A 72089-nucleotide genomic window follows, 5' to 3' on the forward strand; every position below is an offset into this window, starting at 1 on the left:
AAACTCTTCCAAAAAATTTCAGAGGAAGAAACACTCCCAAACTCATTCTACTAGGCCTCCATCACCCTGATATCCACACCAGACAAAGATACTACAAAAAAAGAAAATTACAGACCAATATCATTGATGAATATAAATGCAAAAATCCTTAACAAAATACAAGCAAACAGAACCCAACAACACATTAAAAGAATCATACACCATGATCAAGTGGGATTTATCCCAAGGATGCAAGGATTCTTCAATATATGCAAATGAATCAATGTGATACACCATATTAACAAATTGAAAAATAAAAACCATACGATCATCTCAATAGATGCAGAAAAAGTTTTGACAAAATTCAACACCCATTTATGATAAAAACTCTCCAGAAAGTGGGCATAGAGGGAACCTACCTCAACATAATAAAGGCCATATATGACAAACCCACGCAAACATCATTCTCAATGGTGAAAAGCTGAAAGCATTTCTTCTAAGATCAGGAACAAGAAGAGGATGTCCACTCTAGCTGCTATTATTCAACATAGTTTTGGAAGTCCTAACCATGGCAATCAGAGAAGAAAAAGAAATAAAAGGGACACAAATTGGAAAAGAAGAAGTAAAACTGTCACTGTTTGCAGATGACATGATATTATACGTAAAGAATCTTAAAGATGTTACCAGAAAACTACTAGAGCTAATCATTAATTTGGTAAAATTGCAGGATACAAAATTAATGCACAGAAATCTCTTGAATTCCTATACCCTAACAATGAAAGATCAGAAAGGGAAATTAAGGAAACAATCCCATTCACCATTGCAACAAAAAGAATAAAATGCCTAGGAATATGCCTACCTAAGGAGGTAAAAGATCTGTACTCAGAAAACTATAAGACACTGATAAAGAAATCAAAGATGACACACACAGATGGAGAGATATACCATGTTCTTGGATTGGAAAAATCAATATTGTGAAAATGACTATACTACCCAAAGCAATCTACAGATTCAATGCAATCTCTATTAAATTACCAGTGGCATTTTTTACAGAACTAGAACAAAAAATCTTAAAATTTGTATGGAGACAAAAAAGACCCCGAATAGCCAAAGCAATCTTTGGAGGAACTGGAGGAATCAGACCCTCTGACTTCAGATTATACTACAAAGCTACAGTAATCAAGACAACATGTTACTGGCACAAAAATACAAATAGAGATCAATGGAACAGGATAGAAAGTCCAGAGATAAACCTATGCACCTGTGGTCAACTAATCTATGACAAAGCAGGCAAGGATATACAATGGAGAAAAGACAGCCTCTTCAATAAGTGGTGCTGGGAAAACTGGACAGCTATATGTAAAAGAATGAATTAGAACACTCCCTAACACCATACACAAAAATACACTCTGAAAGGATTAAAGACCTAAATATAAAACTCTTAGAGGAAAACATAGGAAGAACACTCTCTGACATAAATCACAGCAAGATCTTTTTTGACTCACCTCCTAGAGTAATGGAAATAACAAAAATAAACAAATGGGACCTAATGAAACTTAAAACTTTGGTACAGCAAAGGAAACTATAAACAAGATGAAAAGACAACCCTCAGAATGGTAGAAAATATTTGCAAATGAATCAATGGACAAAGGATTAATCTCCGAAATATATAAACAGCTCATGCAGCTCAATATTAAAAAAGCAAACAACCCAATCCAAAAATGGACAGAAGGCCCCAGTAGACATTTCTCCAAAGAAGACATACAGATGGCCTAGAGACACATGAAAAGCTGCTCAACATCACTAATTATTAGAGAAATGCAAATCAAAACTATGAGGTATCACCTCACACCAGTTACAATGGGCATCATCACAGAAAATCTACAAACAATGAAAGCTGGAGAGGGTGTGGAGAAAAAGGAACCCTCTTGCACTGTCGGTGGGAGTGTAAATTGATACAGCCGCTATGGAGAACAGTATGGAGGGTCCTTAAAAAACTAAAATTAGAATTACCATATGACCCAGAAATCCTACTCCTGGGCATATACCCTGAGAAAACCATGATTCAGAAAGGCACCTTCACCGCAATGCTTATTGCAGCAGTATTTACAATAGCCAGGTCATGGAAACAACATAAATGCCCTTTGACAGACAAACAGATAAAGAAGATGTGGTACATATATACAATGGAATATTACTCAGCCATAAAAAGTAATGAAGTTGGGTCATTTGTAGAGACATGGATGGACCTGGAGGTTGTCATACAGAGTGAAGTAAGTGAGAAAGAGATAAACAAATATTGTATATTAACACATATATGTGGAACCTAGAAAAATGGTACAGAAAAAATTGTTTGCAAGGCAGAAATAGAGACACAGATGCAAGGAACAAACATATGGACACCAAGGGGTGAAAGGGGGGTGGGTGGTGGTGGTGGTTGTATGAATTGAGAGGTTGGGATTGACATATATACACTAATATGTATAAAATAGATAACTAATAGCAATCTGCTGTATAAAAAAATAATGAAATTCAAAAAATAAAATAAAACAGCTGTCGATATAAAAAGCATGTTTAATGGTTCAATTAATTGGAAGAATCATAGTAATATATAATACATATAGTAACATATTAATGCCATTTTTAAACTAAAAATACCTTTAGAAGTGAATTTTATTTACTGGATCAGAGTACTGTGGTGGTTATCAATATTTTATGGCTTTAATAGTCACATAGAATTATGTGTGAACACTTAGCCATATAATTACCGAAGGGATTAATACAAACATGCTCTTTCCCACAGCAGTCCTGACATAGTCAATGTGCAATAAATGAAACTGCAACTATTTATAGAAATATTGTACTAACACTGTGCAATATAACACAGATTAGGAATGATATGTACTTTAGAATTCTTATACATCCATTTTGGAGACAAAGAGCACACGTTTCTCTCATTACAGGAAAACTCACACAAAAAGATGTGGTAAAAAATGTGATAGTTAATACAATAAGACATGGAAAATCATGTGTGGTAACAAAAATAATATACTGGGCTAATAAATTGTCTTAGCCAACAATTCTTTCCTATTAGAAACCACCCTAATTGTTGTTGGACTTATTCTGTTCTGCTCCTAGTTAAGAAGAACTAACCGGAAAACATCATTCCTGATATCTGATATTTTGAAAGGAACCTCATGAAAATTGAAGTTAAAAAAAGAAAAACTACAAAAACTATAAAAGAAGGCAAAATGACTACTTCTTAACACTTCCACCAGTGAATGACATCGATTAGCAGATTTTACAATGTTTGCTTTAAGCAAAGCAAACAAAACTCACAAGTCAAAACTGCTTTTTATCATCTAAACTAAGACTCTACCTCTCAAATATATCTCCCAAAACATTTGTCAGCCTATGGTTTTTAGTAGCTTCAAGCAGGATAAATCAGTAAGGAGAGTTCCATACAACTGCATCAAATTTCAGCCATAGACTGAAGCACCCTGAGGTAAATTCTAATTCTACTTTGGTACATTGAAGAAAGTTTTCTATTCACAATGAAAGCAGAAAAACTTTGGATTTTCCAAACATTTACTCAGTGCTGAAATGATCTTTCTTCAATACATGTTCCCTGGATAATACAGTTCAAAATTATATTGCATAATATAATAATTATAGAAAATAAGCCTGAATCTGAAGACAGAGGACATAAATTAAAATAAAACATAAATCTGCTAGTTTAGGAATTAAAGTTAAGGGTCAGTATGTATATGGTGGTCTTAAGAATGGAATGGAATGGAATTGTTTACAGATTGTTTCATTTTGACCTCTCAGATATTTGAAAATAAGGCTGCTCTATTCTATTTTCTTATTGAAAAAATAATTATAGTTTATTGTAAATAAACATTAGAAAATGCAAATAGCAAAAAAAGAAAATAAATAGCAAAAATCATATAGCCCCCAATCAGGTGACCAATAATGAAATTTTACTGCAAATAATTCTTTTCTTCCTTCTTTTTAATACAATTTACATATATATTTCCAGAAAAAATAAGTATATATGATATTCTCTTTGTGTTACTGATTTTTTTACTTACTAATGAATGGAATACAATTTTCTAAGCTATTAAGTGTTTTTGAAGTATCATATTAAATGGCTATTTTATATGGATTTGAACTTATTAAATCACTCATTTCCTTGGATATTCAGTAGCTTCAAGTTTTTCTCTATTAAATATTGTGTTGCTGTTTCTTTATTATATTTACAGATTTTTTAAAATATTGCAATTTTTAGGGTACATTACCTTTATTTTTTCTACACTAGAAGAATCTGAATCTCAATGAAATAAAAATATTCCTGTGACACAGAGAAATAAACAAAAACATTTTAGAATGAATCTGCACTCAAATTCCAGAAAGAATATAAATAAGCAATTTGTATGTACTTGTCCAAATAGCTAAGAGGGAAATCCCTCTTGAAATTCCTTATAACATTCGAAAGGAGAAACAGTAGGAAGTTTAGAAAGAAAAAACAAATGAAGTCATTAATTTACAAAATGCATAACTCAATGCAACTATTTTTATTGAGCATTTATTAATTGCTAATGGTGAATGAGACAATAAATGTAGCAGAGAAATCAGGACCTAACTATTTATTTCAATGGTAATGTGGTATTTAGAAGATCAAATGAGGTAAATATGAAATTGGAAGACAGATAATATGATACAAATGTAATGACACAGTAAGTCAAGGAAGAAAGTCATGAATGTTAGTCACAGTAGGTGGGAGTAATTCAGAAGCAAAAGGCAGAATTGGAACTTGAATCTGAAAGAAGTTGATTTCAGTTGACACACCCATTTCTGCATAAAGTTAACTTAGTTTGTTGTCTGTTTGTCTTTTTACTTTGTTCTTGCCATCACAAAATATTCTTCATCAAGGATGCACAGTGTGTAGTGTAAAAATGAAAAAAATGGGCAGAAGTTTTATGAATGAAAGCCTATGCAGCAATCTTTAGCTGCTGTTCTCTCTGTTCTGCTGGTCCCATTGAAAAATCCTCTCTGCCAACACAGTATGAACAGCATTCACATCAGAAACATATCTTTTACTTCTCAGATGAAAGGTAGATGTTATCACATCAAAGCACTTCTGCTTAAACTAAACCCTTATCACTGTAACATTTGCTTTGCTCAACAGACAACATCTGGAGGGCACTTTACAAGAAAATATTGCAATACAACTTGCAAAACTCCCCAAAGTGTTGCATGCAATGTTAAAATTTGGAAAATCCCTAGATTTTCCTTCCTTATCTTTTCTTCTTTCAGCTTCATATCTGCCAAAGGCTACTCTCCCCAATTCTCCATCTCTACTGCATCAAATTCAATCCTCAGTTTTAGCTGCTAATCTGGGTCTGATTATAATTGTGAAATTATAAAATCCATAGTCCCCAAGGGTGAGAATGGTGTTTCTTTTTCACTGCTTTTTTTTGTGTGTGTGTTTGTATTTTTGGTGGATAGGGCCTAGTCTAGGAACCTCGTATTAAAACAAAAAAAAATTCTTGACATAGTAGAATTTGCCTCATTTGGCTTAATCATCCTCCTAGATACTTAGGTCCTGCTGCCAAACTACAGTCTGGTGACAGGAGCATTAATACATGGTTCGCATTACCAGTCTGTTTGCTTGAATCTTTAAAGACTCACTGTGTTTTGATTTATGATTACCAATTTTTACTCCTCTCTTAAAACATATTTTTTTAACAGTGAGCCTTATAATGTCAACATGTTTTATACCCACTAGGTCCTGCTCTTTTTGACTGGACTTTTTCCTTGCTTTTCATGTGGATGTGACTTGAAAATGCTTGTCCATCCCTAGATTTCATTTTAAATCTCAAATATTCAGGCCATGTCTTAATAAGCCGCAGTAAATATATTTTCTTAGCCCCAAATCATAACCCACTCTGACAGTTGGTGTAAATGATTGTCAGACTGCCCTAGAAAATCTAACATAAATAACTACCACAGTCAATGGGGCAATTCCCTTTTCCACTCAGGACCCAAGATAGATAAGGCTGCTCCACAGTATAAGCTGCCTTATTCTTGCCAGGAAAATAATTCTACTTAGGAAATTTTAAAAACAAAGTTAAAAAAAAAAAAAATAACTCACAATGCTTCTTCTTCTCCTGGCAATAAGAACATTTAAAAAATTCCACAAATAAATATATCTCTTAGTACTGAGTAAAATATTATTATTGAGTGATATTATCATAGAAAAAATTTAGACCTCATAATTGACTAGCAATATATCATATTTCTGTTCAAGGTCCTTTATTGTATGGGATTAAAGTAAAAATGAAAACACTTCATGCTTGCTCCCCCAATAAACTCACCCAATATCTTTTTGTGTGTGATATCAAAATGTAGTCATTTTAGCAAATATTCTATTCTACTGCTCAAAACAGCACGTGAAAGTAGATTTTCATTGTTTGTGAATAACTGAACTACACTGTCAGAAAATTTGTTTTGAAATGGGGTTAAGCTCAGCATGGGAGAAAATATTTACAAATGAAGCAACTGACAAAGGATTAATCTCCAAAATATACAAGCAGCTCATGCAGCTCAATATCAAAAAAACAAAAAACGCATCGACATACAGATTGCCAACAAACACATGAAAGGATGCTCAACACCACTAGTCATTAGAGAAATGCAAATCAAAACTACAATGAAGTATCACCTCACACTGGACAGAATGGCCATCATCAAAAAATCTACAAACAATAAATGCTGAAGAGGGTGTGGAGGAAAGGGAACCCTCTTGCGCTGTTGGTGAGAATGTAAATTGATACAGCCACTATGGAGAACAGTATGGAGGTTCCTTAAAAACCTAAAAATAGAACTACCATACGACCCAGCAATCCCACTACTGGGCATATACCCTGAGAAAACCGTAAGTCAAAAAGAGTCACGTTCCTCAAGTTTCATTGCAGCTCTATTTACAATAGTCAGGACATGGAAGCAACCTAAATGTCCATCAATAGATGAATGGATAAGGAAGATGTGGCACATATATACAATGGAATATTACTCAGCCATAAAAAGAAATGAAATTGAGCTATTTGTAGTGAGGTGGATGGACCTAGAGTCTGTCATACAGAGTGAAGTCAGAAAGAGAAAAATAATACCGTATGCTAACACATATATATGGAATCTAAGAAAAAAAAGGTCATGAAGAACCTAGGGGCAAGATGGGAATAAAGACACAGATGTAGATAATGGACTTGAGGACATGGGGAGGGGGAAGGGTAAGCCGAAACAAAGTGAGAGTATGGCATAGGCATATACACACTACCAAATGTAAAATAGATAGCTAGTGGGAAGCAGCCACATAGCACAGGGAGATCAGCTTTGTGCTTTATGTCCAACTAGAGGGGTGGGATAAGGTGGGTGGGAGGAAGATGCATGAGGGGGAGATATGGGGATATATGTATGCATATAGCTGATTCACTTTGTTATACAACAGAAACTAACACACCATTTTAAAGCAACTATACTCCAATAAAGATGTTAAAAAAATGAAATGGGGTTTTCATTTTTCTTGTTTTTTTCTTTAATCTCAAGCTCAGGTTTTGAGACCACCAGGCAAGCTATAAGGCTGCAACCTAAAAGTAACTCATGCTAGTTAAACAGTATGTTTTACTTATTAAACAGTGTAAAATCATAGTAGTTATATAGAAATACAAGGCCAGAAAAATAATAAAATTGAATGCCTTTTTGGCCTGGAGTGTTTAATAGACATGATATGAATCAGGTGAGACAGCAGCCATCCCAGAGAGACCTACTCTCCCAGATTTCTCTTCATTTTTTTCTTGGGTTGGGTTTCATGACTCTTATAATCTGAGAAGTAATCAGAAATCTCAGAATAAATTATCTAGCAATAAGAGAACTCTTTTGAACAGCAAACGCTATTCCTTGCACTAAGATTTGAAATAGCTTAGGAGAAAAAGCAAAGAAAAATGTACTAGGAAGATTATTTTTGCATTCTGAAATATCTTCAAGAATTTTAGTAACAGCTCAGAAAATACTATACTTGTTATGGACTGAATTGTGTTCCCCCAAAATTCATATGTTGAAGTCAAACTCCCGATATCCTAGAATGTGTCTGGATTTGGAGATTTGGAGGTAAGTTCTTTAAAGAGGTGGTGAAGAGTAAATCAGGTCATAGGGGTAAGGCTCTAATCCAATAGGACTATCATCCTTATAAGAATGTTTATAACAGTCTAATCATAATTGCCAAAAAGTGGAAACAAATAGGATATCTTTCAACAAGTGAATGGTTAAGCAAGAGGCACTACTTTCATATAATGGAATACTATTGTGCTAACAAAAAGAATGAGCTGAAAAGCAAAGCAAAACAAAACAAAACTATACAGACAGTAAAAAAGATCAGTGGTTTCTAGGGATTTGGGGGAGAGTGGCTTGAAAAATTAAGTAACAGAAGACTCTTAAGATCAGTAAAACTTTTCTGTATTATACTGTAATGGTGGATACATGACACTATGCATTTGTCAAAATCCGTAGACTTTAAAGTGAAAAAAATGAAACAATATATGCAAGTTTAAAAAAAAATAGAGGTTGAGGAATCCCAGGATGGAAGGCAGACTATAACAAACATAGTGAACTCTGTTACAAATGTGCCAAATAATCTCACTGAAAAGAATGAAGGAAAAAATGCTGACCTAAGGTCATTTGGAAGGAAGTGGAGTCTCTAAAACTAAAGGACAAGGGAATTTCACCTAACCACTGTAACTGTTGGTAAGGTTATTTCCCACATGGGTACAGATGAATAGTTCTGAAACCATATTAGGATAGTATTAGAATTGAACAATTAGGTAAATGGGTGGCAAATGCTGGAAACCAGACTTCTTGTGCTGAAGTTGGAGGTTAGTGATAAGCAAGGAAGAAGGCTATAAGTCATATGATAACAAATTAGAGTTAGAGATACCAGTATAAACTCACGTTTAGCTTAATATAGATACATGTGGTTACATATGGAAATATTTATAGACCTGTATATAAACAGGTTATCTGTCAGCTGAGTGAGACTAGTATCAGTGACATCCCAATAGCAATGAACTTCCCCAGTGCCCAGATCTTGGATCATATTCCATTCACCAATAAATGATACTGGGAATCTTTAGAGATATGACCAAATCTGATATTGAGACAGAGACTAAATAAGATCGGCCTGGAACGATTAGTACCTGGAAAATAAGATAGTGCCTAAAAAAAGGTAAATCCCACAATAGTGTGTATACACCAAATGGATACAGCAGCCAACTAAAAGAATTCCCACAGGCCAAGCCTGGAACAATTTGAGCAACTTAATAAATAAAAGAGAATTGGGGGCTTCCCTGGTGGCACAGTGGTTGAGAGTCCGCCTGCCGATGCAGGGGACACAGGTCCGTGCCCCGGTCCGGGAGGATCCCATGTGCCACGGAGCGGCTGGGCCCGTGAGCCATGGCCACTGGGCCTGTGCGTCCAGAGCCTGTGCTCCACAACGGGAGAGACCACAACAGTGAGAGGCCCGCGTACCGAAAAAAAAAAAAAAAAGAGAATTGGATTATTGCCCAAAGCATAAAATAAATGTCTATGAATCCATAGTTATATAAATAAATAAGTAAATAGATGACGTAGATAGATAGATGATAGATGATAGATAGATAGATAGATAGATAGATAGATAGATAGATAGATAGAAGAAAAAGGCTAAATCTTCTGTGCAGAAAAAATTTAAATACTGGATGCTGATATTCTGCCATAAAGAAAGTGGGACATAAGTGCACATGCCTTAGGTGTGAGCTGCGCACAGAGACTTTCAAAGAGTACAGGTTGGAAAGGGGAAAAATGGTAACTGTCAGTGGAGAAATTTGACAAACACTACTTCAGTCAGGTGATGAAGGTAAACATCAAGAAATGTCAGTCCTGTTGCTACTATGTACCAGTGGATGGGAACGGCACTTTACCTCTGTGACCTTCCCCTCCAAAACCCATAAGTGGAGACTAATCTTGAGAAAACTCCAGACAAGCTCTAATTGAGGGGCATTTTACAAAAAAATACCTGACAGTATTCCTCAAAACTGTCAAAGTAATCAAAAACAATGAACGTGTCAGAAGTGGTGTCAGCCAAGAGCAAGGGTAGATAAAGTAGACAAGATGCGTAAATGTAATGTTATCTCCTAGATGGGATCCTAGAATAAAAGAAGTACGTTTAGGGAAAACTAGGGAATATAAACTATGAACTTTAGTTGATCATAATGTATCAATATTGATCCATTTACTTTGACAAATATACTAAAGTAAGATGTGAATAATAGGGAAACTGGTTGTAGCTTGTATGGTAACTCTGCACTATCTTCAGAGTTATTCCACAAATCTAAAATCCTTCTAAAACAAAATGTTTTTTTTTTTTAATTTATAATAGCATACCAATAGTTTCAAAATATGAAAAAAAAATTGGAGTAATACTGATAAAAGATGTGAAAGATCTACACACTAATATCTACTAGCCATTACTGAATGAATGTAAAGACCTAAATAAATGGAGAGATAAACTGTATTCATGGATCAGAAGACTCAATATTGTTAAGACATCAGTTCTTTACAAATTGATTCATAGATACAACAAACTTCCAGTCAAAATTCCAGCCAACTTTCTTTGTAGAAATTTGTGAATTAATTCTAAAATTAATATGGAAATGCCCAAGGAGCTAGAGTAGCTTAAGCAACTTTAAGAAAGAGAACAATGTATGAGACTTCAAGATTTATTTGGAAGCTACAGGAATCAAGATAAGCAAATACATCAACAGAACAAAATAGGGAAGTGAAAAATAGAACCACAGCTATGGACAAGTTATTTTCAACAAAGGAATAAAGACAAGTTAGGGGAGAAAGAAGAGCATTTTCAACCAAATGCTGTATATTCCCTCCTATGCCAAGGGGTCCAAGTAAGGCAATCTTACTTTGGTCTAAATAATTAGTTGGTCTAAATGAAAGACTAAGTTTCACAGTTAACATAAGCATATGAAACGTTTACAGTCAATAATCTACCATCATGTTTAACTACAAAATTGATTTGTAAGAAAATTAAGTAGATAATTATGATTGTGGCATCCGTGAATAAAAAAAAAAATCTTTCCAGTGTTCATATCCTTCTTAACAACAACATGATGTATATAGTATTACAGTCATCAGGTTGGCCAATTCAGAAACCTAGGAGACAGCCCATAATATTTCTTTCTCATTCTGTATACCAGCTTTCAGTTTACCACTGTGTCACACCAAATATGCCTTCTAATATCTCTTATATAGTCTCTATATCCACTGCTATTGTTTGGTCTTCAACATCTATTTCTTTGGTCATTATATCAAGTATTCAGTTTATACTTCTGCTTCTGTTTTTACCCTCTATCAAATTGCATTACTTCCAGGGTAATCTTTGTGAATAGAATCTGATATCACGGGCTTCCCTGGTGGCACAGTGGTTGGGAGTATGCCTGCCGATGCAGGGGACACGGGTCTGTGCCCTGGTCCAGGAAGATCCCACATGCCGCGCAGAGGCTAGACCTGTGAGCCATGGCCACTGAGCCTGCGTGTCCAGAGCCTGTGCTCCGCAGTGGGAGAGGCCACAACAGTGAGAGGCCTGTGTACTGCAAAAAAAAAAAAAAAAAAAAAAATCTGATATCACTTCAATAGTTTACCAAACATCTAGAAAACCAGTCCTTCTAGAGACCTAAAGTGGTGCAATGTTGGCTGCTGAGAATTAAGTGGAGTTAAAATAGGTAAGACCACACCTTAAGAACGTTTATTACATGCTATATATGTAGGTCAGATGACATGCCTCTCTCTGAGATTCTCCAGGAAGAGTTTGGGGCCACTTCATTCACAGCATCTTACTAACATATCATGTGACATATTGTAACTTAAATGTTATTTTTAACTGCTGTCAATTACATCATATTAAGTGAATTCAGAAAGGGTATTTTGCACTTATAAAATTTTTAATTCAACTTAACAACTTTTATAATTGTATCCTTTTTTCCTTCAGTTGTTTGATGTGCATAGTCAGAATTAACAAAGTCCCATATTTGGCATGCCTTGTGTGCTTGTGTGCTATAACTGATCTCCATTTACATGGTAGAATTTAATATTATATTCGGGTGGAGGACCTGAGGATATAAATAATGCAGATTTGTTAGAAAAAGGCTTTTTGGGAATTCAAGAGTAGATATAAACTGTAAATCTTTGAAACATATCAGTAAATATGATCCATTCATTTACTGCTTTAGCTCATTAATTTGCAAAGACTGGTATTACTCAGAGCATGCCAAGAACTTTAGGGAAGTAAAATAACTAAATCAGGAACATTTTGGGGAGATGATCAGAGAAGCAACTGGTTAGTCCTCCCCAAAAGGAAAGGCCAGCAGACTAAAATAACATGTTCATAGAACAATGTTCATGCAGTGCTTTTTAGGTGATGACTATGGTGAGAGAGTGGTGTGGTGAGAATGTTCTAAATCAGAAAAGATCATCAGCCTCAAGGCAAGGATTATTATTTTTTTACTTATTTTTTATTGAGCTATAGTTGACATATATATTGTATAAGTTTAGAACAATTTGGCGCATTGATGTATTGCAGTGTGATTACCACGGTAATATTAACTAACATCTCCATTACGTCACATAATTTTTTCTTTATTTGTGGTGGGGATACTGTATTACATGCTTCAAAATTGCTAAGAGGCTAGATTCTAAAGGCAAGGCTTAGTGAAACAGGACCCTCTCCTAGGGGATAAAAAGCCATTATGTAATAAAGTGAGGATTAAAGACTGATTTAAATAAAAATCTGAGCAGACAGAGGGTAAGCAGAGATTTAAAATCACATGGAAACTCATGGCCCTGTTCACGGCCAGTCTTACCAGATCTTGGGTAACAAAGGAAATGACTTCAAGTTTCAACAGACCAGTGAAGAAACAGCTGCTGGATGTCGCTGAGACTTTGCTGTGTCAGAGACTTCAGCAAAGAGCTATACCTACAAAGATTTCAGCATCACATCTGGCATGAAATTAGGGTAGGCCAAAAGATATTGGCCCTGCCCTTGCAGTGGATACAGTCTAATAGAAAATAGGCTGTGAATAGAGCAATGACAATGCAATATGTTATGTTTAATAATAGAGCTATTAAAAATGTTTTGGTAGTACAGAAAAAATAATGTATCCATTTTTACCAAATTATTCAATTTTTTCAAAGTTTTATTAATCCTATAGACCATCTGAAGTCCTCATTCTGACAGATAGATCCAAAGTGATTGTTCAGATAACTCATTATATGTGCCTTCTCTCTAAGGAAAATCTTCCTTTTTTTCTAGGTACTGAATCACTATAATTAAATTGCATTTCCCCATAATGAACTACATTATGTTCTGTTAAGTGACTTTCAACCTTCAAAATGAATTTATGAGAGGAAGTACTCATTTGAAATATAATAATTGTCTATTTTTGATGTTCAATTGAGAATTTATCTTTTTAGTTTATGATGAGAAGAGTTTCCTTAAGACGATACTGGAATCTTTGAAGAAAATGAATGAATCAGTAAGACATAGCCCTTCCACTATAAATTTTGTTTAGCTTTTTAAAGTATTAAGTCAACAATGATTATATATTATTTTTACTAGATTGATGTGAAATACCTTCTAATATTCAGTCTTTTATTTGGGCTGTTTGATTCCTAATTTCTTACCATGTCTATAGTCTCTTTCTCTTCTGTTTTTCTTTTTTTCTGTTCTTCCTTTTTTTCTGTTCTTCTTTTCTTTCTTTCTTTCTTTCCTTCTTTATTCTCTTTCTTTCATTCCTCCTTTTTTGGTAATAATGCCATTTTATTAGTATCTCCATTTTGTGCTTCTATTTCCATAAAATATTCTTGGATAAAGACTGCTTGCTCATGGGCCAATACCATAGAATTGACTTTTTTTTTTTTTTAACCTGCAGTTAAAATCTAAGTAATTTTCTCTAAATTTAATGCAGAGAACATGGAAAGTTATGACACTTTTTCAATCTTTATTTTCAGAAACATAAAACTTACCCTCTACAAATTTTAGCCAATCTACAGCTTTTCAAAACATGATTTTACACATATAAGGAGAATATAATGTTATAAAGAAAAACAGTGTTTCAAAAATTCAAAATGCAGATTAAATACATTTATATGTAGTACTCTTTATACAATTTTCTCTATACAATTTTAATCTCTTATTCTCAAACTATTGCCAGAAGTCTATTGTATTGTCCATATTTTATTTGCACAAATTTTGATTCAAACATCTTCAGCATCTAGTACATATATTTCACCCTAATTCGAGAAGCTGCTAATTTCCTGTCTCCAAATATCCCATTTCTTGAATATTCAGCATATCTTTCTAATGACTTTTAATATTTCTTGGTTAAACTGACAAATGCTGTTGTCTCATACACCATTCACAAACCATTTTTTTCCTACAAAATACAATTTCCAAATGAGAAATCATTAAAGAAACCCATAGAAAAATAACACAAGAACAAACTACTTACTTCCTTACTGAGAAAGAAAGTAGAGAAAATAAAGTAGAACAAAACATCTTTTCAGCATCCCTCACACAGTTCATTCCATGGAAGCAATGATTAGTTCCTTCCTTGGCTGTTGAACAAACAACTTGATAAAACTAGAATGAAAACTTTTCATGTTGTTCCAGTATTACCAATATCATCAACTTCATATATTGTAACATGAACAATATCTCTGAATTATGACATGCTGCAGAAAGGAAAGAGAAAGTAGTTTTAAAATTCTACGATAATTTTTAAAATAGTTGGATTTTTCAGAGCTACACACAAAAGAATTGAGGAAAATAGACATATCTAAGGGATGATAAAGATATTGTTTAACACTAGAGAAACAACACCAAAGCATAATCTAACCATAGTTTAAAGGGCTAAGAAACAAAAATATGTTAAGAAGATATTATTTTACTTGCTAATTCTTTAACCACCCTTTGAGGTAGGTGTAATCTGACAAAGCACACAGAGCTACAAAGTGGCAAAGGTAGATTTCAAGCCCTTTTGTCTGATCCCAGGCCCATGTTCATTTATTTTAAATTATAATATATTTTACCATAATTTACAAGTCCTATTTTGTGAATCAGTTTTTTACTTGTAGACTTTTAAAATAAAAGTCTCCAAGCATCATATTTATTGGTACATAATTTCTGTTAACTATTGTCTTTAAATTTCTATTTTAGATATATTGTTACTTTTAAATTTTTGTTTGGTAAATAATATGCAAAATCTTGAAAATTCTTTATGTATTCTGCTTGTAGGAAACAGAGTAAATATATGACAGATAGATATAGAAAACAAACAATTGAGAGAGTAAAAGAGAAATGTTAAGATAAAGAGAATGGGGAGATTAAAAAATAAAACTAATGGCATTTAAGTAATCCAAAGATGTGGATTTAATTTTTTAACTGTGCTCTTTTAAAAAAAATATTATTTTGTAGCTGTAATGCCATTTTAGATGTGTCTACCTCTTCATAAATTGTGCACTTGAATTATTGAAAAGTTAAGATTCAATGTAGACCATTTTTTCCTACATGTCTGTCTTAATTGATTTTTATTATAGTATGAATGGTACACAATCTAACTCCAACCTATTTAAGAACAAATGGATATTTATGGTTTCATATAACTAAATATTGCCATGAGAAATAATATTGGTTCTAGGTTCACAGCTTCTCATTTTATCATTTATCATTAGGTGTTGTTCTTGCTTCCTCCCTGTTCATTTTCCTCCATATTGGACAGACCCTCAGGCAGAGTTCCCACCGAGGAATCAAGTTGCCTGTCAGCAGCTGAATGATTACAACCTACCTATTCAAATTCAAGACCAATGGAAAGAGTATCCAGCTTAGTATGAACAGAGTTAGTTCCCTTGGCCATACCGAGCCAATGACTTATTTGCTCATACATTTATTTTAAATTTAGTTATGTAGAGCTTCCCTGGTGGTGCAGTGGTTGAGAGTCCGCCTGCCAATGCAGAGGACACAGGTTGGTGCCCTGGTCCGGGAAGATTCCACATGCTGTGGAGCAGCTGGGCCCGTAAGCCATGGCCACTGGGCCTGCGTGTCCAGAGTCTGTGCTCCGCAACGGGAGAGGCCGCAACAGTGAGAGGCCGGCGTACTGCAAAAATATATATAATAAATAAATAAATAAATAAATAATTTAGTTATATAAATCTACTCACTCCGTAGATACTCCTTATCCCATTCCTTCCTTTATTTTTCATGTTACCACCATCATACACATGATTTTTATATCGATATTATTTTATATAGTGGTAAATTGTATATATATGCTAATCAAATTTGTCTGTTTGTTGTTTTCTTGTTTATTTCACCCAACCAGCATATAAACTCCATGTGAGAAGTATATTTAGTTTGCTTCATGTACTCACTGTTTTTTCTCCAGAACCCAGAAGAGTGCTGGCAAATAATTTCTGCTCAATGAATTAATGAATTTATTAGTATCTACTCTGTACTGTATACTAAGTATTTGAGATATAGCAGTGAACAAAACATCAAATATTCTGGCCTCATTGAGTTTATATTCTAGTAGGAGTATGCATGATAGATAGAGTGATAGATAAAAGTATACACTGTGTCAGGGAATTATTCTTGCTAAGAGGAAATATGATGTTTCTGGATGCCAAGAGGCATATTCATTGATTGGTATGGGCTAAGTCATTCATTCTTCACTGACTATATATGAGGATAGCCTCAATCAAAGTTCCTTTCCTGAAAGATTGGAAAGGATGTTTCTGCTTAGAGCCTCTAGTATGTATTTACCAAAAGATATTGGAATAGATGTTAAGAAAGCAACAATAGCAAAGTCCACCATGGCATCATTTATGATCTTATTCTCTCACTAAAAATGTTTATTGAGTGCCACATATGCTCCTTAAACTTTTCTAGGCTTTAGAAATCATTAAATATCTTAGTCTAGTTTCCCAGAGGGCAGAACCTAAAGAAAGATCAAGTGATTTAGAGAATGTAATCTCAGAGAACAGAGGCAAGGAGGGGGAAGTAAAGAAAACTAATGTGAACCTGCCTCCCACGTTGTATCAAGCATCTGAAAATCATTCCAGTAACTGTTTCTCAGGACTTCCCTGCTGTACTAGAAAAGGGGAAGTAATTATCTCCAGGAGTTCTTCAACCCCTGGTACCAGATTGCCTCCTGTCACTTCACCCCCACTCCACTTAACCTGATACCACCCCATGTAATCCCACTTTCAGGAAATCATTCTGGAAACAAAACAATAGAGAAACTCTGGAGCAGGATATAAGAGGAGTGTAGAATGGACAAAGTGGGTCACTACTGAGTCGTGTACAAGTGAATTTGGTTAGAGGCCACACAGATCACACTGCAGCTGGCATTGGATCAAGCACAAGAAACTTGGATATGATGAGGTAAACAGATATAAAATCATAACTTGGAAGAAGAAACATTCCTACTCACATGGAGTTGATAGTCTCAAGGACAAACAACATGCCATCAATATAATAAATAAATACATTCTACAATATGCTGGTAACTGTGTTGATTGATAGAATAAAATGAATTTATATTTGGCCATAATTTGAGTTCAGTCTTCTAAGTTCTCAAATAGCAAAGTATCTAATGAATTTTACCTTTTGCCAAGTTGTTTGTATGGTAAAGTTTATATACAACTTTTGCTGTCAGTAAATTTGATTGTAATTGTTATCTTCTTAGCATGCTTTTTTCAAATTTGGACATAAGTTTTCTTGCCCCAGGTTTGCTAGGCTAAATGCATAGGTATCTCTATATTTGCACTTTACCTTTTCCAACACTTCACATCTAATAATTTTATACAATTTTCCCTCTAATGTTCACTGTCATCTGTCTTTTAAAATATTTTTGATGAAAACAAGTTCAATAAAATCTCTAGTTTTGTGACAGGAGAACAAATTCCTTTTAATTAGCAATACTTATAAGTGAAAACCTATGATTCTTACATATTTATGTAATAAAAATTAGTGTGACTTGTAGTCTAGAATGTACTGATTGTGTTTGTACCTTGTTGAGAGTCACCTTGCATTTATGAAGCTGAAAACATACAGCTAAGCTAAATTGTTCCAAAGTAATGAAAAATGATGAAAAGTGTTATCTAGATATTTCTAATGATTTTCAAAATGAAACTTAGAATATATATATATACCATGACTTCTTTATCCATTCATCTGTTGATGGACACTTAGGTTGCTACCCTGTCTTGGTTATTGTAAATAATGCAGCTATGAACATTGGGGTGCATGTATCTTTTTGAATTAGTGTTTTCATTTTCTTTGGATATATACCCAGGAGTGAGTGAAATAGCTGGATGATATGGTAGTTATATTTTAGATTTTTTTTTTTTTTTTTTTTTTTTTTTTTTTTACTGTTGTGGCCTCTCCCATTTGCGGAGCACAGGCTCCGGACGCGCAGGCCCAGCGGCCATGGCTCACGGGCCCAGCCGCTCCGCGGCACGTGGGATCCTCCCGAAACGGGGCACGAACCCGCGTCTCCTGCATCGGCAGGCGGACTCTCAAGCACTGCGCCACCAGGGAAGCCCATATTTTAGATTTTTGAGGAACTTACATACTGGTTTCCAAAGTGGCTGCACCAATTTACATTCCCACCAACAGTGTAGGAGGGTTCCCTTTTCTCCACATCCTCTCCAGCATCTGTTATTTGTGGTCTTTTTGATAGTAGCCTTTCTGACAGGTGTAAGGTAATCTCATTGTGGTTTTGATTTGCATTTCTCTGCTAATTAGTGAAGTTGAGCATCTTTTCATGTGCCTGTTGGTCTTTTATTTCTAAATGTCTCTTTCATTAAGTCTAATTATAACTAGAATTGGACTATGTGTAGATTTCAGTCTTCCAGTCACTCCATGTTTGGGCTTCCTATCACATCCTCCTTTCTTCCTTAACGATTTTAGACTGTTTCATCAGTTCTAAAGTTCAGTTTCCAGCATAAATGAATCCCTTGTCCTGCTGGCCTTCTGTCTTATCCATCTAGTATAGCCACAACCCTAGCGCAATTAGACTGTCTACACTCTTTGCATTAATACCCAGGAGTTTGAGTACCACTAGAGAAAATCTTAAGTCATGCGGACCTGACCCAATGGACATATATGTCCCCTCCTTATCCAAGCCCTCAGTTCAGCCTGGACATTCTTCTGAATTTCCTACCCATTATTGTAAACCAATTGCACTTCTATCCAAACATGTGATCTGACCATTGCCCACTCAATCTGAGATAATGGCTTTGTCTTTTACTCCACAGAGAAAATAGAAACTATCTGAAAATAATCTCTCAACTTCTTTTTACCCTATCCAGATACATAAAAATATATGCACTCACCATATTTCTTCCCCTTCTATTTGAAGGAAAGCTATAATCTTCCTTCTACCTCAGATACAACATTTTACCAGGAAACTGGATTCTCTCCTTCCCGAATTTGTCAAATACCTGTCTTCTATTCTTTACTACTTATCTTTTCATCTTATCATTTAAATATGTTTAAGCCTCTCTACTTGTATACAGTAAACATATAGACCAAAAAATCTCACTCCTGATCTGTATCTCGTTCTACCTAATGCTATCCCTGGCCTGTTTTAATACTCACACTGCCTGAGAGGGTTGCTCACCATGTATTGTTTCCACTTTATCATTTCCCTTTTACTCGTCAACCAAATTCAATCTGGTGTCCACCAGTATCACTCTAGTTAAAGACCTCTCACAGGTACAGAGAACAAACTAGTGGTTGCCAGAGAGGAGGGAGGTGGGGGGATAGATGAAGGCAATTAAGAGGTACAAACTACCAATTATAAAATAAGTCACAGAGATGTACAATACAGGGAATATTGTTGATTGTATTATAATTACTTTGGTGTATAATCTATAAAACATCAAATCACCATGTTGTACACCTGAAACTTATACAATATTGGAGGTCAATTATACTTCATTTAAAATAAAAGCCTTTCATGAAGCGCATTTATGATCTTGCTGTGACTAAATACAAGCAAAATCTGTTTATCTTATATTGTTTAGCCTCTAAGAACATATGACTCTGTTGACTTACCCTGATTTTCTGAAATAACTCTTCCTTTAGTTCTGTAGTGCAGAATCTTACACTTTTTCTCCTATCATGAGGGTTGCTCTTCAGCCATCTTATAAGTGCTTTTTTAATTCTAGCTATCATTTATATATAGGTGCTTTTCAGAGTCTATCATTGGGTTCTTATCCTACACAATTTCCTTGGCAGACTCAACAAATGTTACATCTTAATTAGCATGGTTAAACTGATGATATATATTTCTAGCACAGTTGTCTCTCTTGAGATTTAGATGTTGTATCCAAGTGTCTACTAAATATTTCTCTTTGAATGGCTAAATTTACACATATATAAATCTTCCCTTACTCCTCCCCACCTCATCTTGATGGCTCAAATGTCTCATACATTACTTTTCCTTATGGACAGTTTCAATATTCACCCCAGTTACTCAGTCATAAATTTAAATATTGCTTTTGATTTCATCCTCTTTCCCCCCACATCCAACAAATTACCTTGTCTAATTTAATTTTGCATCTTAGATACCTCTGCTGTTTTTCATGTAGTCATTGTTCTAGTTGGTCATTTCATCTCTTTCTTTTTTACTGTAACATCTTTCTAGATTTCTTTTTCTGTTTGTTTTCCCTCCTTTCTCACCCCATTTTCAGTCAGGAAAAGAAATGTTATGTCATGGTAACAAGCAACACTGTTTTCTCACTGATATAAATCAATAAAGGCTTATTTCTCACCTGTGCTTTCTATTTATCTTATATTTGTGTGACACCCAGAACTTTGTAATCCTTATTTCAGAGCATAAGATGGTAAAGGCTTCAACTCCTCCCATATCATCACTCTGCAGAAGGAAGGAGTGAATATAGATGATCTGGAACTGCCTCTGTCAGGTTTTTGTCCAACACCCACACATACCACTTCTGGCCCTGATGACTCACTTGGCCAAAACTAGCATCTAGTGAGTGGTGAAGTGTAATCTTCCAAAGTGCACCTTGTTTTTCAACAATTAAGTAGGTCTAACTTCTTTTTTTAATTTATTTTTTATTGAGGTAAAATTGGTGTATAACATTGTATATGTTTCATGTACACGTCATTATATTTTTACTTCTATATACTGTACAGCATGCTTACCACCAAACATTTAGTTTCCATTCATCAGTGTACATCTCTCCCCCTGCCCCGCTTGCTTCCCCTCTGGTAAGCACCACTCATTCTCTGTACCTAATGTGTTTTATTTAGATATATTTGTTTGCTTGTTCATTTTTTTATATTCCAGATATACAAATAACTCATACAACTCAACAACATGAAAACAAACAACCTGACTAAAAAGTGGTCAGAGGATCTGAATAGAGATTTTGCAAAGCAGATGTACAGATGACCAACAGGCATATGAAAAGATGCTCAACATTGATAATCATTATAGAAATGCAAGTCAAAACCACAATGAGGTATGATCTCACACCTGTCAGAATGGCCATTATCAAAAATGCAAGAAATAATAAGTGTTGGTGAAGATGTGGAGAGAAGGGTACCCTCATACACTGTTGGTAGGAATGTAAATTATTGCAGACACTGTAGAAATCAGTATGGATAGTCCTCAAAATATTTAGAATTACCATATCATCCAGTTACCCTGCTTTGGGGTATTTATCCAAAGAATTCTAAAACACTAATTCAAAAAGATATATGTCCCCTATGTTCATCACAGAATTTTTACAATAGCCAAGGTATGGAAACAACCTAAGTGCCCATCAAGGAGTAAATGGATAAAGAAGATGGAGTATATATGGAATACTACTTAGCCATAGAAAGATGAAATCTTGCCACATGCGACAACATAGATGGACCTTAAGAATATTATGCTAAGTGAAATAAGTCAGAAAGACCATATGATTCTAACTTCTTTATACAGCAATGTAAAACCTCACCAAACAGAAGAGCAATAACCTAAATGACTACTCAGTCACAGAATCAAGTTTAAAGTCTGGGATCTCCAGAATATTTAAGTAACTCAAAAACTAAAGTATGAGGATGTTTGCACAAACAAGCTGCAATGGTAGAACGGGATATATAATAATTAAAACACACCCATACTCTTTCTGATTCATAAATAACAAGAATAGATAGTTTAGAACAGGCAAAGGATTACAGAAATTCTGAAATCAGCTGGGGTAGTGAATATTTCTTTTCTTGGCCCTGATTCTACTCCGTATATGTATCTTGCTTATCTAATACCTTAATTTGAACCTTCCCTGAAGGCTAAGTTTAAATGATTCTTTCCAACTGTAAAATTTTAATTATTTTACTTTTAACTATTAGGGTTAAGAATCAGTTGCATCTTTGAATCCTAAAGTTCTCTAAATGTATAGAATCTCTCTATTCTTTTCATTTCTGTTTGCTAATTGGCTAATTACTTTTTTGCGCCCAACTTCTATTTGAATTACTTGCCAACCACAGCTAACACAAGCCCTTGTACTTTTAAACTTCAATTTCTGAATTAGCATAACTCTCCAAATTAATTCTTTAAAATAATCATCAGAAATACAAATTCCTGCAGATAAGTAATAAAATGGTTTCTCCTGATAGCATGGCTTGCCATCTTTTCAATCTTCAACACTAGTTTTCTTGGTGCCCACTGCCCAGTCTTAAAATAATCCTACAAATGACTGCACCAGCACACTAACTTCTGGCTCACATATTTTTACGTGGGGATTTACACACAGAGACTCTCCAAAAATCATGAGTATTGCAGTCAATGGTGGGGGAACAGAATGTGGACACTTCTGCCTTGGATCTTAAAAGACTTCCACTAGTAGATGTATGGTCATTCCACTCATATGACATTGTCAGGGAATGCAGTCTTACAGTATGTCTAGGGAAGGAGAACCCAACATAGTAGTAAACAACAACTTTGATAGAGTTTCCTACACTATAATCAAAATGATTTTTTTAAATATACATTTTTTCATTACCTGAACCATACTATCACTAACTTGTAAAGACAGGTTGTAAACACAGACCTGTGCATCATTTCAAGCTTGAACTCTTTCAAGTAGTCAACACTGCCTCTCAAAATCTTTGCTTCTTTGTGAGGCATCTATTATGGACCAAATCCTATACCAAATGTGTCCATGAATGTCCTCATTTAATCTTCACACTCTGAGAGAGAGTAGCTAATATTCCTGTTCCACAAGGACTTGAAAGATATATACAAATGCCACATAGACATCTTCTGCTATCACATTTATAGTAATAAAGGAAACACTGCATAGAAATTTTCTTGAAAAAAAATACATCATTATGTCAGATATAGAAGAGGAATATTTCTGACTACTTTGTATGAATTTCTTAAAATATCATATGTCTGCTCCTCTAAAGTGCTTGCCACTCAAAGTAGTATTAAAATAAGATCAAGCTGGCTGTGCAAATGATCCATATTGTAAGAAATATTCCAATCTATTCCAGATATAGCTGAACAACTTCAGTTTATGGTAATAACTAGTGAAAGAGAAACAGACTCTAACTTACAGAATCTGGGCTCAGGCAATATATTGTTTATATAAAGACAAAAATCTCTTGACATTTCAGCTTAATAGTGTCCTCCTAAGTTTTATTGTTACAGTGTTCCCCTGAAATTTTTACTTAGAGGCTCTGTTGCCAACATTAAGACACAGATTTTTCTTTCCAGCCATTCATTCTCTAAACTACTGTTAGTCCCATAATAAAAGTGACCTTAATGTAGCGGGGTGCCATTATACTTTACATTAGGTGGAGTTTATTCTACTTGATTTCTACAAAATAAATTACTTTTCTCTTCTTCCAATTTCTAACCACTTTGTGGAAGAAATATTTGAATTCATCAGTTTTAGAGAGACATTGAATCATCCTTCAAGCAATATATGATGACATTTTGAGCACAAATATCAAGATTATTATTTTTAAAATTAAATATTACCTGAGTGTTTAAAGTGGCTGAGGAGCAGATTAATATTAAATATTATTTCTGACATTTAAAAAGGTCAAATATGCTGCTGTTATACAAAAACTATTAGGAGAAACATCAAATTATTATAATCATTCTAAACACTAATTTGGTTCAAAAGTTAACATTTAGAGAGTTTGGACTCAATATTTCTTCTCTATTAAGGTCAATATAATTTCACTGTTCAAGTTTTATCCTAAAAAATTCACTCAACTTGAAAATATTAATTTAATATCAACACTGACTTTCACTCTAATTCTTAGTGAACATTTTAATTTTTCCTGGCTGACTATAGTTGCCAGGGGAGGGGAGGTGTAATTTTTTTCAATAACTTTTCAACTTTCATCTAACTCTTCTACAAAGCTTAATCCTTGAACACCAAATGTAGCTGCACAAACTATGAGGTTGAGAAGGATGTTTGCTTCTTTGTAACTGAAAGAACAAACTCTTCTCCACTATTTACCAGTGACTGAATAGAGGACTAGACCTTAAATAAAAATCTAGCTTTGCTCCCGAGAATCAGCTGCCTAAGATTTCACACTCATTCTACTTATGGACTTTCATAGAATAGAATGTCTTTTGAATTAAAGCAATAATCACAGGGCCAAGGAGACTTTGGATGGACTTTCTGCATTTCTGTTTTCACTTCTGTATAAATATTGTGTCAATAGTTATCTTACTGCTTACTTATGTCTTACTTCATTCTCTTCTCTTTGTAATTCTCATTTTGTTTATTTACTCAGTTTTGTTCTCTAGAAGAAAGTTTTCAATTGTGGTATAGCACATTCTCAGGAGGACTTCATATCTCTAAGATCTTTAAAAATTTACATGTGACCAACTGCCTTTCAGTTCAGATAAACCAGAAGACTGGGATATTTTATGTATGGAATATGTGGCTATATTAAAATATTCAACACATCTTTCTTTTACATGTCTTCTTTTTCCATTCTATTTTCTTTCTTTAAATAATGACATTGCTTTTGAGAAGTTTCCAGAAACTATTAAAGTCCGGCTAGTAAAAGCGCTGAAGATTTTCAATGTGATAATAACTACTGCATCTATATTCTTTAAAACAAAGAATTTTTTGACTTACTTTATATCACTTCATTCTGACAGCATCCCCATATATTAGAGAGAAACCTCATCTCCTATATGCTAATAAAAAGGGAACCACCAATAGCTAACACATATTTGTCAAGTTCAAATAGCTAATAAATATCTAAACTAAATCTGGAACAGAAATCATAAAACACTCTCGTTTCAAATATTCCTTAGTAATGATTATTTGAAAATTTACATAACATCTTTTTCTAGTCTCCTTGGATTCAAGTATCAATAAATTCAAGTAGGCTGCAGAAGCACTTGGAACCATTTCAATAGATAAAAAGGAGTTTAGAATATCTGCAGATCTTGGGACTATTCTGCTGCTAGAATGGATTAGCCAAAATGTTTTGTTGTTGTTGCCCAAGAACAGAAAAAAGGCAGGATTTCTGACCCTCACATATTATTGTATTATTTTTACACTTTTAAGAAACTCACAAAAATGGAATAGACTGGTTTCTCCATGACCCTGATTCATCATTTATAGATATATTATCTTCAAGTGGTGATATATACAACATGATGTCATGAAAAAACTTTGCTGCTAAACATCACTCTTTTACTATCTTTTTCTGTTTGTCTAGGTGCTAATAGCCTTCTAAGTTCCTACATTCTATTTCCAGAATTGCTGCAGGCTAATTTTACTTTCTTTTGCCCTTTATTATATAATTTCCTAGTTTTAGAACCAATTTTATCTCTTTAATACAGCTCATTCTTGGTTGCTCTAATCATTATAGAGTGCATATATGATCTTCAGTAATTTAAGCCTTTATTTCTTCATCTGTAAAATGGGGAGAATAATGACACTTTAACATACAGTGCTCAAATAACACTTGGCACCTACTAATACTTTTTAAAGTAGTTTACATTATTTTTATTAATAGAGTTTCAGACTTGTTATTTTGACTTTGAAATCTCCCATATATCTTTGAGTTCAGTTCTTTGATTCTAGGAACCAAAATTCTTTTCCACAGCCCAGAAGATCTAACATAATATTACAAGTGTCACACCTTGCCCATGGCTCAAATCTGAAAGAAGGGCAGACCTCTTTCAGAAGGGAAGAGGTTACCAGATTCTTCTGTCAGAGGTAGTAGACTCAAACACTCTTGGGTTTTCCGATTATCTGGGGACAAATATTCTACATATTTCAAAGTGTTAACCTTAATGTTTCAACTATTTTGAAAACAGGTATTCTCAGATAGTCTATCTGTGGTTTGTTCACATGTATATTTCTCTGCTCCCCTAAAATGAATATTGAGCCTACTGAAAATAAATATCCATACATTTGTTTTTCTGAGTTTGCCTGCAGGAGCAGTCTTTTCAGGGTGAATTGCATACTCAAGATTCCTGCTACTTTCAATCCATCTAGGATTAACCAGAATTTACCTGTTTACAATAAATGGAATGGATATTGGGTATTTGATCAAGGACAGTCCTCAGGCCTTATGGTTTCTTCCATGTGCTGAAATATAATGTCATTTAACCTCTGGGAGTGGAGCGTAAGCTTTCTTCTAGACCAGATTTTTCTAATTTATAGAGGAAGCTTTTTGAATGAAATGGAGCTGCAAGGCTGGTTTTTATTTGTTTTGGCTCAAAATGTTTGTGCTTTTATATCACTTGCTTGCCCCAGGGCTCCACAGAATGGGTGATTTTTACAGATCAGAAAAATAAACCAATCGATATGAGAATTTATTTGTCTGTATTTTCTATTAGTATTACAATCTCTTCTTTCCTGGGACATCTTCTACAAACTCAGTTAATATAAGAGAAGCCCTTGCAGTATTTTAAGTCATGGTTATACTGCAGATAAACAAATATACCCAACAACCTTCCATCAGTCTTATTTTAATAAAACATGGGAATGAACAGTGTTTGAAGACAACAGTGCTAATCGCAAAGCCCAAATAGTCTTAACTAGTGTGTTGTGTTTGTGATTGTTATTAATGTTGTTTTTAAGTATATTATGGTGACAAGATTTTCTCAATCTGTAATATCTTTGCATTAATGGAGGAATCTAGGAGGATATATTATATCTGAGGGGATATGAAAGGACAGAAAGGAAAGAAAATGGTAGAAAAGGCAAGATTTATATAATAAAAAGGGAAAAATACTCTTCAGATATGGAGTACATGACTTTATGAAGGTTTACTATATAATATACAGAATTTCCCATGTTAAAAGTCTAAAGAAAAATTTGACTGAAAAATGTTGAGGTCAAGAATAAAGTATAACCCTGCTTTTATTAATGCTTAAAATATTTAAAGTAAATAATCAGATACTTTAAAATTAAAAATGGATATAACTGGTGAAATTTAAAAGTCCTTTGATTTATATATAGTTTTTATTTTTATAAAAATCTTAAGATTTTATGAGATTAATTTAAATAATGAAAGTGAAAGTAGCACTGGGACTGGCACTTAATAGGTATGCAATAATTGTACAGTTAATGTATCAGGGATAAAAATTAAAGATAACATATGAAAAAAATAGCTATGTTCAATAGGAACCAAAAAAAAAAATGATTAGCGTTCTTTTCTAACATTTATAACCCATATAATTTAATGCAAATCATGTAATTTTCTAGGTCCCAGTTTCTTAATCTAAAAAAAGTTGACATATTAGTATTAACCTTGGTAAACTTGCAAAGTTATTGTGAAAATACAATTTAGTATTAAAATGAAGAAATTCATTCCTTCAATTAATTTGTATTGGGTATACATAAACTTTGTTCTAGCTGTGGATTAGTCACTAGGAAGATAAAAAGACCCTGACACAAAGAGATGAATAATGTTTACAGACAGACCAAATACACAAAAGGACAATGATCAAAATATATGTAAAAATGGAACTCTAGCCTACAACCTCTGGAGCAACGAGTTCAGTAAGCCAAATCTAACCTCTAGCGCTGGTGACCCCAAATGGTCAAAACTTGGTCAGCAGTTGCCAGATTCTTTAACTTTTGCCCCACTTTTAATCTGGGACCAATCAGAGAAAGCCAGATATTCTACCCAAACCAATCACATAGGCTGCTTTGCTGATTAGCCCACCTCCAGCTTCCCCAGCATACAACCTCCAATCAGAGCCTATGTGAGGTCTTCCCTTTGTTCACCATGAAGAGTCCACATTCCCCTGCCTCCCTTTGAGTCTCTGCCAAATGGAAGTGATGAGGGCGGACTCCCCTGCAAGCTCTGAATACATTTCCTCTGCTTTTTCTCATTTGAGTTGTCTTTGTTTATTTCCACATTACATAAAAAGCCATATCTTATATCTATAATGAGCAGTGTTAAAGGAGGATTTTTTATTGTGAACAGTATGGGAAATCATGGTGGATAGTGACCTTTACAAGGGAACTGAGGAAAGTTAAAAGGCAACTGTGGACTTCCAATTACAACTCCAGCATATAAAGAGATTGAAAATCAACACTCTCAAACTTACAATGAGGAAAAAACTGGACAAAATGAAAATTGATGATTTATCTTGGACTATTGCAGGAAAACTACCATCCCCAAATCTGGAGGATCTGGTGCATAAAGACACAACACCCAGGATTTATTTACCCTGAACAGAGGCCACTGGATGTCGTAGGTGGTAGGAACAGTTCAATGGTAATTTTGACAAATTGCTGAAGACTATGTGTGGACTAACATGAGAGATAGACACTGCCATAGTCTCAGAGTTCCACCAGATTGGGATTCAAGAAAAATCTCCTTGTGATCCTAGGAGGCAGAGGAGGAAAATGACCACTTGTAAACCATGCCTAGAGTCTTCTCCATAGCAAATGCCCACTCTGTCGTGGAAAGGGCTTTGCCAGAGGACAAAAGAACCAGAAAACTTTGGCCCAGATTTTGAGATTCCCAGATTGGGGATGTAAAATAATTGTAGTTAATATATTAAGTTCTCTAATGGAAAAAGTAAACAACATGCAAAAGAGATGGGTACTATAAGAAGAAAAATGGAGATTCTAAGAAAGAATAAAAAGGAAATGCTAGAAATCAAAACCACAGTAAGAAGAATAAAGACTACCTTTGATGGATACATCAGGAGCTGCAAAAAGACCAAGCTAAGAAATTTCCAAAACTGAAATTAAAAAAAAAGATGAAGAAAGGGAAAAACCACAATGGAACATGCAACAATTGTGAGACAACATGAAAAGCTGTAAAATGAAAACTTAGAGATCTGTCCTTTAAAATTTTGTAAAGTTATAGGGCAAAAAACTAGTCAGAGCATTATAGGCAGAGTGATCAGCATACATGCACAAAAAGTGATTATGTGGGAAGAGCAGAAAATAATGCTAAGAATCAGGTTATGAATAGTTCCATACACCATGTTCTTAAGTTCAGACTTAAATCTGAGGACACTATGGAGCTAGTATATGTCTTTGTGCACTTTAGCAGCATGAATTGATTTGAGTTTTAAGAAATAAGCTTTAGAGGCAGCTGAACTATGGTAGAAAGCAGAGTAATCTGAGTATGTTTTTGTCTTTGTTTTTTGGTTCTTTAAGGGAGAAGGAGAGATCAAGATGTATGAAGATCAAGAAGGTCCTACTGTTTTCTATCTCATTTACTCTGCTGCCATAACACTTCTTTAAATGTCAAGAACTTCAGAGCTGAGAAGAGTATGTTGTGCAGGCATCATCAGCCTGTCCATAAATCCCTTCAACATGACTGCACAATATTTTTTTAAATAGATCTTTATTGGAGTATAATTGTTTCACAATACCGTGTTAGTTTCTGTTGCACAACAAAACGAATCAGCCATATGCATACACATGACCCCATCTTGAGCCTCCCTCCCATCCTCCTTCTCCCACCCTTCTGGGTCATCACAAAGCACCGAGACGATCTGCCAGTGCTATGCTGCTGCTTCCCACAAGCCAACTATTTTACATTAGGCAGTGTATATGTGTCGATGCTACTCTCACTTTGCCCCAGCTTCGCCCTCCCACCCCACGTCATCAAGTCCATTCTCTACATCTACCTCTTTATTCCTGCCCTGCAACTAGGTTCATCAGTACTTTTTTTTTAGATTCCATATATATGCGTTAGCATACGGTATTTGTTTTTCTCTTTCTGACTTCCTTCACTCTGTATGACAGACTCTAGGTCCATCCACCTCACTACAAATAACTCAATTTTGTTCTTTTTATGACTGAGTAATATTTCATTGTAAATATGTGCCACATCTTCTTCATCCATTCGTCTGTTGATGGACATATAGGTTAGTTCTATGTCCTGGCTATTGTGAATAGTGCTGCAATGAATGCACAGTTTTAAATTCATGTATTCTTGTGCTATTTTGGGGGGGGTGAAATTCTTCAATTTTACAAGATTATTCCAAGATTTTGTGGCCTTTGAGAAGGACAGCAGAAAGCACTACGTAATATTACTTTTATTCTAGGGCTTCCCTGGTGGCGCAGTGCTTGAGAGTCCGCCTGCCGATGCAGGAGACGCGGGTTCGTGCCCCGTTTCGGGAACATCCCACAGGCCGTGGAGCGGCTGGGCCCGTGAGCCATGGCCACTGAGCCTGCGCGTCCGGAGCCTGTGCTCCGCAAATGGGAGAGGCCACAACAGTGAGAGGCCCGCATAACGCAAGGAAAAAAAAAAAAAAAAAAAAAAAAGTTACTTTTATTCTAAAAATATAATAAACCATAAATTATCTTTTCTATTAATGTTATGGTAGTTTTAACTGTATATGAAATTACTGTTCACTGAAATTCATCCCAATATCATTGTCTAAGGGAAGCATGCTATGATCTCTCCAAATAGAGTTAATCATCCCTTTGCTGGGCTAACTCTATATAGATGTCCTTCTATTCTTGTCCTTATCACACTATGAAGTATAAACCTGTCTTCCCAATTAGACCATGGATAATATGAGCACCTTCTCAGAACCTATCATGGCACAAAAAAAAGTTGGCCCCTAAAATGTTGGTTGAAAGTTATAATTATAAATATCTAAAATATGAATTATATTATTTATAATATCTATAATTGACAATTATAAAAATTTAAATAAAAGAATACTGTGATATACTAAGTTTTTGGCTATTATTATAGTTTGTGTCTGATTACAATCTGTCTGAAATTTAATCTGATTAAATATCCTGAAGATTATTAAGAATTGATAAAAGTACTAGATAGTTGTTAGGCACATAAATACCAGAGAAACAAGGCTGAAGTAACAGTACAATGGCCTCTATAGGTTTCAGCATCTAAAATAAGGGGTTAGGGAAGATGTCTATATACTTCCAAGCTATGATTTGTCCATCAACATACATCCTACAGAATAATTCCTCTGTTGTGATATATTGACATATGCAATTTTCAGCATCTAGCTGTTCCTCCATTTTTTTTCTTCCATTCAAAAAAGCATATCAGAATGCAAATGAAAAAGTTTGAGGTTATTATAGAAATAAACTCATTTCTGATCTAATTTATACTGTTAACAGAAAATCACTGGAGAAATTCAGAAATTTAATTATTATTAGTAACAACTTAATTACAATACTGCAAAACTAATGGTGACACACAAATATATAATAACACCATTCTTGAAAATCTCGATATTACTTTGTGTTTAATATTGGAAGAAGTACAAGTATGTATTATAAACATTAATTGTAATTACAGCAAAATTTCATTATATATAAACAGGGTGTTAACAGATTCTTTCAAACTCATAGGGTTGTTTTAGTAATTGAAATAATCAATGTGTAATGTTTTTCAATGTACCTGGTTCACTATGAGAAGTGAATGTCTTGACCATTATGATTAATTGCTACTATGAACAATAGTATGTGCTTTATGAAGTGCATTTACATGCACTATTTTAACTGAGAGAGATAAGTAGGACATGGGTTTTTATCCTTGATTTACTTATAAGGAAAAGAAAAGTTAGAAAAATCATTTGTTGAATATGTTTATCTATTCAGTATAGAGACAGCATAGCATAGTGATAAATTACCGACTCATTCTAAAGTTAAATTGTCTGAGTTTCCCAGCTTTACCACTCATCGAATGAATGCCCTTGGCTACTTTACTGAATAGCTTTATTCCTTGTGTTCCTGATGATAGTAAGTCACTTACATGTGCTCATTAAATGAATAAAATAGGAAAATTGGTTGTTTTGGGCATTCTTACTAAGCAACCAAATTTACTTACTGCCTATACTTGTTACAGAATCTGCTTCTTCCAAGTTATCATAATAAAGCACTGTCTCATTCTAATATCTAAGGATGTTTTTTCTTTCACCTGAAACTACAGAGAGCATTTTTGTTTAGACCTAGGTTTCAGTGGTGTAGCTCCAAAGTAGCACAAATCAAGAATATCTTCAGGTTTCCATGAGAGCAAATATGGGAGTCAGACACATCTAAAAGACCATAGGCCCAGGAAAGTTGTTTGGTTTCCAGTTTCCCTGAGGATCAAGGTGCTCTATAATACATAGTCTCTTTGTAAGAAATGCACAATTCCCGCTACCCAATATAGAATAAACTGAATTCCACAGGAAAATTATCTCATATTCTGTCATTAAAATTTTCACTTGAATTTTTGTTTATTTATTTTCCTGATGAGAGTCACTATGGATCTCAGAAACATTATTCAAAATCATCACCCTTTTAATTTTGCCCAAATCTCATGTGTACCTACAAGGTGTTAGAAATATTATGTCTGCTTTTCAATGCAACTCATAATCTTTTCTCTCAATATTATTTACTGTCTCAGACTATTAAGACAGATTAGTGATAGAGTCACTGACAGACACATTTTTTTGTCAAATATTTTTCTGACAAACTTGGACATTTGGGATAGACTTGGAGCCAGGAGCAAGAACATTGAAAACATCATTTTTGGTGATGAGGGAAAAGAAAAGATGATAGTGAAAAAATCAGAGTTCTGAGAACATAAGCAACATGGTTCATGGATTTGATAATTCTACTCACCTACATCAACTTCAATTATTTTGACTAAGTTTAGGAAAACTCTAAATTGTTACATTATTTTTCATGGTTTGTTTCAATAAAATTATGTTTTAATTATCCAAAAGAATGTCCTGTAACATAAATATTTACAATATCATAATAATTAAATGAGGATATTATACTAATTAAGGTCTAATTTTAACAGAAACATAGAATAAAACTATATTTTTACTTTAGAAATGTGATTGTAATGAACATTGGCCTACCCTGTATGGACAAGTAATAATTCTTATGTTATGATGATGCTATCAGCTGAAGTCAGTCTATCTCTTTACTGCAGAATTTGTAAAAGCATTCCAGATTCTCCAAATGTTTTAAAATAATTTATTATAGAAGAAAGAGTTACTTTATTTTGCATTTTCTTAACTTCAATAAAGTTATTGAGAACCATTAAGTAAAGTCAGGAAGGCAGGTTAAATGTACTATTAAGGCTCTAAAGGAAATGTGCTAATGTTAATATCTGTCCTTCAGAAGAGGCAAATTTTATGATTTAGAAAATAAAGTGAAAATTTGTATTGGGATTAGTGAAGCTAAACCCAGTTTCCTGGATAGGATTCAGGTAAGATCATTATATTCTTTCTCCTATGTCCTTATAGAAATTTTATTTGAATAGTATTATAACTCATCTACTTGTTTTATTTTTTTTCTTCTATTTCCTATTCATCTGGCAATAAAATTTAAGAAGACTCTGTTAACCTTTAGTTTGTTTTGGTTTTCTTTTGTGTATCCAGGAATCTATCTGGTCAAATGGGGTTTATATTCAGTAATAGCATTGGGTATTTTATTTTCTTCTTATAGCCTCAGGTGTTACAAACTAAAAGAGCAAGCAAAGAAGTATTTTTAATGACCAAGGCAATAACAAAACTTGATCTCTGGGAATTTTTTTTTTTTTATCCAGAGTGTACTTTTTTTTTTTTTTTTTTTTTTGGGGGTCCGCGGCCCTCTCCCCGCCGCAGCCTCCCCCGTCGTGGAGCACAGGCTCCGGACGCGCAGGCCCAGCGGCCATGGCCCACGGGCCCAGTGTCTCCGCGGCAGCTCCGCGGCATGTGGGATCTTCCCGGACCGGGGCATGAACCCGTGTCCACTGCATTGGCAGGCGGACTCTCAACCACTGCGCCACCAGGGAAGCCCCCACCCCAACCCCCACCCCCACCCCAGCGTGTACTTTTTAACAAGAGTAGACACAGGAAGAAATTTTATTAAATAAGAACTGAGATTACAACTCAAGATAAACAATTCAAACTTTGTAATTTGTTGTCAGTCATGTCATGCATTACACCAGGATAAGTCCATTGACTTTTTTTTTGTTATTTTTATAATGACAGCAAGAATGTACCGTAGACAGTGAATTCTGGAGTCATTACTGAAATTCTGGTAAGAAACAGTAACCTTTTCTTCTGACTTCTGCCTTACAATTTTACCAGAGGCATGCTGTAATCACCTCGACATTCATCACCTATTGTGTCTTACTACTACATAATATAATAGGAAGTAAAAACTGAACAATCTGTTGAACTAATTAGAGTTCTGAGGAACTCAGCTAGTACTTACAATCACCTTTGTCACTTGGAATCACACTTGCCTCTGGGTCCAAATGTTGAAGATTCACGTCTTACAACCTTATATTGATTCAGATTTTGTTTACTGTCAGAAGAAAAGAGCCCAACCTATTCTGCATCATTTAAAAATTATTTTGTTTTGTATAGAAATGTTTATACAATTTCAAATAAAAATGAAAATAAATTCAATTATGCTAATACCAATGCCAATATTCCCTCTTTTGCTAAATTATGTATAGTATGTTAAAAATTACTTAATAGGAGACAAACTTCACTGTTAGGGCCAATAAGTAGAACACTTTTGGCACTTAACTGTTACTACAAATTCATTTAAATTTTGTTGTATTTCTCTGTTTAAAAAAAAAAAAAACATGATTTGTAAGGTATGACTAACATGTTGGTACAATCATTATAACAAGTACTCAAATTCTGACACTTTAAATGAAAGCATTAACACCAGGAGGCAATGAAAGCATTAACACCAGGAGGCAATGAAAGCATTAACACCAGGAGGCAATGAAAAGAGAGAGATGAGTCAGTCTTCAGTTCCTGTGTGCTTCAGTACCTTCTTTTAATTATATCGGTTTCCTCCCCTGGGTCTTACTGCCATCATGGACTGTGGAAATAACCACGTGGGGAAAAAAAGGAAAAAAAGTAGCTACAGAATAGGGCTACAATATTTACCGACATTCATTACAACCTGAAATATAACTTCTCTGTTAATATATCCATTTAATTATTAGACCAGCTAAAGAACATACAAGTGAAGAACATTTTTCCACCCCTAGGGTCACATAGGAAACTTAACTGAATAAATAATTGCCTGAAATTTCTTCCTTTTTTTATCTACATTCACCACTTCCCATTTCTTCTTTACTTTCTATCAATTTGTAGTTAGATTTCAAGGAAAGCTTCTAGAAATAGCTCCTTTCTTATCCAGCCATCTGAAAAATATAAGAAAAAGTAAAAATACACTGATCAATGCATATTTATCCTCATCACCTTTAATTTTACCTTTACCTTTTAATTTTAATATCCTGTATATGCTTTTAGTGTTAAATAATTATCTATCTCTCTTTCTACCCCACTCTCTCTCTATTTGTTTATATAGTCAGTAGAACCCTGAAGTAAAGAAGTTGGCACCTTGATTCAGGCATGTCTTGGTGCACTGCTGGTTTCCTACCTTTGACTTCTTGGAAAGCTTCAGTTTCCCTTAAAATAAAATTTTTAATAGAACCTATTTTACTAGGATAGTCTGAGGATTAAATAAAATAGTTCATGTTCAGCACAGTTTAGCCTCCTCCTAGGGTAAGTAATGATATACTGTTAATGCACATAGTTTATAATTAAAATTGACAGTAATTATGTTGATATTGAGTTTTGTCATGAAGATCACAAATATACCAATATTATGCTTTTTATTAAAATTTCAAGATGAAATTAGCTTTTAAAAATTGTTTATTTTCTTACTTCATTATTTCAAAATTGTTATATAAAAATTATAGAATTGATACTGCTAAAATAAGTGTCAGACAGTTAAAAAAAATCAAATATTTGACTCTTGCCTTTAAACAAGTTATAATTTAGTGATGAATGGACTTTATACATAAACACACACATACATGACCAAATAATATTAGGAATTAATAATTTTTGAAAATGACAGGAAAAGACACTGAGTAATGAAGAATTAGTTGAAGGAAGAGGCTTTTGAAGAAGTGACTCAATACTGTTCTCATCTAGAGACTCTATGCTCATCTAGATTCTATTCATTCAGAAAGAAATGCTTAGAAACTGACATAAAGCATACCTTCAACATGTTGGTTTACTGAATTTTGTTGGTTTACTCTTACTATTCGGCACAGGATTAAAGATTTTGGGGTAGTGTATATATGTCAATGCTACTCTTCATCCCAGCTTAGATGGCTAGTGGGAAGCAGCTGCATAGCACAGGGATATCAGCTCAGTGTTTTGTGACCACCTAGAGGGGTGGGATAGGGAGGGTGGGTGGGAGATGCAAGAAGGAGGGGATATGGGGATATATGTATACATATAGCTGATTCACTTTGTTATACAGCAGAAACTAACACAACATTGTAAAGCAACTATACTTCAATAAAAACGTTAGAAAAAAAAGATTTTGGGGTAGCTACATTAGTATGCATGTGGATTCGATGACAGTTCTCTTGTTGTTTTGGTCCAGATTATTGAAAGTTCCCCAAGGGCAGTGTTGAGCCAAGGTTTGCAATGTACAATTAAACTTGAAAGTAAGCTCCCTGAATCGTCTGTCTTGTTCCCTTTGCTAAACTAATTCAGGGGAAAAGTCAGTGAGATTATTTGAAGTTAATTTTCTTGACAGTTGTTCTGATATTGTGTGTAGACTATGGTGCACAATGAATCCAACTTGGTAGTGTTTAATTATTTACCTTTTATTTGAGTGTAGGTCTTGAATATGAAGATTCATTTCTTAAATAGTGCCACTCAGGTCACAGTAGAAATGTGGATTCAGTTCCTACATTGTTCCAAACTCTTTAATAGATTATCAAGAATAAAAAAATAAACAAGATGTCTGACCTGATTAGAAATTAAGAGTTTACCACACATCTTTAAATATGATCAGTTCCATGGCCGTTGAAGAATGAATGGCCATAGAAATTGTAGAAAATCACCAAGGTGTAAAAATATGTGAACCAAAAAACAGACTGTTTCATGATACTGTACTAACTTTGAGCTTCAAACAGTAGAGCAGCAAAGAAAACTATCAGAGTTGACCATTAGCATCTAAAATACTAAACAGATGTCAGAAAAGTGTGACTCATTTATATAAAATTGATTGGTGTTCAGATTAAGGAATTATCACAATTTCCAGTTTGAAAAGATCTTGAAAATCATGAGGACTCAGCCTATTCCTACTATAAGTACAGAATAGTGGAAAACAGCTTAAGTTTTAGAGCCAATCTTACCAGTTAAAACCCCTCCTCAAAACTCTTACTCTCTGCCCTTAAAAAAAATCTCATCTTTCACTTTTACATTTCTAAAATAGAGTCTCTTCCTCATACATATGTTTATTGTTTAATTTAATATGTGCAAAGAGTAAATAGTAGTGACTCACATATACTAAATAGTCAATAAAACTCAAATATTATGAAAATTATAAGGACTGTTTCCTTTATTACCTGGTATGGAAAAACATTTTCTGTGAAGGACTAGATTATCAATATTTTAGGCTGTACAGGCCATGTGATTTCTCTTCCAACTGCTCAGACGTGCCACTGCAGAGTGAAAACAGACATAGAAAATATGCAGATGAAGGATAGCTGTTTTATAATAAAACTTTATTTAGCACACTAAAATTTAAATTTCATATATTTTCATATATAACAAAATATTCTTCTCCAAACGATATGTTTCAACTACTTAAAAATGGAAAAAAGAAAAACATTCCTAGATTGTGGACTATGCAAAAGTAGAGAGAAGGCTAGATTTGTGCCATGGACTGTAGTTCTCTGACTCTTGTATTATTTCAGGCAAGCCTCTTGTGCAGCTTGGGCTTGCTGGCCTTATCTATAAATGAAGATTGCAGGCTCTCCTTACCTGATGCAAAGATGTTATAATATGCTAATGGAGAAATGTTGGAAAATTTGTCAATAGTAAACAATTGATGATGTTTATATGAGCAGTTGTAAAATTGCAGAATACAACCAGAAATTCTTACATTAAACTATATCTTTATTTTTTTCTCATTTTAAACAGTTATCACACTTGTAATCAGTAGAATAGTGTCTTTCTCATTGAGCTTAATGTAAGTTCCTAACGGCAGGAACTCTGCCTATTCTATCTACCCTGATCTCAGTATCTATTAGAATGACGGGTACATGGTAGGTTGTCAACAATATTAATTGAATCAGTGAATGAAAAAATAGATAAAAATAAAATAAAGCATATTCCATTATTTGGTCCTATCTTTTCTACTTTTGAAGAGTTTTAACTTAACTGGATGAAATAAAAGAGAATTTGGATTACAAGCTAGTGGACTATTGTTGAAATAAGCATTATTGCTCCTTTCTAGATCATCTGTTATGCCTTGGTTGGCCAAGACCTTGAGTATGTGACTCTATTATAACTTGCCTAGAAGCCCTTTAACCAGTTTTTTTTCACTTTCCTTCTTTCCATTCTCAGTCATTTCTAGTTATTATGATTATTTTAATTTTTGACCCAAGCTTACTGTTAAATACCAGCAAATACTCTCAAATACAGACTTCTTCAATCTATTTTTAAAAATAAAAATGACCATATGAATGCATCTGTGAAATCTGATAGGTTACATGTTCAACAGATTTAGTAGGAAATATATAGCTTTTTGGAGGTATTTTGAGAAGAAAATTAACAGGCTGTATTGTTACCACTGAAAAATACTTCCTCTTCTTTTCCCTCCTCCTTCCGTTTTCCAGTTCTCTAACTGATATCTTGACTGGTTTGTTCTACATTTTTTAGCACCTGTTTTCTAAGGACTAAGGGTTAAGTTTATATACTCCTCACATTTTTCAATTTCTCTTTTCTAATAGATCGTCATTATTGCCTGTCTAAGATACTGTTGACAGATTCTCTCTTATTAAACCATCCATGTTCCTGAAGCCTCAGGTAACAACCACAGCAATGATCTGCTACAGAAAATGGAGAATAAGATTCCACACTTTTTCTTAAATGAGGCTAAGAGAGAGAAGTTTCTTTTGTAGCCCACAGAATCATCTGGTATTTTCCCATAGATTTACAACAGGAAGGTGATTTGGAGCTTCCACCAATGTTTTCCCCCAGAGCGCCTTGTAGAAAGAGTAAAGAGCTTTGAGGGTGTGAGATCACTTCCCACATCTTTTTAACATCCCTACTTTTCCCACTAGATTCATCATTCTTATCTAAGAAGGAAGATTCTCATTTTCCATGCTTTTACTCTACCACAGTGTACTTAAGGAAGTGATGTGTGGGAATATGGTCTCCAGAGTGCTTTAAATTTTCAAGCAAATGCCATCAGCACACCCAATGGAAAGTATACCATATTCTGCTACACCAGAGGTTAGGTAGTTGGCATCTTGCCCTTTGCTTAACATGCTAACCAGTACAAAGTAATTTATATTATGTCATTTTTTATTCTTAGGTAACATGCTTTGACCATTTTGCCTTCAGTTGAAAGACACTGTTATACTTAAATCTTGAATTCTATATATTTAAATTTGGACTAAATTACTATTCAGTCAAGATATTAATTTCTAGACTTGTAGTTTAATGACAGTATTATGCCCATTGGTATTGTACCCAATACCCAAAGGCACTCATGAATATACATTTAAATCAGTGTCATAGGTCAAGGGTTGCACTAAGATGAAGTTATGACTGTACAATATCAGCATAAAAGGATAAAATTGATGACCAGTAAAGTCACTGTAATTCCAAGGAGCAAATAAGATGTGATTTACACTTTATTTTGCATAGTAAATGGGGAGAAAAGACCTTTTTTTGTTTCAAAGAATTCATGTTCAGTGAAACCTTTTAAACAATATACACTTCAATTCTTATAATCCAGCTACATGAATAACTTCAAATAAATGAATTAATTAATCATTTGAAATTATACAAATGTTTCAACTAAATGGTGTAGTTCAAATGAACTAAATGTCTTTATCCCAAACTCGTTTCTAGAAAGCTTACATTCTCAGTGGCACAGATTTATTTGAATATTCTGTCATGCAAGGCCAGTTGCTAGCCTTCATAATCTTTATACATGTAGTCATATAATGGCTATATTCTCCAATGTGCCTTTATGTTCTTATGTTTCCTCTTGGTTGGCATCCTTTCTTAGTTCTAATTGCTGTCTGTCTTTATCTCTCTTTTTCTCTCTCTGACACACACACACACACACACACACTCACACACAGAGCTTACTGCTGTCACCTCCTTGCCATTTCCTTCTAGCTTGCATATTTTACCATTTATCTGATAACAAAGATTTATTGTTGAAAAGCAATAGCAAGAAGAAAGAAAAGTAATGTTTGTTATCACATCTTAATTTGATTTCCTTGATGACTTTGATGCCAAAGGTGCCTCATAATTATCAGTAGAACTAATAATTATTTCAGCATAATTATGAGTGTGTATGGGGAAAACTGAGGTGATCAATAGAATTAAATGACTAAACTAGCATAAAACCATAAGTGAAGTGATTTTATAATGGAAGAAAGTGAAAAGGCAGAATCCATGTTTTATGTTCCCAAAACAAGTGGCCAAAAGAAAAGGAAGAAAAAGGTCACTCTATTCCTTCTTAATCAGAATTGAACAAATCTATGTAATGTGTTGTGAAATGTAGTTATTGACTCATTGTAATTATTGTAGTAGGTAACTAATCTCCAATTATATCATCAAAATATCCACTCTTCAAAAAACTTATTAAATTTCCTTCAATGCTAACATACCCAGCTGCTATAAATCACCTCATATTTTTTGTTACTTTTATTTCTCAGAAAAGTTTCTTCACCTTTTGTGCTGAAACTAACCCAGAACAACACACACAAATTCCCATTTAAGTATCTATTTTGTGTTTAGCTCATCTGTAGAGATATGTAGCTACTGTATTATATGCAGAATTTTGAAGTTTTACATGGATCTCTACTTGCAGGTTGCAGAAATTAACTTGAACAAAATAAAGATGGCAGTTTCCAAAGAGAACTGAGAAATGTTTCACAGGGTCCTCAATGTCCAGCCAAGACTAAGGAGAGACTGGAACAGGGAACTAGAAGGCTGAGAGGGAACCGGGATGTGCTAATTTCCCTCTTTGTCTCTGCTTCTCCTGTCACTCGCTCCTTCTCTCTTTCTGCAAACTCTCTCTCTCTGCTTTACTGCACAGTGGAACTGATTAATTTGTGCTCTAGCTTGCTATCTCCCCTTGTCTCTCTTAGACTCTCTCCTCCACGCTTTTTGTTCCAAATACCTGGGTATCAAGTGATGATCATTCCAACTTAGATCACCATCTGTAGCCCAGTCAATTGTGAAGGAGGAAATGGGGAGGATTACTTTGTTTAGAATGGCTGGGGTTGGTGGGGGATGCGGGGTGGGGGGGAGCCATTAACCTCTAAAAAAACTGACTGAGCTCCACAACCAGTTCAAAAAATATTCTCTGCTTGTGTTGTGTGCTTCCCTCCACTTGGGATCTTATAATCTCAAGAGGCCCTTGAGTTAGACATTTGAATAATGAACTGCAGTAATTAGATTTTAGGATTTTCGACTTTCAGGTAAAGAAGTCTATAATGTACACAAGGTTACTCAATGCTTACAAGTTACTTTATTATAAGTTGTTTATATTGAGGCTACATCTCAGCTAACATCACTATTTATGCAAAGATATTTGTGGAGAAGATTGAGAGATTGATTGCCATCTAAAGTTCATAATGTTCAAATTCACAAATAGAGAACAGGTAACAGAGTTTCTCATCCATGAAAGAGGAGAGATTATTACATAAATTCAGAAAAAAATAAGTGATTTAAGAAGCAAAAGTGTGTAGTTCATGTCAATTATTTAAGAAGTTAGAAAAGATGAAACATGAAAATGACTCTCACCTTTGCCAACATAATCCACATATCCTATATAGAAAATTTTTCAATCAAACAAAAGTTATTGTATTTGAGATTTTAGCCAAAAGTACTGGTTTAGAAGTAAGTGGAGAGTGTTTCTATGTTTTGTAGTGAGTGAAAATGAGAAGTTTCCAGGGGAAACAATATGTGGCAGAAAAACAAAAAAACTGTGCACAAAAATCCATTACACCTTCTTTCATTTAGTTTTAAATCCCCCCCCCCCCCCCGGAGATCTAGCTGTCCATATGGCTGCTCAGCTAGAAAAACATATCCTATATTCTTTTGCAACACAGTATGGCCATATTTTGGTTTAAGCAATGTGAGCAGAAATAAACTTACAATGTGTTAATTGCCCTCTACTTCAAATTCCCCCTTTCCTGATAGCAGAACTATGATGAGATTGGAAGCAGCTGCTTTGAAGCCAGAAATGTAAAACCCAGGGCTAAAGAGTTGGCAACCCTGATACCTCTCTTCTGCTTAATTCTGGGCTATTTCTTTCCAGATAAATGTACTTTAATTCTATTTAAGTTTCCGCATGCTAACCTCTATTCATGAAAACAAAAGGTAACATTTAACTGAACTAGTCTACTTGAAAAGGAATGAGTTCATTATAATTTAAAACTAGGAGTAAAACTTGCTCAGTCAAAAGTATGGGGGTATATTTTGTCTATAATAGAGATGCAGGTCCAGGCAGTATGGTAAAAAAGTGAGTTGCACTTGATTCTCTAAAGGAAAAGAAGAAATAAATAAGAAGAGAACAGATAACAGAGCTTCTTGGATTTTAGGTGGCAGGTAGGAAAGGAGCACGCTGAATAGAAACATGGTAGGATTTATTAGTCCCATCCTCAAGTGAGGATTTGAGAAGCCAGGGCTTGATAAGATTAACTATCTTCTGCTATCCATATTAATTTCCTGCAAATATGACTTGATTCTCAGGTAAAAGTGTTGGGATTCTTTTATTGTAGCCTACACAAAACCATTGACCAGGTATGAAAGAGGAAGTGACAATTTATTAGTGACCAGAAGGTCTTACAGATAAATCAGTGCATTTGGATTTAGGCTATACAGGCAGCAAAGGCTGCGAGAATGCAAAGAGAGAAGGAAATGATGTGAACAAAATGTCAAAATTGGAACAAGCGCTACATAGAAATACTCTGTAAATCAGATGGACAACTACGTGGACCTTAAGACATAGAATATTAAGGCTAAATTATATAATATTAGAAAACCTGTAAACTAAATCATTTATTTTAGAAGAAGCTGAGAGCCAAGGATTAGAATTTATGTGGTTCAGTGTCATGCAATCAAACTGAGTCAGATTCACTACTAGAATCCATGGTGACTTGGTTTCCTGATCCATGATTTCTGCAGACACAAACACAGGTTTGCATGTTTGTGTATGTGGTGGAGAGGCATAATACGTGAAATATAATAATTGTCTCTTTTTGATGTTTAATTGAGAGTTTATCTTTTTAGTTTATGATGAGAAGAGTTTCCTTAAGATATTGGTATCTTTGAAGAAAATGAATGAATTGGTAAGACATAGACTTCTACTATAAATTTTGCTTAGCTTTTTAAAGTATTAAATCAACAATGATTATATATTATTTTTACTAGATTGATGTGAAATACCTTCTAATATTCAGTCTTTTATTTGGGCTGTTTGATTCTTAATTTCTTACCATGTCTATAGTTTCTTTTCTCTTTCTTTCTTTCTTTCTTTCTTTCTTTCTTTCTTTCTTTCTTTCTTTCTTTCTTTCTTTCTTTCTTTCTTTCTTTCTCTCCTTTCTCTCTCTCTCTCCACCCCCCTTCCTTCCTTCTTTCCTTCATTCCTTCCAGTTTTACACACAGAAAAGGACCTATGAACACAGCAGGGTAATAAATAAAAAATGAACCACTTTTCCACATAATAGGACTTTTCAAGAGATTCAAATGAATACCTACAGAGACATCATAACCGTAAAGGGGCAGCCAAGACCCAAATGGAAAAAAAGATGTGCAGAGCTCAAACTTTGCCCAAGGAAACACTGATTTAACTGAAAACCATCATTAAAACACTCTTCTACACCATTCAAAATCAAACACTTGCACTATAATTGACTCTAGGTTTGCTAATTCTTCTGTGTGTTCAACTTATCAGTTTCTTCATAAAGAGACACTTTAAATGGTTTGGGCAGGACCTCAGTAAAGGAATCAAGAGACGTTTCAATCCACCAAAGAACTATCTTTCCGAAAGAGTACAAGAATCAGATGGCAGCTCACTGAATTACATTACCTGTTTGAATGTTACACATTTACATTCAATGTCTTATGACCCTTACTTCTTAGAGCTGTCTTTTGGAATGATGAGAATTTTATCTGACTACATGTGTGCCCATGGCTCCTACATCTCATTTTAAGCCAGGACTTCCGTTCTTCTTCAGTTTCAGAGACGTCCATCACACTGCTGTTCTGCTTTGTCCTCTGGTTCCTTTGTGTTCCCTAAATCAGAAATGAGCACAACTTCCCTCCAGTCACCTGTATGGAGTCCTCCCCATTCACCTACCTTGCCAGGTGGAGGTAAGGATGGAAGATAAAAGGTCGCTGTCCCCTAGAGTGTGAACCATAACATCGGTGCCCCTGTCTGTCTACTCTTGTATCCCCCATGTCTGTTATGGAGCCAGGTCCACATAATAATAGTTTGCTGAACGAATACATGAAAAAAAAATGTGAAGTTTGTGATTGATCTAATAGCAACAGTTCATTGAAAATAACCCTAAAATGTGGAAACTATTTTAAGTTGACAATATGTGGAGCATTAATACTCACTAGAAACAATGTGATCTCATTTCATTACACTTTGCATACTTAAGTGTTCCCTATTGTATTCTTCTGTATACTTTCAAATAAGAAGCATGACAGCTCCTTTGTATGCTGAACTACCACATGGCAGACACATCTTCCAAACAAGGGTTTGTGCACTTCAGCAGCTCAGTGGGAAACAAGTTTTTCAATAAGTATCTTTCCTTAATTGTCTAGCTCATTAATGATTTTTATTACATCTGAAAGTGTGCCAAATCCCTTATGGAACTCAATTACATTTCAAGTGAAAAGCACAATACATGTAAACACTGAGATCTTATATAAAGAAAGATTTTTTTTCCTCTTTTTTATCCCTCCCACTGAGACACTCTAGAATTTAAAACTATAATGTCTTCTGTTTCATGCATCAACACATGATATAATGTAGAATATAGTAAGATTGAGAGCAAGTGAAATGCAGGTGCTAGGTCCCTAAAAATGTTCTAAAAAGGAAAAACTAAAACAAAGTAGGATTTCAGGCTCTGAACTTAACCCTTTGTTTGTATATGAAATAAGGAAGGGATTCTGGTAAAATGATTTTTTACTCCCTCTGGAGAGAGCAAACGTATTGGGCAATAGGTTATCCTTCAGCCAGCATCAGCGCAGCTATAAATCTACAATGTACAGAATCAACAGAATTCATTACTTGCCATTGAATGTAAGGCTTAGAAATCTCAATGGAGAAAAATATCAAACTATATGTGCCTGTTCTCTCTGTATTTTTCTCATTTTGTAAGCATTTTAGGTGAAACAGTTGTGTCTATTACTGAATTTATCTTTACAGGAATGTTATGGGTTTGTAATGAATATTAAATAATAATAATCAGAAGAGCCCAGAAGAAAAATCTCACTTTAATTTTAAAGCAAGAAATCTTACAAACAATAGTTTTATTAGAAAACAATGTACATCAGTAAATACATTTAAATTATAATATAATTTGTGAGTAGAATTAGTATGGTGCATTGTTCTTTATACTTAGATATTTCCCTCACATTATATTTAGAGAAAACTGTTTCAAAATATAAACTCTTCATATTCTAGCTCAAAAGCCATACTTATTTCATGGAATCACACAAATGATATCTAACAGGATGACTGTTAGTTTTGTATGATGGTTGTGATTCTAATCTAGATAGACAAAAAAAATCTTTTAAAAATATGCCATAATAAAGGTCATCTGATCATTTTGGCCTTCAGAATGAAGACAAACAAACATGACAGTGATCATGAGAATAGGGTCTATAAACCATGATCAAATGATTTGGTTGAAATGAAATATTAGGATACTATTTGAATAAAAATCTGCAAATGTTTGAGTGCTAATTATATCAGTCATAATCTGACCACAAATGTTAAAACCTTAGCAATGTAAACCGCTGGATAGACAAATCCCTGATAAAGAGTAGAGGTAAGAAATTCAGAATTAACTGCAATATAAGATATAATTATGGAGAATGAAGATGATGGTGATGATGATGGTGATGATGATGATGTCTTGCAAAATAAATGTCACTACATTCTTTAAAACTACAGAGAACTGAGGCACTTTTACACTTGTAGGTAGAAAAGGCTTGATTTAAGAGGGTGCTGACTTTTAAGCTGGTTCTTAAATGAAGGTATACATTTTAATATACAGTTCAGGTGTTTTGAATGGGTTCAATGCATCTAGAAATATTACAGAGGAGTATGAAAGAAAAAGTAGTGCAGTTTACATAGAATAACACCTTAATATGTTGGTTTAGTGATAGGCAAATCCTGTTCATTGTGATTGGTTAAGGAAAGCACTGAATTTTGATGGAAGCTTGATTCACTATACAAAAGTTTCTGTTTTTCTTTATTTTTACTGTTTTACACATTTTGAGTAAAGAGACTTCTCTTGCTTAATCACACTAAGCGAAACTGCATATGATAGAATCTGGATCAGTTTGACTGGGGTTTATATAAACTAAATTAAGAAATTTTATGAGACTATTCTACAGAGTTGTGTTTTACTGAAAGTAAAATAAAATCTGGAGTGTGACATAAAGCTTTATATTTTTGCATTTAATTTAATAAGTATACTTTTGAAGCTAATAGAACATTTCAATATAGTAACTTTTAATATCTCACACTTGTACTATTTCTTAAGCATTATTAACTGTGTATTACTAAAGCAGAAGTTACGCCAAAGAGGCCAAATCTAATTTGCTCATCACAAGGCCAATGCTGTCACATCACCTGCCTCAAAACAAAGGCTCAGAGAAGAATGAATAAAGTATTACATGAATACTAATTTAATGGAATCCAATGCATTTTGAACATAAATATTTTCTAAACTAGCAGTCTTTAAATGTTTTTGATCATATACTCTTTAAAAAAATGCCCAAACTATGTAACCTCAGGGAATGTTGTTTAGTAGTATGTGTAATTATCTCTCATAAATTTAAATAATTTTATGGAATATAATTTATGTTGTATTATAAATATTGACATGTTAAAATAAAATCAACACATTAGTTTCAAAATATACATCCAATGTGATAGAAATATCTGAGTAATTTTAATACTATGATCATACATTTAGTAATTTTATATCATTTGTTTCCCCGTTTAACACAAATTCATTTATTCTGGGATTGTTTCTGTTTGTTAGTTTTGGCCATGCAGCACGGCTTGCTGGATTTTAGTTCCCTGACTGGGGATTGAACCTGGGCCCTCAGCAGTGAAAGTACAGAGTCCTAACTGGACCACTGGGGAATTCTCCATTTATTCTTTAAAAAATATTTATTGGGCATCTGATATGCATTGGTTATTGTTCTAGGCATTGACATATGTGGTGGTGATTCCTGCTTTCATCCTCCAATTTCTGTATAGTTTACATTGTCTTCTAGATATGCTGTTTAAGAGACCAAGGCATGCACACATTTATCTTTAAGTAACATGTTGCTCTTATGAGTCTGAATATTTATAGGATTTTTAATATTCTACCTTTTTAAAGAAAAACTCAAATATCAGTATTTTCATCTAAATAGTTGACATTTTAAACAGCCTTTTCAATTTTGGAACTTAGGTCAACAAGTTATATATATATATATATATATATACAGGCCTCTCACTGTTGTGGACTCTCCCGTTGCAGAGCATAGGCTCCGGACATGCAGGCTCAGCAGCCATGGCTCACGGGCCTAGCCGCTCTGTGGCATGTGGGATCTTCCCAGACCGGGGCACGAACCCATGTCCCCTGCATCGGCAGGCGGACTCTCAACCACTTCACCACCAGGGAAGCCCAACAAGTTATATTTTTTGACTGTTGTTCTGATACTGTTCTTTTTTTTCTCATTTTTCTTTTTTATTCAGAAATGATACAATTCCTAAGGGTCATATGGAAAAATAGTACATTAGGATGTAGCTCAACTTGAATAATTAAAAGAAAAGAAAAAAATTCCACAAGAGAAAACTATTGTCTTTAACTCACTTTCTAGTTTTAAGACAGTTCATAGATACAGAGCTAATCGTTTCAAGAATAGAATAGCCCAGTTCATCTTGGAGAAAGACTCTACAACACCATCAAGTATATATCATAATTGTATCCCTATACTTCCCAAAGGACCTGTGGGCATTAACCGGAGAAACTGTATATTGGGGAATTTAATCCCAGATTAAAATTTTAATTAAATTTTAAAAATTAATTTATTATTATTATCTTATTTAAACAACTTCCTATTTATAGAAAAGTCAGTAAAGCTCATTTAAGAGATGGGTCTGCAAGATTGAGCAGTTATTTTTGCTTGATACCATGGGGTGGCTACCTCAATAACACACATTTGTGTTTGCTCGCTGTGGTTCCTACCTCACTGCCTTTGGCCTTACTCCTGTTTCTGTAATTATATCCCTAATAAATGGATTATAAAATTTATTTATTTATTTATTATTTATTTATTTATTTATTTATTTATTTATTTATTTATTTTAACATCTTTATTAGAGTATAATTGCTTTACAATGGTGTGTTAGTTTCTGCTTTATAACAAAGGGAATCAGCTATACATATACATATATCTCCATGTCTCTTCCCTCTTGTGTCTCCCTCCCTCCCACCCTCCCTATTCCAGCCCTCTAGGTGGTGGGATTATAAAATTTATGACCAGAAATTTTTGTATTGTGCTCTGCGTTGCAGGGAACACAAGCTAAGACAATTTCTCTATACCCTGAAAAGTCAGTCTGAGAAAGGCTTTTTTTGTGGTTTTGCTTTGTTAGACACTTACTGTCTGAGATTTACTTATGAATTAACTTTGATTTTAATAATCATTATGTTTCTGGAGAGCCAATCATGGTGCCTCTCTTTCTTTTCTCCAAAAAGTAGGGAACACTTCCAGCATGAGCCATTTCCTCAGTGTAAGAAATACCACAGCACACCAAGGGATTTAAAGTCTTAGATGATACCTGACATAGCTATCCTATTTTTATGATACTTTATGTCAGTCACCCAACTAATAATAAAACAGTCCCCCACTCCCACCCCATCAGCTAGACTCAAGACACAAAAGCTAAGGAAAAATTAGATAAATGTACCCTATCCTTTTAGTTTACTTCACCCTGAAGCATACTGTTTTCTAGGCACTTGGCTATGGTTCCCTCTTTGCATTTACATCTTATTTAAACACTGGGATATTTTAAGTTGTTCTGCAGCTCAATTTTAAGTTGTTTTTTTCTGGGAAATATATACTCTCTCTTCTCCAAAGCTTATTTTTCCTTTACACACACACACACACATATATATATATATATATATATATGTGTGTGTGTGTGTGTGTGTGTGTGTGTCTCTCTCTCTCTCTCTCTCTATATATATATATATATATATATGTGTGTGTGTGTGTGTCTATATATAAAATTTATATATCTTATATATATGTGTATATATATATATATATATATATGCACATACATATACATATATTTCCCCATTATTTAATCCCTCAAGTTTCTACATTGGATTCCCAGTCTCCTTACTTTGATGGTCTGTTTGAAAATGTTTCCTTAGTTCTTACACTCAGCTGAATAACTCAGATATACTTTTCATTCACCATATGCATATTCCCCTTTATATCACTGAGTGTCGATGAAATAGCAGAGTAAAATCTTTATCTGATAATTTTCTCATCTGAGTCACCCAAATAACGGTCTCCTTGAATGCCTTTTCTCTCGGAGGGTAAGACTATTATTATTATCTTCACTAATATGTTTTATCATTTAGTAAAGACATTGTGATTGTTAATTTCTGGAGACTCTAAATTCTATTCTGAAGAGTGTTATTTTTTGTTTTCTATCTGGTTTTGGCAGACAATTAACTTGGTTGGACTCACTTGCACGTGTCAGCTCAAATCTCAGTCCTGTTTTTCATTCTTAACTAGGATGTATGGTGTCTTCCTTGGTTTTTACTTGGTTTGGGTATCAGCCAGGAATTTGGGAAGCACTTACATATTTTCAGATTCCTGATCTCTAGTTCAATTATTTTCAGAATTTTCTGTTAGACTTTTCATCCTTCGTTTTTGCCCTGACTCTTTCCTTTAGTTCCTCAGGCTGGAAAGACACCTACCAGAATTTTATCTTCTTAATGTGGCACCGGTTAGTGCCAATACCTTTCTTAATCCCCTCAATATTTTCCCTACTTTCCTGAGAATCCTTTTCTATGTAGGAGATGTTTTCTTACTATTCACCATGTTGAGTCATTTCTCTTGGACAATTTCTGTCATGCTGGTTTTCAGTAAAAATGTGCAGCATCTATACTGTATCACTAAGTAGGAACTTTATTCTTTTTCCCTTCTTGTAAATGATAATCTATGAAAAGAACAGTGAAGACATCCCCATATATTTATCTGTTAATGAGTTACTTAGAAAGTGGAATTTGTTGGCATAGCATGGGAGATCTTACATATTACACTGAATGAGACAAGGAATTATATTTGTTGCTGGAAAATACAATTGGGCACTAACTTCACCTTAACTCATCTTATGAAAAAATATAGGAACTCTGTGAGAAAACAGTACAGACACTAAACAAGACTATCCTCAGATAGTGTCCTGGTAGTGAGATAGGTCAGGAAAAGTGAGCAGTGGTGGGAAGAGACCAAAAAGAATTCTGAGTATTAACTGAATCTGGATAATGACCATCCTTTTATGATGAAAAGCTGATTGCTCAGAGACAGTCATCATGACTTTTTTTAAACTGATAAAATAACCCCCATTAATCAAATGGAATATTGTTTCCTAAGCACATTTTCTTCATCTTATTCTTCTCTTGAAATAATGGGCTACTTGATGTTACTAATATGTCACCAAGCAAAAGACAATGTTCATCACTGGAAGTATTTATGTTCCAGCTGGACAATTCTGTGTTAGGACAGTTGTGGATCCAAGGATTAGAAGAGGGACATAGGAGGAGAGTGTTGTTGTATATGATGTTTAGTATCACTCCAAATTTGAAGTATAATAATGCAAATATTTTATTTGCCCATTAGTGGGCAAGAAAGGCATTTGGCTTTTTGATATCAGGTTACCACAAATACATTTTTATGCGAAAAATTATACCAAAACATTCAGATGCATTTGTATCTTATTGCAAAGAGTTGATTTTCAATGCCAAGCAATTGAGAGTTTACTGTTAGCAGTTTTTAATTTCCTGCCTTAAGAACTGCTTTGTGCCGTGACTGCTGACACCTTAGTCTACAGTCCACTCAGGTTGTAAAACAGGGTAACTCTTCCGCAAACTTCTTGCTACTGGAATACTGGCTTGATTACAAGGGATTTTCCTCCTGGGACTGAAGCAACTTTCTTCTGCTGTGATGATTTCTTCCCTCTCTAAAGCTATACTGGGCTTAGGACCCACACTTCCCTGGTCTCAGAATGTCAGAGAAGGAATCCTATACTCCCTCTCTCCCTAGGGCAGGCTGAGGCCCACAGTTTAATTTAAATCAGGTAAACTGTAATAATTGGAAACTGCAGGGGGTTAAGACAATTTGTTAAAACTGCATACTTGTGAAACAGAAATGGCTGAATTGTGAAAGACAAGTCTCAGACAAGGATGGCCTATTTTATATTGTTTGAAATGAAATCTTAGAAATCAGTGACACCAGGCCAGGGAAAACAGACCTGTTATAGAGAAACCCAAGTTCTCAAATGACTAGGAAAAATAGAAAAAGAAGAAGATATTGGCCCCTGTTTATAAAGCAATCACACATACACACACACATGCACATAAAAACACACATACCCAGACACAAAAATTCACACCACACAACCCAACCCCACGCAGGTGACCTTATAGATTCAAATTTGTTATCTTTTATAGGTAACTTGATTTTCATGTTCTCTATTTCATATCTGGGAATAACTAATGATATAAAATTTATGAATAGATTGTTTCATAAACATTCCTGGAAGATAGATGCAAAGAAGCCAAGATGACTACAGAAGTTGAAATATGACCTCCTGCAAAACATTCGCACAAGAACAACAGTTCAGAAATACAGGTAGATAATGAAGATCATCCATACAAAGAAAAAACATTATCTGGGAAATATTAACAAAAAATGAAAAGCTGAAGAAGGCGTTTAGCTTCATTGGATCCAGCTTACCATGTGACTTGAGAATAAATTTTAATTAAGGGAGAGTAAACAGAACAATCAGCAAAGCCATTCAAGGAGAGGAGATTTCAAGCTAAGTGGCCAGTCTATACTGTCTTTCAATGGCCCTGGATAATTAGAAGAGTAAAGGGTCATCTGAGGAAGGTAAAATCCTAATCCATTGTCTGTAATGTAGGTTGGTTTTCTTGGCTGTGAATGCATTTGTTGTGCATTGAATGTTCTGTCTCTCAGAGACTGCCCAGTTTCTTTGGATTTATGCTCCATTGAAGAGAGACTTGGATTTATTATAAAAAACATGAACAAAGGCCTATGCAGTGTGTTAGACAAGTTTTAGGTTAGAGGGCATAGTGGACATGACTAACAAATAGGAAGTAATCTCCAGAATTCCTCTTACATATAGGAAAACAGTCAGTAAAATCTAGTGGTTTTTTTTCTACTCTCAGAACTTCAATGGGGTTATGATAAAATTTTATTTATCAAAAGACACCCTGAAATAAAGTAATTATTACAGAAAACTTATATGGTAATTACTATCTCATTCCAACATCACTGGATATTTCCTCAAATCATGCATCAGTTGTGAAAAAACCAAAATACCACTTCAAGCAATAGGTATTATTTGATTGTAGGAAAGATAGTATTTTGAAAAAGTGAACTTTCAAAGCTATAGTATTGTTCAAAAGAAGTTTATTGAGTATTCTTAGATATCGTGTGCTTTTGCTGATCTGATTGACATGTGGGTGAAGAAAGATCTGTCACTATTTGGTGACAAAGTAACATGTATTTTGGAAATCCTTTTCTTTCTTTTTTAAAATTTATTTGTTTCACTTCTAAGAGCTCCCTATAGGAAACTAATTCTGTGTGTTCTTTTTCAAATACTGTACTGCTTGAGGACTTTGACAAATTGTGTAATGAAGGGTTTAGTCCCCAGTAATGAATGTCATGATCTTAACAATAAGATCCAACAAACAATTTGAAGTGATGTAGTGAACGCTGACTGCTGTCAAGCACACAGAGTCTAACTGGTCTAAATAATTACTGGAGTTTGGCGGAGATACAGTTTGCACAGCCCAATACGATGGCACCTGCTGAGACTTTGCATTATTTTGAAAGATAATAGGTTCTTCCAAAGGAATGAATGCTTTCTAGTACAGTAATTGAATGCAGGAATCAATACACTTGCTTTCTTTGTACTCTTGAGAATCTTTTTATTTGGGGGTTGTGTTTTGTCAGCCAGGTTATATTTTAAGGAGTGCCTATTAGTCTTGGTATTATTATTTGTTGAGTCCCTTCAAAGAAGAATCAGTAGTAGACATTTGGGAGATGTGGTTGCAAAGGATAAAATATGTACTGCTAATATATTATAATTATGTATTGATTATGTAATTTTATATTATATAGTATATACATATGTATACATGGACAAATGGGGCTGAGGCAAGTTTATTCAAGGCACTGATTGTGGAAGAGTTATTTTTTTGTCTTTTTCTACAGTTTTGATTATATTATCTTTTTTTGCTTTTTCATACTGACCTTCCTCTCTAAATTGAGCATAGTCTAGGACTAGACAAGGAGGTAGAATATTAGAATGGATAGATAACAATGACACTATACTTAGACTGCTGGTAGAAACTTTTTTTCCCCTCCATTGTCTTGAAGGACTAAAAATGACACAGGAAAATAATTTCTGTAGTTTCTTTTATTACAAGCAAGGGGTTTGAGAGACAGAAACTTCATGATAGGACCCCAGGCACTGTCCCTGCTGGGTTATTATTGGACATTTGAATGAATTAGACCACTGGAATCTACCAGAAATAATAGCACTATACCTGCACTTCAAGAAAAGGTGTCTTTCTGTGGTTCCCAAAGTGTGACTCATTTTTAATTACACTGCCTGATCTGAAATAAGAGGACACAAAGCTGGCACAATTTCTTATTCAGATGGTGAGGACTAGGTTAGGTCTAGGTCTTTTAGAAAGTTTTATGATAATGTCTCTAAATGCAGAAGCTTGCAGTGAGATGAGACAATGTGGAGATGGAGCATGTGGGCCTATCATTAAAGAGCCGAGGGATTCAGGGCAATTCTGACTTTGTCGAATTACTTTTAATGTCAGTCTCTGTTATAATTTTTCCCTTACCGATTGTCCTTTCTACCTTCCAAATTTTGAAACTTTGGGCCATTCCTCTTCGCCCTGTGTTTTCTCATGAGAAAATGGAACTAATTGTCAGAGTTGGGAGTGACAAGTAGCTAGAGGGGATTTTTTTCCCGTTTATTGATTATGAAACTGCAACAAGTCTCTGAAGTATTGTCATTATATACACGAAAGCAATACAGTGAAAGTTATCAGCTGGGAATCTCCTGTAATGCCACTACTGTGCATTTCCTTACGACTGATCATCTATCTGAAAACACAGGCAAGGTAGGTCTGTGTTTTTATTAACCACAATGAATTTATTTCTAGACCTCCCAAGAAAATGTAGGCCCCCTCTAGATATAGGTGAAAACTATCCAGTTTTTAATTTTTTCAGAAAAAACACTCATCAACACAAATAAAACTTCACTTTAACCATACAGGTTTACTAAAATGAAAATCTGTAGGTTGATGAAATATGGCATAAGTTCATTTAGAGAATTAAACCTTGAATTTATAACATTTTAAGTGAAAACACATTGTATTTGGGACCATCCAAGTAAAAGACTGGGGAGATAAAGGGAAGTTAGAGTGTATATGGCTGAAAGAGAGTCAATAGTATTTTTTCCTAAGGAATTCTTATAACAGCAAATCAAAAGATTAATTCTCAAATGAATATGGGCTATGCACTTGAGCCTACATTCATTGTATTTATATAATGATTCTTATATTCCAGTTATTATTCAAAATTTTATATGTAATTATATACATATGAATTATATATATATGTATTGTATATGTAATACTCATTTTCTTAAAACCTATTCCCTATAGATAGGGAAAATGAGGCATGTGGTAACTAAGTAACTAGGCCCAGGTCATATGGCTGGGAGGTAGCTGACTTGAGATTTAAACCAGTGCAATCTGGCACCATTGCTCAGGATTTTAACCATTATGCCATATTGCCTCCAGAAGAAATACCAAATTTCAGCAGGTATATTAAATTTTTTTTAATCTAAGTATTAGTTTAAATTACCCAAATTAAATTATTCAAATTAATGATATGCCTGACAAATTGATATTTTTAAATGACTGTATTCAACAATGGTAATTACATAGGAATATAGGTTACTTTCAAATGTTATAATGGGTTTCTAATTTGGCTCAAACTTTTTTGAGTACAATTTAGTAATATAAGGAAAGATCCTTTAAATGTTTTCTTTGAGCAAATAATGGTACTTCTCATATTATTTTGCAAGAAAATAATTGAAAACAAATATGTGAGGACCATGCCAACATATATTTCCTGTATTTTTCCCTGCTGTGGCCATTTGCTAGAAAAGTTTTTGAGGTACATTTTGTTGAATGAAATATACATTTAATGTTTGATATTTCTCATGAATTATGTATAACATTATAAATTCATAATCTACATGCTTCCAAATAGGATATTATTTACAAAAGTTATATTCTATCTTAAAAAGATACATTATGTGACTATAAAAAGCATGCTGATGATGCTGCTGATGATTATAATGATGCAGGTATGTAGGTATGGAAATGGAATAATTTAAAAAATATTATTAAATAACATTAGGAAAAGTTATTCAGTAAAGCAGAATATATACTATGATTATAGTCTGGGATATTTGTGATATACATGCACATACTATAATACACATATATGAATACATACATACATACAATGATTACATTTTGGAATACAAACATACATATCTAATTCTCTGTACTGAACCCGTTTTAGCCTATATCTGGAAAGGTACTAATCAAAATATTCAAAGTGACTCTGTTTTATTGGTATGAAGTTTTGTTTACTGTTTTCTTTATTCAATGAAAATGAATATGGTTTATAAATAAATAATAGAAATAGAAACACTTTTGAGTCAAGTGAAAAAAATAAAGGCTTTATCTATATGGACATATTTTAAGCCATATCTGGCTGGCCAAATATAGCACTGCTTTTGTATGTAGAAAGTTCTCCCACCAACATGTAAGAAACATTAGTGTCTGGAATATAGTATAAAATAGATACATATTATTAATTTGCACATACCTCTTAGTTCTGGAGTGTGAGGTTTGAAAAGAGAGGGCTAGCTTTTATACTAAGATAAGATTCTGTGTGTTCTAACATTCAAGTGTTCTGTTAATTTAACAGGATCATCAAAAGAAAGAGTAATAGTGAACTGACAATACATAGTCCTTTCTCTACACACATAAATATGTGCTTCTAAATACATATCACTATCATATGTAGCTCAGTTTTAAAAAAAGTATATATATATATATATATATATTTCCAACACCTTAAAAACTGAAAATCTTGTCCTATACACACTCAGTGAATTTATTCTTTTAAAAGTTGTCATTGTAAATAGAACAGCTTGCCAAAAATTTTCTGAAATAGAAAAAAAAAATTGTGTGACCAAACTACAATTTACAAATGATATTGAATTTTATTTGTGGAGCATATTTTATCATTAATTTGTGGTGTCTTCCATTATCATTAATAGTATTTAATTTTCTAGTGTGTGATAATGAACATTATTTGTAAAAAAAGCATTATCTTATTTACATAGCTTTGGAAACTTTTGATAAATGGATATAATCCCTCCTACTAAGTGTGACAAGGATTTTGCTAAATAAAAGTGGACTTCTGAACAACCATTTAAGATAAATGAATAAATAAACATTATATTGTAGACAGTACAGGACCTTGTGAAAACTACAAAAGGGTACTAATTAGAAAATAAGCTGTAAGAAGCAATGTGTTGATTTATTTATTTCTAGTTTTGTTAGCTTTATAAATTATATAATTGTAAAAATAACAAATCAAATGTGCCAACATGAAACTTTATTTTCACACACTGAAATTAATATTTGTTTTGAATGCTGTCCTAGCCCATTTGGGCTACAATGAGAAAATACCACAGACTTGGTGGTTTAAAAACAGCAGAAATGTATTTCTTACAGGTTTGGAAGCTGGCAGTCTGATGTTAGGGTGTTTGCATGGTTGCATCCTGGGAGACCCCTCTTCCTGGTTGTAGACTTCTTGATGTGGCCTCAAATGGTGGAAAGTGTTAGGGTGCTCTACGTGGTCTCTTTTATAAGATAACTAATCCATTCATGAAGGCTCCATCTTCATGACTTTATCACCTCCTAACACCATTACATTGGGCATTAGGATTCCAGCATGTGGACTTGGGAAGAAACAAACATTCATAACATAGTAAATACCCATTTTTCTAGAGGGAACTTTAATGAGTTTAAGTGGCTGTGAGTTTACTGAAAACCAAACATTCACTGAGGAGTGAAATCTTGCCCTCAGTGTCACTATAGATCTCCAAGTTCCACATGTTCACTGCCATCTCCTCATCCCAATGGCTACAGGCCCATGGTCCCTCACTCCACTGAGTTCTCTATCCTTCTTAAGGCAAGGGGTGGGGATCAGAAAAAACATTTAGATGCTCTTCCCACTGTGCTGGGTCTCTGGAAAACATAAAGATCTGTGACAGGCCCACTATGATGATACCACCACTGCTGTCATTCTATGGTGGCACACAGAACTCCGTGGACACTTCTCCCTGTGGTTGCTTGTCCTTGCTCTCTCCTGCCTCCTACATAATGTTAAAATGTGAAAAAATATTTTAAAATTCTCATGTAAAATTTTGCAAAAGTTTTCTGATAATTTGTGTCAAATTTATTCATCAATTTTATATTTTTCAAATATTGATATAATTGAATATGGTATTTATCATTAACTTGTTTAATGACTTTTGGAATTAAGGTTCAGACAATATCTTTTGGATGGATTTTTTTCTGATTTTTGTTCCACAGTAGCAGAAATAACATAAAGATTATATTGCATATAAATGTTTGTTAAATTTCTGATATTTTTGAAGCAGATCACCATCTATGGAATGTGTATTTCTCAAAATAAAACTATTTCTTACCTATCAAACAAACAAAAAAACCTGCTGGTATAAAATAATCTGAATGTAATTTTTTAAGTGTTTATCTCTGAGTGAATTTTCTGTCAATGTTGTCTAACCCTCCTCAAGTAAATTTTGGCATTAGAAACTTTCTGAGAAGTTTAGTCATTAAATTTTCAACTTTATTAATATTAATTGTCAAATGCATCCTTTAATCTTGTTTTAATCTTTTGCATATTTTTGTTTCCTTAAATAGTATCTTAGATATGTTTTAATATAGGAGAAGGAAAGGAACTCATCACTATTATTTTGTAAATGTTTTTGTAAATTTTCTGCAATTTTCAGCCATTTTTTTTCTTTCATATGAACTGTAAATTTACTAGTTACAAAAGCAGATCATATATCACTCAATGTATGATTAGAACTTAATATATTAATAATTAATTTAGAAAGAAGTGCCACTTTTATGACTTTATCTCCAGAATAAAATTATCTTTACATTAACTCAGATATTATTTTATTATATTTCACAAAGTTTTATATCTTTCAATAAAAAGTAAAATTTTCTTCACTTAAGTCCTGTTACTTTCTGTTATATTTATGCCTGAGTATGTTTATTTTTCTAATTTCATTTTAATTATATATGTTATTTATTAAATCTTTTCTAAATTGCAGTCATTTCATGTTGAATTTCTCATATGTAGGGATTATAACATAAATTTTCAAATAAAGTTAATCTTTTCTTCTTAAATATATGTGTATATCTTTGTATGTTATATATACATTGTATGTAATGTATATATAACTGTTACATTTTAATCTTATGATATTATCTAAAATATACAAAAAATGCTGAATATTTTTGTATGTAGAACATCATGAATTCTTTATGGAAACAATGTTTAATACTATTTAATTATTTATCAAGTACTGTGATATCAATAACTTAGATCCTGTGTCCTCAAAATATCTTGACATTGTCCTTTCTCCTGCATTTTGTTACCTTAATTAATGGCTATAGATTCCTTTAGAGGATTGGGTAAATCATTCAGGTACACATATTTGTGGGAAATTCAGGGTTCATCCTCTTAGAGCAGGCTTATACTTCAGTCAATGGATTCTAGGTCTGATAACTGGATCAAGTCTGGGAACTGGACAAAAGATTATGACTTGTATTAGGACATCTTTTCTCAGCATACTTATATTTCCTCTTTGATATATGGTCATTTTAGATAGTCAGTCTTTATTGGCTATCCATTAATCTTGCATCTGGGTACATCATGTTTTATTAACCATCTTCATATCTCTCTACAGGTTAGGGCCTCTTGGCTGCAAATCCAAATTTTCTGCTTACTACAAAAATTATGTAATTTGGGCTCATTGCCACCACCTGACCTTTATTACTTTAGGATCCTGTTATCTCCATTGCTACTAAGAGCCCAGTTTTGTAACAGTGTTCTTCTACCATCAGCCCTGGTCACCAGAGTGTGACCACCACTGTTTCATGGATGGTGACACCTCTCTCAAGCAGTACACTTTATTTTTCTTGCATTTTTACTTCACTTATGTATCTAATTGCTTTTTCCAAATTTCCAAGAACCATCTTAGCAAGATGTTAACAAGTTCTACCCAGAGTCATTGTCAAGCTGTTAAATCTTACAGAAAGAAGAGTCTTTCCATATTGCTAAACCTTTTTTGTTCAACTTTAAGTTTCACAGTACACACTTAATTCAGCACATGCAAAACCAGGGACCATGCATATTCTTCCAAATCCTCTTTGCCAGTATTTGCTAGATCCTGCAATGACTTTCAGATATACCCAGCATGTCAGTAGCTAGTTTGACTTATGACTTGACCCTTGTGTTGGTTTGGTTTCCAGTGTGTAGTTGGGTGAAGTTCCTAGTGTAGGCATGTTGTCTTGCAAGTCAGAGGTCTCTCCATCATCAGGGAAGGGGAGAGTGCTGATTTTTAAGAGGAAGAATTTAATTCACAGGGTTCATGGGTAAGTGAAATTTCAATGAATTCCAGTGTATGTATCCACATGTCCCAATTCCCAGTCCCAGTGTCACACTCCTTCCCCCAAAGGGTCCCAGCCTAGGTATATCAGATTTGCTTATGTTTGGAATTTAAACTTTTTTGGAAGCTTGGCCACCTTTATGATGAAGTATTGCATTTTTCTGCTCACTCGTTATAAGAGATGAGAGCTTCTTAACATACTGCCAAAGAGGCCTAAATACTTTCACATATCACCTGAAGTTGGTGATTAATTACCCTCATGATTTCACTTTTCCTCCCTCCAAGTTCTAGTCAATACAACAAGAAAAAAAAAAAAAAGATATAAGTTTTGTGTATGCTTTATCTCAGGCCTTTGAAACTTTCAAAATAAGTTATGAGCACAAAGATACGATAGGCATTCTCATAAACATATACACTAAGGTTAAGCAACGTGTTAGGAAGAAGATAGCACTGCAATAAAAATGTTAGTATATCATGACCACAGTGGGCTTATTTCAGGAATGTAAGATTAGTTTAACATTAGAAAACAAATCAGTGTAATTCATTAAATTAAAAGAATATTGGAATTTGGAAACATGACAAGAATGTCTACTCTTACCATTGGTAATAAGCATTGTACTAATGGTTGGTCCTAGGCAGTATGATAAGATAGGACCACTCCCCCAACTCCAATGAAAAGATTCAGTGAAAGAAGTAAAATAATCTTTATCTACAGATTACCTAATTGTGTATGTATAAAACTAGAATTAATAAGTGTATTTAGCAAGGTCACTGGATAGAGGTCAATATATAAATATCAATTGAACCTATAAATATAGGCAACAAGTTAAAACTAGAAATGGGGTTTATAAAATACCATTTATGCTAGCATCCCAAATAATAAATAACTAAAAATGAAATCTAAGTAAAATATATAATAACTCTACATTGAAAATACAGATAGAACAATTAAAGATTACCTAGATAAATGGAGAGATATACCATGCTTATGAACAAAAAGACTAAATATTCTTGAGATGTCAGTTCCCTGAATATTGTTTTATATATTTAATATAATCCTAAAATAATCTCAATGGTATTTTTGTAGAAATTAAAAATATATCCCTGAAGTTCAAATAAAAATGTTAAGATCCTAGGTTAATCAAGAGAATCTGGAAGAAAAGAACAAATTTAAGGGTATTGCATCAATATTTTCAAAATTTACTACAAGTGATATTGTGACAGTGTTATAGAAACAGTGATAGGCATATATACTACTGAAACATAATAGTAAATAAATAGAAGATACATGTGCAAATGATATACAAAATACTCATCATTGCAATTCTATAAGGAAAGACTATTTAGGGTATCTTAGTTTCATTTTGTTTCTTTTTAGAAATAAATTGTACCAGATCAATTAGATTTCTATATTAAAACAACAACAACAACAAAAACTTGTATCTTTATGCCAAGAAACTTGCAATAAATTTTAAATCATAAAGCTAACTGAGAAAATAAAAGCTTTTCAATTCCAAAGGAGGAAATCTTTGTTACCATGGAGTAGACGAAGATCTCTTGAATAGGACTCAAAATTGTTCATCACAAAAGAAAATAAAGATTTCAGTTTGATTGCTTTTGGGGGGAAATGGAGTGAGAAATTAAACATTAGCGCTCTTCCAAATATATCAACATATATTTGGAATATATTAGAGACTTTCTTCACAGGGCAGGGTCTCAGAGTGCTGTACTTTGGAAACAGTGAAAGTAGGAGGGATAAACCAGCCAACTGTCTTTCCATTCCTGAGGAAAGTCTCTTTATTCTTAAGGGCTGGGGGAGGAAAAAAAACTTCCTTTGAGTAGGTGTAGTGGCAAATTTAATTTCACACATATATGATAGCTTTTAGTTTCACATTTAATTTAATATTACATTTAGCATAATATTTAATAATATAATGATAGTGGGCTTTATTTTTTTTTTGGCCACGCAGTTTGTGGGAGTTTAGCTCCCTGACCAGGGATTGAACCCGGGCCTTGACAGTGAGAGCTTGGAGTCTTAACCACTGGGCCACCAGGGAATTCCCCTGCGGCATGTGGGATCTTCCCAGACCGGAGCACGAACCCGTGTTCCCTGCATCGGCAGGCGGACTCTCAACCACTGTGCCACCAGGGAAGCCCTTTCAGTCCTATTTTAGGTTTCCCATAATCTCCTCCTCTACCTCTAAATTGCTTAACAGCAAAGACCATCTCTTACTCATTTTTCAATCTCCTTATGATCAAGCAGAATGACTGGCAAATCACACAATGAATAATGTTGAATAAAGTTCCAATAAAAATATGAAAGTTAAAACTTGGAATATGATGTACAATGCTATTAAAATGAGGAAACCATTATGGAGGGTTTTTTCTTACCTAAATTAGTGGGTGTAAGTAATATGCCATACAAAATACTGGAAAGTTCTGTTCTAATTTACAGAATTGTACTTCTGTACTAACAAACAGAAGACTAATTAAGTTACCAGAAATATGAAAATCAACTTAATTCTTCTATTGAAGGTTGCTTCAAAAACATTACCACTTTTCTCAGAAAACTTCAGTAATAAAAATATGTTAAAATCTTAATTTTAAAATATTTACAAGTTAAGCATAATTTGAAATAAAAAATAAAACTCTTCAAACAATTTTTGTAAAGATTATATGTTCATTAATTTACGATAACGAAAAATATAAACTTGATAAAATGTAAATAGTAGACTGTGGAAAATGGAATTTTATCATGTGAAAATCCTTGCATAGTACATGAAAAGCCTACAGAATAGACCCATTTAAATCTATTTTAATCATTTAAAAAATTTTTACGTATAGCAAAACTTGCTTTTCTGGGGTGTACAGTGTTGAGGGTTTAGAGAAATGCATGGAATCATATAATCGCCACCACAGTCAGGATATAGAACAGTACCATCACTCAAAAGTGTTCTCATGCTGCTTTGTAGTCAAAAATTTCCAACACTCATTATTCCTGGCAATAACTGATAATACATACATGCCTTTGATAGTGTTAAATATGTATTACTACTCAGTATTTTCAAAAGAAAATATAAGGCTATTTGGCAATTATTAAAGAATGGAGGAAAAGATTGATAAGTGAAATACTATAACATAAATTTGAGATCGCACGTGCTTTCATTTTTCTGTATATATCATTATCACATTTGTAATAAAATTATTACTGCAAAATTACTTTAATGTTGTCTGCATATACACAGAATATATCCATACAGATAACTAGTTGAAAAATAGTTATTGAGTGAGTTATCATCTCCAAAGCATTAATTTTCAGAGAAATATAGTTAAAAAAAAAAAGACAGCGTTTAGGTTTGTTATTTCACTTATGTTTAAAAGCAACAGGGAGTAAATTTTCACAAAAAATTTAATATGATCCAAACTAGACATGAAGAGTATGGTTTTAAACCATCCAAATTTGGAATTGATAGATTTAAGGTAGTTTACTTACCTTTCACTCTGTAAATAATCTCATAATTAATTTTCCCCGTGAATAGGCGTCCACATTTCGTGTATTTTTCCCTTTGCTTCTTTTAAACTACAGTCTTCTTTCACAGAATAGTTTACTAATCAATGGCTGGAAATTTTTACTTCAAAATAATTATACATGAGAAAATGCCTTATTTATTGTCTGTACTTATTAACAATATTAGGATTTGCATAAATGTAAGAAAGGGAAAAGTAGCCTCTCATTTGTAGCTCTTGGAATTAACCATATTGAGGGTGTTTTTTTCTGTCAGCTGATTTTGCATCTTCCACCAAGTACAGCTCGCAGAGTTTCCTCACAGCAGACAGTGATGCTAATGTTAAAATAAAGATGTTCTGAGCTTGATGAACTATTAAGTGGCTAAGATTTGTAAAAAACAGAAACACCCATGTTATTTTCAGTTGCCTTTCAACTGTATGTACTCATTGCTTTTCAGTGTTTGCCAAGTGAAAAACCAAAGTGCTAATGGTAGGGAAACATCGTTTTGGAATATCTGTTACCAAATTACTGTCATCATCTAAGGAGAATAACTGCTTTGCTTGATGAGATAGCCTTCCTCTCCAAATCTGCATAAGAAAATACTTATATGCTCGCAGACAATATTGAAATTGCTTTTCAATATCTTCTAAAGGTCATCCCCAATACTGAAAGCCTTTTTCATATTTACTGTGAGATTCTTAAGCATAATGGTATTAAATTATAAACCTCATGAGAACAGGGGTTGAGTGTATCATGTTTATGACTGTTTTCAAGTACCTGACATGGTGCCTGGTACAGAAATATTCAATAAATATTTACTGAGTGAATAAAGGAATACATGAATGAATGAATAAAGACAGTAAAACATCTGACTTAAATCTGAGATTTTTACATCTGATTTTAATTTCAAGTTTATGGTTTAAATGGAAGAAAATATGTTTTTTTTCTGGATTAATAAAAGTATATTATAGTAATAAATAACAGTGCACACTTAAAATGCTACGCCTGGTCTTCCAACATTTTATAGAAGATAAAAACTAAAATTAAAGTGGAAAACATATTTATTGAAATAAGAAAAGGAAACAATTCTGCTCATATTGTCATAGGAGGAGACTTCTGTAAATGGCCACCTAGGCGTAAGAAGCCTGGATGAAAAAGCATTGTAGTTGTTGTTGCTTTTCCAGAAATGAAAAATATCTCTGGACAGCTTTTTGTTTAAATATCAGCACAAATCTCAAGGGAAACATATGGAAGGAAAATGTGAAGTATCTTGAGCTCACAGGACAACAGGGCTACACAAATCTTAACAGTTTATTTTAGCAACAATCTCATTGGAGAGCAATTCCAGTTATTTACTATCATCTATAAAGCCCTAAATGGTTACCTCAGTGCTCACCTCCTGGCTATTGTAGTGAATTATAGACCATGTTTTACAGTTCAAATTCCATTTTTTTCCAGTATGTAGAGATGATTTCAGAGAAGAAATTAGTCTGTTCCAGATGTATATTTACCCAAACTTACAAGCACATGTCTAATTTGAAAATGGGTGTGTATTTAACCTGTTCATGAGATATTTACAATTTCACAGTCATAATTTTGAAATGTTCACTGTGCAATCCTTTTAACTAATCTGCATCATTTGATATAGTTTTCTTGGTGTATAGTTTGATCATACACCATATACAATGATCATTAGAATTATATTATTATCTTGATATTGCTTTCTATAGTGTGATTTACAAATGTAAATGCCAATAGGTTTTAAAAGCTCATTTCACATTGTACTACAAATAAAGAATTTCCCTGTTTTGTCCAGATACTTATTATATCTGAGACAGCATATACCTTACAGCAAATCCATCTGACCCCATCTCTGGTAAATGCTAGAATGGGCTCTGGGAAGCTTCATACAAAAACATGTGATAGCACCTTACCTTATGTTCTTGATGCTTCCTGCCCTGGAGCTGTATTGTTGAGGTTCTCATGGGAACCAACTTGGTATCCAATCATATGTAATTCAGAAATGTGACTTTTCCTCAGTTGGTGCTCACCAGGCAAAGACTGTAGGAAGCACATTTATGGTCAAAGTTAGGTTTATTAAGCTCTGGTAGCAAAGGAGACAGGAAACAATGAAATATGTGGTACCTTACCAATAAGAGTTGTTAGGAGGGTATAATGGTTAATTCTGTATATCAGATTGACTACGTTCAGAGATGTCCAGATAGTTGGTAAAACATCATTTGTAGGGCTGTTTGTGAAGGCAGCTTAGCTTTTGAATTGGTAGGCTGAGGAAAGATCACTCTCCCCAGTGAGCATGGGCATCATGCAATCAATTGAGAGCCTTAATAGAACAGAAAGGTGGAGGAAGTGTGAATGTACTCTCTTTATTTGAACTGGGATATCCATGTCCTCCTGCACTCAGACTTTGGTGCTTTTGGTTCCCAGATCCTCTGATCCAGATGGTATTTACATCATCAATCCCCCCATTCTTGGGCATGTGGACTTGAACTGAATTCCACCACTGGCTTTCCTGATTCTCTGCTCTGCAGATAGCAGACTGTGGGACTTCTCAGGATACATAATTATGTGAGCCAAATGCTATAACAAATCTCCTGGTATATATGTATCTATATCTTTATCTAATCTATCTATCTCATTGCTTCAATTTCTCTGGAGAACACTGATTAATACCATATTACCTATAGAATTTTGGATACCTATTAGGAGATTTTGTGGGAGGTTCAAAGAAGCATAGGCTGTTCTGGATTGAATACTATAAGAAGTCAGAGACAATTTGAAGATTAAGTATTTTTGCTTTTGTTTTTGTTCTTTTATCTTGAATGCCCCAGGAATAGTGCAGGGCTGGGATTATTACTGGAGAAGGAGCTATGAGGAGAAGGGCATGTTTGGTCATGTTTTCATGCTTGCAAAATATACTTTTTTTTGTCCCTCTTTAAACATATTTTGTAGTAGTCTTTATAAAGTATAGCCCTTGCTCTGACAAGAAATAACCTATGTACTGAAAGAATTACATGAGTTAGCTAATGTAGTGGGCTAATAGGTAGGTATTAGCAAGGACTAACATCTATCTACTAGGTAGGTAGGTAACTACATTTGGAGTAGCTAGTGACATTGTTGGGTTATCATGAGAATAGAGAAGATATAAGAACGGTTAACAAAACATAATGACATTGAGTCAGGAGGTAGATGGGTCCCAGGGTGAAGGGCTGGAGTTTCTCCCCTGTGGACAGATACTTCAAAATAGCTGGAGAAAGAACTGAGACCTGCCCAGATAAAAGATAGCACATATTTCTCATTCTCGAAGTCAAGGAGACCTTCTCAACAATGCATGTGCAGAAAGGCTCCTCGAAGGTCAAAAGGGAGGGTGTGTCACCTCATAGTAAGTGCTGTCAACCTACCCATAGACCTCTTCACTAAAATCTCTCTTGGTTAAGAGAAGACTCTGGGAAGACTCTGAGATATACCAAATACTGATTCAGGCAAAGCAAGATGATTGGCTAAAGGACACCCAGAAGAAATGCCCCATAAAAGTGATTCAAACTACCACAAGGGTGCGACTCTCTCTCTGAGCCCGCCCATGTGTCTACCCGCACGTACTCTTTTTCCTCCTAATAAACACTTTACCTGCTTCTTTACTTTCCGTCTCTAAGTGGAAATTCATTTCTTCAAAGCTGATGGGCCAGGGCCTTGTCACTGGCCACTGGTCCCCGGTGGTCTAGTGGCTAGGATTCAGTGCTCTCACTGCCACGGCCTGACCTCAATCTCTGACTGGGAACCGAAATCCTGCTTCAAGTCGCTCCAGGCCGAGGCCACCTGAGATCAACAAGGGGGCACTAAATCACTTCTCCAGATATAAAATTTTCAAGGATATCTGTAGACAGTATTAATATTTTTCTGAGATGGTTTCTCAAAGTTTGATATAAAGAGAGCTATGGTAAATGAGGCAGAGTTGCCAAAACTTCCTTGGCATGAGCATCCAGATTAAGCAAAGACTTTAGAATGGGATTATTTTGTATATTTTGAAAACCCACTATGAGAATGTATTTCCTCTAATGCAGCTATGTACAGGAAAGGCTAGGGGACATGATTTTCATACAGGAAAAAGAAATATGCTAGTCATGGGGGATGAAGGAAAAGGGTGGTGCTTATTGACATCTTTGAGAAGCTGGAGGTATTGCCCATGTAAACTAGAGTTATTGGTAGGTTATGAGTGCATGGTATTGGGCACTCAGGGATTCTGGAATGGCAGAAGCCCAATAACATCACTTGTGAATTAGAAGCAGGACCTGAATGAATATTATGGTGCTTTGTTCCACAAGGATGTATAGTGATAGCTAATAGAGCTTAGTATCCTTGAGGCAAGATGGGAAGATAGCCAGAGTATTGATCAACTTATTCAAAATTGATCAAATATGATATCAAATAATTTTTTTTTAATTGAGATCTAGCAAGCAGATATCTGTTGGTAGCCTCTGCAATGGAAAGTGACAATCCTTTAACTAGTTCTATTTCTAAGTCAGTTCATAGATTAACAGCTTAATAGATGAGGGACAGGTTCCATTAAGGAAGAACCTGGAATATCACCTTAACTGCACATGTTGTACAATGTTCTCCAGTTTGAAAGCAAACTGGAAGCAAAGGTGATCTTTGGATATTTTCTCTGGTAACTGCACACTGGTGAAGAGGTAAAACTTCTATGCCATTCAAAATAACTGATAAGACAACATATAGATAAAACAACAAACTTTAATTCCACCCATTTTTTGTTTGATAAAATAGTTTAAACATATATATTACTACCAGGAAAGAATGTTAGTGCATATTTTCTTTTTGAGATTCTTTAGTGTTAGGCTCTCAAAACAGAAATAAATGCAAATCAATGGTTGAGAGACTCATTTGATTTAAAACTAATTCTCCTTCATTCCTTTAAAGAGGCAATCATTCTTTTAACCCTTTGGTTGCCTTTATTCTCCCGAGATCTTTATATACTTTTAAATGTAAAGTACATCTTTACATTCTTTCAAAACCAATGTCACCAGTTTGTTCTTTTTCATAATCGGCTCTTTTTTTTAATGTTTGCAATATATTCCCTTTACCTACTTTGTCAATTTAGTATATTTATTTTAAGATTTAGTTCTATTTGCTCCATTACCATATTATCTGTTACAAATTTGTTTATTGTTTTACATTAAGTGTATGTGAAACTTAGCATGGAACTCATTTGGGGCTACGCTTTTCCCTCCCTATGACACAAACACAGTAGTAGCTGCCCTTGTAGGTAAAGGCCACAGCTCATTTGTTACATACTCAACTCTTTGTTTTTTTATTATATTCCAAACCATTAAGTTCCCAACCTTAAGTTTCCAGTCACATTATCCACTGCTGGATACACTATGGCCATATAATAAAAGAAGCCTACTCTGGACTAGTCTGAAATTTCTTACCCAGGTTATATTTAAGCCCTGTGTCTACCCAGACTGATGCAGAGAGAGAAAAACCCCTATCCCAATCCTTCCCACATTGGCCACCACCAATTTGCTCACACACACAAGCCCATTGTTTTCTTCATGCAATTCATTATCTCCAGGCTTTCTTAAATGTACATCGTAATTGCTGTTCTGTATAGCTCTTCCTATTCCGGCTAATACTAGACTTAAAGTTCCAGAATGCAACTGAAGCCTGCCTATTATCATGGTCAGTTTGGGAATTTTTCTACACTGTACTGGTGTATGCAACTTTATAGATGCCTCATTCAGGTTTCAGTAACAAACACTCCCTCATCGCTACACTGAATGTAGCCCAGTTTGGATATAATGCAATGACATTTACCTTAAAATACAGTTTGGTGAAAAGACAATGATCTACCTACCTCTTAGTTAACAAAGAGAGAAAAACATTTTCCTTTTGTTTGTTTTCCAATGTAGTCTAATTGTTGAAACTTGCATTTATCATAGCTTGTCTCTATGAAATGTATACACGATTTGGTCAGTAGTTCCAGTTTTAATCAAATGAGGACATTCTAGCAAATTGACAATTCAATTACGGAATCTGGAACTATAAGCTTTTCCCAGGTATGCTGTTATTGAGATTTTTTCCTCATATACTTAATAGTCTCTTACATCTGGGGATTTTATTTTTCTCTAGGATTTAAGACACTGCAGTGTATTTAAACAATGTGACAAAATAAAAATGTAATAGATTCTAGAGTTTCCAAATTATGCTCTTGAATATAAAGATGCTATCAAGCAGAAATACGCCCTTGGATAAATTTGTCCACTTTTCTGTATATCCAAATCTATTTATTTTTGTACTGGAAATTATTCTGTTGAACACAGTACTGGTGATAGGGAAAAATTAATCCAGCCAAAAGACTGTCATAACATCTCAACTTTGTCCTTTACCCTTGAATTATTGATATTTAATATTGCTGTTGCTATTGGAGTGTGTGTGTGTGTGTGTGTGTGTATGCATTTTACTAAGGAGAATGCAAAATTTTTTTTTCATTTTTCTCTTGATTCTGTTGAAAGAAATGTTACTTTCCAGGTATTAATCAATGGGATTTTTATTAAGATGAAGTTTCTCCTGTGTATTTTTATAGTGTTCAGATGATGAGCAGGTTCTATAGGTTGCTATCATAAATATGACAATTGTAAAACATTGTCAATGTACTTCTAATACTATAACTATATTTTTCTACCTTTATTGAACTTATAAAAATAAAACTGCATGATAAAAGTTAATTTAAGAATATATTTTAATGATGTATAATGTCATGTTGTTCATGATAAAATTGACACTTTGCCACTGGAAATGTTTTAGTTAAAAAAAACAGAAAAGATTTCCAGGAAAATAATTTTATATTTTAAAGGCAACTGACTTCCAATCTAATATTGTTTAAACACAACTACAGTATTTGACAACATTGTAGAATATATTTTATTATCTCAATAACACTGGAGAGATGAGAAATATTCTTAGCTCTAGTACCAAACTTCAGTGAAAACATTATTATTATTCCTGTTTTCTATGATGAGAAGTTGCATTCTGAGAAAACAAATGATTACAAATATTTCCTCTACTATTTCTTAATATCTTGACTGTACTGATAAAGGTTATACTCTATATAAAGTCGATCTTATGTTGAAGGAGGTCACTCTGATTTTGAAGGAATAAATAAGAAGGAAATATTTGCAGGAAAGCAACAAAAATGAAGTATGTCATAATTTTAATAACCTAAATTAATATGCCAGGAATATAGTCAACAATTAATATTTTATTGAAAAGTAAAATATTATTAATAACACTAGACACTGGTGGATTATATGCTTATTTTTAAAAATTTATTTAATTTACTTATTTTTGGCTGTGTTGGGTCTTCATTGCTGTGCACAGGCTTTCTCGAGTTGTGGTGAGTGGGGGCTACTCTTCATTGTGATGTGCGGGCTTCTCATTGCGGTGGCTTCTCTTGTTGTGGAGCATGGGCTCCAGGCGCGTGGGCTTTAGTAGTTGTGGCACGTGGGCTCAGTAGTTGTGCTGCACGGGCTTAGTTGCTCCGCGGCATGTGGGA

The sequence above is a fragment of the Lipotes vexillifer genome, unplaced genomic scaffold, assembly GCF_000442215.2.
Source record: "Lipotes vexillifer unplaced genomic scaffold, Lipotes_vexillifer_v1.1 scaffold347, whole genome shotgun sequence".
NCBI lineage: Eukaryota > Metazoa > Chordata > Mammalia > Artiodactyla > Lipotidae > Lipotes > Lipotes vexillifer.